General features: G+C 41.9%; 1 protein-coding gene and 1 pseudogene across 6 annotated transcripts; one reads left to right on the top strand and one right to left on the bottom strand.

Moving 5' to 3' along the window:
* Window positions 1-28,532: 28,532 nt before the first annotated feature.
* LOC129150100 (peptidyl-prolyl cis-trans isomerase B-like) lies at window positions 28,533-29,122 on the bottom strand (annotated as a pseudogene).
* Window positions 29,123-41,155: 12,033 nt separating this feature from the next.
* Window positions 41,156-70,289, top strand: IRS2 (insulin receptor substrate 2). 6 transcript variants are annotated; one of them, XM_028148845.2, is made up of 3 exons: window positions 41,156-45,669; window positions 56,957-57,180; window positions 67,907-70,289. In XM_028148845.2, the coding sequence occupies exons 1-2, from the start codon at window positions 41,670-41,672 to the stop codon at window positions 57,163-57,165; spliced, it is 4,209 nt and encodes a 1,402-aa protein (XP_028004646.2). In that variant the 5' UTR covers window positions 41,156-41,669; the 3' UTR covers window positions 57,166-57,180; window positions 67,907-70,289. The 6 variants fall into 6 exon arrangements, with proteins under 6 accessions (XP_028004646.2, XP_054575937.1, XP_054575935.1 ...); XM_054719962.1 differs by lacking the exon at window positions 56,957-57,180 and adding an exon at window positions 45,805-45,907; XM_054719960.1 differs by lacking the exon at window positions 67,907-70,289 and adding an exon at window positions 58,311-59,442.
* Window positions 70,290-72,089: the final 1,800 nt, after the last annotated feature.

Here is a 72,089-nt window from a genome sequence, read left to right as displayed (position 1 = left end):
TATTTTTAGTCTAATGATAGAAATAGTAACTTCAGTCTATAATTTTATATGGTCAGACAAATTATTTTAATTAATTCTTGAGAATTGTTGAGAAATAGATGCTGTTAGGGGGTTTTGGATAAAGACTGTGAGGAAGAGTATTTAGATTTCATTTATGTTCAAAGGTATGCAGAAAGTACCTGGTTGGCTCAAGTTTCTGATTGCAACTGATGTTCAGTAGTTTTGGTGTGAGGACCCAGATAGCCTCGGTGGCTGACCCCGGAAGAGGCAGTCTGCAGTTTATTTGGAATCTAGCTCTGGATTCAAGAGGATGACTGGGGTGCAGGGGCCACCATGCTGCTGCTTTCTTGCTGAGCTTTGCTGATAACATGGCTTTTCCTCTCTCTTTCTTAAAACATCATTCATCCAATGGGTCTTGCCAAATGCACCTTCTCACATGAAGAAATAACTCTCACTTTCATTTTCTCATTGTGGCTGTTCCTGGTCCTTTTGTTTGTAAAATCTTGAGTTAGTAAATGCTTATCTCCACCTGCCACAGGTCAGAGTGTTGTCTCTGTGTTGGTCTGCACAGGGGACATGTGCAAGCTGGACAAACTCAACTGACAGGATGAGGTTATCAGCCAGAAAGCCCTCATTCTGTGGTTAAGGCAGCCTTCGTGACTGTGAGGAATTCTGAGAAGCGGGTTGATGAGAAGGCCACGCAGCAGAACAGGGTATGGAAGAGACAGAAGAGAGGAGTGTGCTCCCTGATAACGTAAAGGGCTTGGTGACCCACAGGGTTACCCTTCACCAAATTGAAATTTTCTCTCTTCTTTCTCCAAATTTGGTCATGAGTCTTCCCTGATTGGATGGTTAATCTTTGATGGATACCATGTAACTCTTTGAGTAATATTGTCATTTCTATATCTGAAATAACACTATGTAATATAAAAGATACTCTTTATAATTTGGGAGAGGAAAAGAATAAATATAATTTTTAAAAAAAATTCTTTTAATTGCCTGAAAATGGATCAGAGTGCAAGGCCCATCACCCATAGAATAATGTTGTCATTGGCTTGGAAAGTGGATGGAAAGAATTTTGGTAAAAGGTCTGAAGTCTTGCAATGCTAATGAAGTAGGCCTGCTTGCAAAATTCTCCTCTTATAGGTGCTAATCAATCTCCAGGCAGCCATAAAAAGAAAAATTCTGAGTTAAAAAAGTTAATCATTTTAGAGTATCCAAAAGATGTCGCCCTTTTACCCATTTCTTACTGAGGATCAGGAAAAGCACAGATGGACAATTTGTTTTTCTAACTGGTTATTCCATAAATTTTACTTTTAGTGAAAGATCATGTCAGAATCAAGGCTTATCCAGTAAAAATAAAGCTAACCTATGGGCATCTCCTTAGGATGGGTCCACTGCAGATATTCCTAACAATTAGTATTTCCTCATTGATTTAGTTCATGAGTGAGTATGCTATTTAGAATCTAAAATATCACAGAAGTATTTTCATAAGAAATGTAATTATATGATCCATTATCCATGGAGTGTGCCATATTTTTAATTTCATTATAACATTGGAGATATAATCTACAATAATAAAAGCATAATATGCTAATTAGACCGGATGTCCTTCCGGATGTCCTTTTGAGACTAAGCCAGGGCTGCAGCAGCTGTGGCTGCAAGGGAGGGATCGAGACAGCCATGGCTGCGAAAGCCTACTCTTGCACAAATTTCATGCATTGGGCCTCTAGTTTTTAATATTACGTATGCCTGGGATTCTGTTAAAAATATAGCATCCAGAATAATTTGGATTAAACTGCCCTTTGGTGTCTTAACCTCAGGAATTATGGTGCACTTTTGATAACAATGGGGAAGAAGTGTGGGTTTTGGAGAAAATTGCCCAAAGAAACTGGTTTAAAAAATATTTTTTCAATGGTTAGGCATATGACTTGTTTCCATTGCATCCACTAACAAGAAAATCAAACTGCCATAGGAGAACACAGTTGACTCATTTGAGTTTGTGTGTGTGTTTTTTTTTAAAGAAATAAAGAAAACATGATGATGTGAGCAACACTGGTGCGTCAAAAGGCCAGATGGCAACAGAGTACAGGTCTGTTCTGGAAAATGAGAGGATCAATTTAAAGAGTGTTACGTCAACTGCTGATGTGTTAATTAATTTTACAGAAAGACAGTTATGTTTCCTTACCTTGATCAACAGTGTCATTTCCTCATTCTACTGTGTGCTGACATAGGGGATTTTTCAAAAAGCAAACCTTGGTTCATTCAAGCTGTTCATATTTTGTCTCAATTGATTTGAACAACAGATACATGTTTATCAGTGGATCTCCACCCTCCTGTGAGTGTGAACTGCTTTCCTCCCCCCGGGGTATGCTGTCCATAGTAAAACCTGTAATTGGGAAGAGGAAGTGGGAGTGGGCTGCTCTCACTGGCTGAAATTCTATTCTCACCAGAAGTCAAGGGCAACACATGGAAGAGATGGAGACTGATGAGCGCCTAGATTATCTACTGGGAACATCTTTAACAGTTTAGAAATCTCAATATTCTAGTTGTAAACACTACCTTATGGCAAACTAGATTCACATGATCATAATGAGATCATGGGATTTGGTTGTCACAATCTATCTTATCAGCAGTTCCTATCCTCAAGCAAAATTTTAGGCAAGTCTTAAATATTACAAAATAAACAGCAAAGATAAATGAGAAGCTTCCCTAGTGAAATCAGGGGTTGGGTAGCTAGCCCAGAAAGGCTCATTCTAGATGATTCTAGATGGAACTAAAATGGTTCTAGATCAAAACAGCAACCCTGAATATCAAGGAGATTGCTAAAGTGCTATTTTGCTGTTTGGCGAACCAGCTCATTGGAAGCAAAAGTACTACGAGAGCCTAATTTCTTTGAAAAACACACTGGGGTGATGTTCTTTCTAGTACACATTGTATCAACTGAAAATATTCAATTAAGTATGGGATATATAATTTAAGAAGCTGAGAGATTTACATTTTAGTTTAGAAAACCATCCATTAAGTGGCCAAATTAATACTTCAGGCATTAAAAGATTCACCATTACTTATCTAGATGAGTTATTCTTAAGAGAGGAAAATGTCCTTTATGTAACACTGGATAACAGGTCGTTTGGTACATATGTCAATGACAACCCAAATACTTTGCTCTTGGTTTTTATAGTTGTATTCATACCTTTCAGGGTCTGGGGACCCCTGACAACAATATGAATTATTTCTGTCTCCTCCTCACCATCACTATCACCAGCTTTCCTGGCCATACCTTGGAATCTTCTCACAATCAAGATACTGTGCCCCATGTCAACATGTTTCCCCCTAGTTTCTCCCAGGGTAACGCTATTTGTGTGGTCCAAAGAAAAGGCTCTTCCCTTCACAGTAGTGTAAGGGAAGTACATGGGACACGGTTAGTCATGGAACCTGGGTTGTCAGAAGCAGGATAATGCCACATCAGTATAAAGTACCATTGTATCCATGGAGAGGAACAGTCGTAGAGACCTTTTTGTATAGTTTTGCAACTTCTTGTTACTCTATAATAATGTCAAAAAAAGGTAATTTTAAAAAGTCCTGAAATCTCTCTCCTAGTTGGGACTTGCCCCTTCCCCCCACCTTTCTTCAGGTACCCCTGGTGGGCTGTCAGCAGGTGACCAAGCTCTGGGGGAACTACACTGAGGAGCAGCACTGGCATCTGGAGAGGCTCAGGGACTCCCACAACTTCTGCCCCAACCTTCTCTGAGTCACCAGATCCAGGTTCTCCATGCACATCAACCAGATGTCAGGATGCCCACAATTTGTAATACGTTTTTTGCTGTTTGTAGTCAGTATCCATGTCCACATCTGTGTATGAAAGATCTCTTGACCTCTCAAAATGTGTGGGGGTTTTTATTTTTCAAACATACATTATCATAGAGGAGAAATTCGTGGTTTTTTCAACTTTAAACACATGGCTTTCTAGGTACTTTTCAGTGTTGCACACAAATCCCCGTTATCATAACAGAGGTAATCAGAGGGTGCTCCGGGGGCTCACTGTGGGGTTATGGCCAGGAGTCTGGAACTCTTCCAACATCGTCTGATTGGAGGTGCAGGAAATCTAGGTACTTTTCCCCATGAACATTAAAGTTTTGTATAAAATGAGTAATGTAAGACAATGGGAAAATCCAGTAAGAAATTTTCAAGTATTTTCCCAAATTTGAGTCTTTTGAGAGCCATTTGTTTTCAGTGGCCACACTTATAAGACCTATGCTTGTGGCACAAGCTGTATCCATGAAGCGTTTTCCTCTGAGACATGCCAGTTGTAAATGTAAAACAATGAAGCAGGATTAAAATGTCTTCAATAGTGAAATGAAGATGTTGCATTTCTGACATGTTGGCATTATTACTGTTGCTTTGTACTATATCATAATTCTAATGATTGACTAATGATTAAAAAGGTTCATTTGTAAGAAAAATTTTTGGAAAGCAGTATTTTATAATTCTCAAAACCTGACTGCAAATGAAGTGCATTTAAAATTTTCTCAGGGATTTTGCCCTAGCCTGTTTGGCTCAGTGGATAGTGTGTCAGCCTGGGGACTGAAGGGTTCCAGGTTCAATTCTGATCAAGGGCATAGTCAAGGGCACGTACCTTGGTTGCAGGCTCAATCTCTGGTCCCAGGGCCTCGTGTGAGAGGCAACCAATCGATGTCTCTCTCTCACATTGATGTTCTCTCTTTCTGTCTCTCTCCCTCCCTTCCAGTCTCTCTAAAAATCAATGGAAAAATATCTTCGGGTGTGGATTAACAAAATAAAATAACATTGTCTCAGGGATTTGAGTCAATTACTACAGAAAGGAAAATAAAGGGAAATAACTAATCCTGGTCTTTAAAGTCCATTTGAAATTTAATTGACCATTAGGCCACCAACTATCTTGGCACATGACCATTTAATAATGAGAAACGCAACCTTACATTAGGAACGAGAGCAGCATAATTCATCAAAAGCTACACACCACTTGCATTGCTTTCCGTGGAGATTTCTTGGGGAAAGTGCAGAACGCACAGTTTTAATTGATTTATGAGCTTTTTAGTAGTGTTACAGCAATTGAGTTCTGGCAATAATGAAAATGTTTGTTGACAATTATGCTTAACTTTTATTTGACTTGGGCCATGATTATACCTCATCTCCTGTCTCAGAAGCTCAGGCTGCAGTTAATGAAGTCATGGGGGACGGGGAGCGGGGGAAAAATTGAGTAATGCTGATCAACATAAACATCTTAAATATTTAAACCAGGATAAAACAATAATTTTACTTTACAAAATCTATTTGTAAAATTGCATTGCTATTCTGACAAATCTTGTTTGATCCATATGGATCAGATTATTAAAATATCAATTTAATAATTTTCAGAGTTGAAAAAGCATTACTCTCACATTAAGCCTATGATATGCTTATAACAATGAACTATGACCCACGTCATTTTTTCAAGTTTTTATCTACAAACAGACATAACCCTGATCACTGGTGAGCCTCTGTGGTAAAGACACTGAATTGATCCTCACTTCTCCTTTGGCAAAAGAGGGATTCTACCTCTTGGATGCTGACTTTTCCTCTCACAAACTCCGTGGCCTTGAATTTAGCATTCATTCTCTCTGGACTGCAGATTCCAACCTGTGATTCTAAAAATATTTCTGTCCCTTTCCCTATCCCTACCCCTATCCCTATCCCTACCCCTATCCCTATCCCTATCCCTATCCCTATCCCTATCCCTATCCTTATCCCTATCCTTATCTCTACCTCTATTTCTATCCCTATTTCTATCTAACTCTATCTCTGTCTCTACAACATCATCAGAACATCTACTAAGTGTATGTGTAATCTAGTAATTATAATAACATCTCAAAATTGTAAAATTATTAGCATAGATGCATGATAAATGGAATTTATTCATTCTATAAAATCATCAGAGCTGTGGCTCACTGAGTACTTATGTGGTAAGCATAGTGTTAATTACACACTTGACATTATAAGTGCACATTATTAGTATACTTACTTTAAAGATGAAGGAACTGAGGCCTTAAGAGATTAATTAACTTGCTCAAGGTCACAGAACTAGAAAAATGTGAACATATTGAACCCTTGCAAATTACTTCAGACTCCTAAACTCCCACATTCCCAGACCACATGTTGGGTACTGCCTGAAATGACTATTCTAAATTCATCATTCCATTATAATGCTTCACTTTAAATAAATTCTTCCTCACCAATCGCAACATTAGTTGAAAAGACCATACCCTGTTGTATTTATTCCACAAGCATTTATTTACTCAGTTAGGTACAATGGTAGTTTTTAGATATATGCATGATGTAAGTAAATAATTTATTAACTGTGTAGGTGAACCTGTCATTGGTAATAATGTGTTTCTACTTTGATCCCATATGACTTATTGAAAGCCCCAGATAAGAAATACAGGAGGAAATGTATTTTTGGAGAAGCTGGCTTAAGATGAATAAACAGAATGATGACTTGAAACTTCTTTTCAGAGACACTACTGTATTATTTATCAAATGGTGTAAATGCCTAAATTTAAGGAGCTTTTCAAGGTAAACCACGGCTGAGTCTTTCCACATGCCCTAACATTCAAGGAGAAATTTTTTTGCCTAGATTTTAAGATATGGCCATTGTCTAGTTTCATTTCTGTGATTATACTCAAGGTTGTATAATTTAGTACCTCCAAAATAATTTTAAGTGTCTTTGCTAGGAGAGCCTTATTTTCCACTGTAAACATTGGACCGGTATAAGACACTGCTTTTAAACTTATACCAAATGGTAATCAACTTATTTCTCATAATACTTGTGTCATAAATATAGCCCTATTACCTCCATTCAAATCAGATTCCTTAAACAGCTTTGAATTTGATTAATCCCACCTGTGAGTCAGGAAGACTGTTTTAACTACAGGACTTAGTTAAAACTAAGGGGCGAGGGTAGGTTGAGAGGTGGGGGGTGGGGACAGCCCTAAAGCTACAGATAAGTGAATCAAGTACACACATTTGATCTCATTATTAATTTAGGTTGACATTTTGTTTAATCAAGCAATACCTTCTTAACATTGAACTCTACACATATGCATTAATATGGTTTTCTAGACTGAAAATTGTATTCATACACACATTATCATCATTATGAATAATAGTAAATCATCCCAAATTGCCATATTTTACTATAGTGATATAAATCCTGCTAGGAAAGTTATTTGCATATGGAATGTTATTTAAAAGAAATGTTATTCCTAATTATTTTTAACCATATGCATTATTTATTAAATTGAATATTGACTTCAAATAGTCCATAAGAGACCGAATTTCCCTACAGAAATCTACTTATTCTGGAAACAGTTTTATGTGATATACTTTTGCAGATGTCAAGGTTTTTCCTTTTGCCAAGTTCTATTTGTTATTTGAAATTTAACCAACAAGTATTTACTGACACTTTGTATAATATAATGAGCTGCAGAAATTTTCTTAACAATACTTCTAATAAATAGGAATATTGTCTCAATGATACTTAGATTGAACAAAAGTAAATGCTTTAAGAAAGTGTCTTAAAATGCATGAATATTTGATGCATGCTTAGGAAGTATCAAGAGAATAACATGGTATATCAACTTCACTAATTGAAATTATAACAACAAAACCCCCTCAACCCTATGTGTTTTTTTCCAGTCACAAAAAAGGTAATATGTACTTTTTACTTTTAATATCACCACATATTTTTCTACAAATTGTCTAAATAAAATTATTTTATTTTTGACCAAAACAATATATTCCAGGCTGGGCTCTTGACATTTGTTTTACATTAATTTTTAGTACTGCAGTACTTAGTTGCTAAACCTAATTTGTGGCTCATTACATCATTTTAGACAAAAATATAAACCAGTAATATTTTTCAGGGGGGATATGTTCTTCAAAATATTTGACAGGTTCTAAAAACAAAGTTCGGAAGGACTGGTTGCATACACTGATAAATTCAACAGTTATTAAAGACCTAGTAGGACCCAAACAATTTATTTTTATTTTTATTTTTTAATTACTTTATTGATTAAGGTATCACATATTTGTCATCAACTCCCCCCCCCCATTCCCATCCCAAACTCCCCCCACACGCATGCCCCCATCCCCCTGTTGTCCGTGATCACTGGTTAGGCTCATATGCAAGCACACAAGCAGGACCCAAACAATTTAGTGTATCAGTTAAACAACACATGTGAGGTGTAAATTCTAACAGTGGGAAATGTATTACAAACAGTGGAAATAATAAATAAACATTATATTGCAAGTTGCAAAGTGACTTCTGTTGTGAAAAATAAAGTAGAAATGGTAAAGAGAACCAATTAAGTGACATGTGAGCAAAGCCTTAAAGGAGACAGGAAGATGTCCAGAGTAAGATCAGCAAGGTCGAGCCACGTCCCCCAGGGGAAGCCTGCCTGGGGTGCCAAGGTACCAAGTTGGCTGAAACAGTGGAAGGGGCAGGGAGTTAGGAGGGAAGGCAGACGAGGAAATAGCTCCGGGTGCTCTATGTCCTTGTAGGCCATAGAAAGGCCCTTCACTTTTCCTCCCAGAATGAAATAAGGAACCAAGTGGTCCCCTGAGTAAAAACAAACTATACAGAGGAAACAAAAAGGAACAAGCCTGCCAGAGGGGGTTGAATTATGCCCCCACAAAAGATATGTTGAAGTCTAATCCCCAGTACCTGTAAAGGTGACTTTATTTGGAAACAGTGTCATTGCAGATGTGATTAGGTTAAGAGGAAATCATGACGTGGACCCTAACCCAATATGACAGGTGGCCTTACAAGGAGATACAGAGACACGCAGGAAGAACACCATGTGAAGGCAGAGGCAGATACCGGACTGTTGTGTTTTCACACCAGAGACCCAAGGCCACAGAACTGCGAGAGAATAACTTTGGGTTGTTTTAAGTTCCCCCAGTTGGTGGTATATTGTCACAGCAGCCCTGGGAAACTTACACATCAGTGAGAGTGAGGATGAGGCAGGAGGTGATGGAGGTTTCAGAAGAGAGGAGGGCAGGGGGAGTGGAAGGGACATTGGATCATAGAGATGCTGATGACTGTCCAGCCATCCTGGGATCACTCTATGTTTGTGTTTGTGAATTTCACCGAAGACCAGTGTGGTCTTCTGGTGCAGCTGCCCAGTGACAGAGAATTGCACGTAAGTTCAAGTGGGTACAGTACAGGTGGGGGCAGCAGAGGGCATTTCCAAGGGAGTGATATTAATAAATTGATCTTGGCAGACAAAGAGATCTTTCTCATTCTTTTTAATTGTTGCACTTGATACCCCCTAGTATGAATGCGTTGTAGTTGATTTAGTCACTTCTTTATTGATGAGCATTTAGGTAGTTTACAGGTTTCTGCTACTGTGATCTGTTTTTTAAATTTCTTTATTGATTAAGGTGTTACATATGTGTCCTTATTCCCCCATTACCACCCTCCCCCCTCATGCCCTCTGTTGTCTGGGTCTATTGGTTAGGCTTATTGCTATTGCTATTGTGATCTTACATTTTTAAAAATCTGAGATTGGTTGCCTATTTTTTGTTATCTAAAATGTTACAACATGTATTCATATTTGATTTGCTAAATTTTTTAAGTGAAAGAAAAATAAAAGTATTTGCATGACAATAAAAAACATAAGGTGATCTTGGAATTAAAATTGGGTACAGAGGGAAGTAATGGCTTGAAAGAGGGGTGAGAAACCATGAAAAAGTAGGAGAAACAATGAATTCTGGATCCCACTGAAGTTAATTTTTATTTTGCATTTCCTGGCATAGTATCTCACATATAATTCTATCCAATAAATTGCTTAATTGAAATACTAAAGCTCAATAGCTGTATTACTTACAAAATTAGGTTTCTGGATTTAAACACTGTAGAGAAATGTAGTATTTTAGAACAGGAAGGAGCCTTAGCAAGCATCTAGCCAGATACCTACATGTTATTAGATGAGAAATATTTAGGGTAAGTGCACTATTACATAGCTATTAAATCATAGAAGCTGAAGCAGAATTCAGGTTGTTGGTGGCTGTCTACTGCTGCTGCCACATCTATAAATTACTTGACTTAAAAGTCCCTCAAGTCACCCATGCTGGAAACAACTTTGAAATGCAATTCTTTTAATGTGTCTGTTAATGGTCATTTAAGACAGTTTGTTTTACAGAACACATTTTAAAAATCAAGTAATATTAGAATAGAGAGTAACCAATTATTTATCTATGGTCTATGTTAACCTATTTGCTTTTGCTACCGAGTTAGAGCATAAAAGAAAACAAAAACTGTAATTACTTTTTCTTTTAGTTATGTAAGCAAATGTAGAGTTATTAGGCGATTGCTGGGAGGAGGGTGGTAATGGTGAAAAGGAATTGTATTCCCATGTAGTCATTTGCATTAAAATGTATACCAGATGCTTGATGATAATTTATGGACAATGCCTTCCCTTGCATTCCCTTGGTTGTCACACATAGTCATATGTGGGGAAATCTGCACCAGTGGCCATATCTAATTTTGTGTTTCAATAACTACTTTGGAGCGGTCTGGAATTTCCAGCACTGCTGAGCATGTTGGTTATTGCCTTCAGTGCATTGTTCCTTTGAGCAATTTACCTATTTTGAAAATGTTAACATAGCCTCAGTACTTTCATTTCCCTCCACTCAGCATCTCACAGCTATACACACCAAGGAACAAAAACTAGAGAGGAGATGGGACCTCAATTCCGTTCCATTGAAGATGGCAGCAAAGTGGCTGCTAAAAAGTAAAAGTACTTCCGTCTTTTCTGAAGTTGAATCAAGAGCCTTTTGTGGTCCTTCCACAGACTGCTCCGGTGGTACGTCAGCTGGTGCCTGACTCTCCAGTTCATTGTGCCAACAGTGGACAAATGTTATTTCATTGACCCCACACTTCTCTTTCCACCGGAGAACATTCCCTCACTCGTCCCATGTGACTCTGGCTAGATGGTTAAGTCTGGGACCAACTGTCCCCACCCACAGAAAGGGGATGAGACTGAGTCTGGTGAATCCTGGTATCTCATTTACCCTCTGCAGGGATGGTTTCAAGGGGTAGCGACAAAGCCCAAGCAGGACCAGAGTTCTTCTGTGGCCACTGGGAGAAAGAGATTCTTTCTCCCTCAGATCACAAGCTATGAAGACAAAGGGGGAGGTTGCCAACAGCCATCTATTCTACCACATGAATGACAATAAGGCCAGCAAGAAAAATGAAACAGAAATAAGATGAGAAGGTGAGGGAGAAAGAGAAAGAGACACACACACACACACACACACACACACACACACACACACACGAGAAAGAGAGAGAGAGAGAGAGAGAGAGAGAGAGAGAGAGAGAGAGAGAGAATGAGAGAGAGAAGATTATATTACACCATTTAAACTCCAGATCCAAATGTGTAGTCCATTCAACTGCTGAACTTGGTGCTGTAGGGCAGTAAGTCTTCTTTTCTAGTTAAGCTAGTGCAACCAGTAGGCACCACTACCTTCAAATACTTTCTACATGTCCCCCCTCCCTGCCTCCTAAATATACCTTAAACCAGTCCCATAACTTTCCTGGTCACCCTTGGTTATTGGAACATTCACATTCTCAGACAGTAAAAATCCCACTCTGATCTAAACAAAACCTTCCCCTTTCTTCCTGTTCAGACATCTCTGCCTGAAAGCTCAGGGATTCCCTGAAACCCTGGAACCGGCAATGAAGAGAGGGCTGGCATCTGTCCTCCCATGCCTGGTGTTCCAGCTCTCCACTCACTACTCTGGCTTCTCCAGAGGGACGGGAGAAAGTCTTCCTTAAACGTATTTCATAATCTAGCTGTTTATTCCTGCTGTTTGCAAATGTCGACACGCCGACACGCCGGGTGTTTCTCTCTATATTCCGGATTCAGGAGCCCCACCCTCAGCTGAGGGCTGTTCCCTGACACTTGGCTTTCCCTGCAGCCCTTTGGGGAGAAGTCTTTGAGCCGGGCTCCAGCTCAGTGACCTTTCCTGGTATCCATCTGGTCAACGGGAAATCTTGGCAGCCTTGCCCCCCACCCCACCCCACCCAGTTTGGAAAGAGCATGTTTGTCCCACTGCTGCTCTGCCCTTCGGTCCTGTCACTGTGGGCGGCCACAGTTTTCCTGCCTGTCTGCTTCTCCAGGTAACAGTCAGCAGTCTCTTTGTTCAAATGTGCCCACCATTTCCTGGGGGTGCCTCTCAGCGCCCCCCCTCCCCCACCCAGAGCTCCTGTTCTGACTGCACACTTCTTGACCCAAAGCAGGACTTGTGAGATTTTATATGTCAGGAAGTCTCCTCTTCTTGAAAGCATGTCCTTGCTGCTCAGAGATTCTCATGGGCATCCATTAGTTGACTTGGGAACGCAAATGACATGAAATCCAAACTAGACCTTTGAGGAAAGCCAGCTCAATAATTAGTCTCCTTGAACTCTCCTCTTCTTTTACATTGGCCAGTGGTGAGTAATTGGCGAAGGATCTCAGAAAGAACTTTTTGCAACGCCTATGGTTTTTCCCATGGATGAGGACAATCCTGCTCCATTGTCCTGAATCTCTGAGGCACTAGAGAGGTTCAATTGAATATTCCACTACAATGATTTCAGCTTAAGTTGTGTCGGTTACACACGAAGGAGTCCTGACATGTACACCTCCTTTTTCTCATTCATTTCAGAGGCCTTGGGGTACTGTTTACAGACACTATCTTCTCCCCTGAAAGGCCCCTATAAATGCCAGGTTTATTACCGCTGTGTTTCAATTCCCTACCATCTACTTGGCATCCCCTAGGAATTCCCCTCTGCTTACATAGAGGTCCTGAATAGTCTCTTTCCCACTCCTTGGCAACAAGTGCTTGATGAATGCATAAATAGACAAGTCAGCACAGGAACCCATGCACTGCTACCATCCTGATGTACTATGGCCAGTAATTTTCCATGTGTGAGTTCATGACCAATTTTCACTACTACCAATAGTCAGACCATTTTCTCAACCCACACAGAAAAGTGTGCATCTGTCTCTATAAAACACATTCAACATAGAAGTAAACTTTATCAAATAATCAAAAAAAACAATGAAGACTCTTAAAGAAAGGGCAATGAGTTGCTACCAGCTTAAAAACAATAAGGAAATAGGAGCATTCTTTGGGACAAGCTCATAAAACACAGATACTGTGGTATATTGCAAATGTGGAGCTTAATGAATTGTTACAAAGCCAAGGTGTTTGTAACAGCTACTAGGTCAACAAATTGAACTATGTCAGTCTTCCCAGAAGCCTTGCATGAGTCCTTACTCCAGTCATAAGCTCTTGCCCCCTCCAAAGTCACCACTATTGGTATTTTTATACTAATAATTCCTTCGCATTTTTTATTGTTTTACTTAAACTTGATATGATCTTAAATTTACACATCCCCCAATCCCATTCATTTTCTTAAGAACGTGGGCTATTTCTTTTCCTTACAGTTAATTTGTTGAATAATGTAGGTCAATTATCCTGTTGTTTTTCCAGAACTTGCTGATTTCCAGTTGCATACAGCAATTATTCCATGTCCACTGTAAGCAGCTGGATTCAGAGGTGTGATCTGATTTGAGTTGGATTTCTTTGGCAAGACCAGCGGTGGCATTGTGCTTAATCATCAGGAGAAACTTCATGTCTGGTTTTCACTCCCCTTCAATGGTAGTAGCTACTAGTGCTTCAATCCATAGATTCAGTGGAGATTGGAAAATAGTTATTTTTTGATTTTACCATTTTGTTTTCATTTATTAGCTAGCATAAATCTATGAGACCTTTACCCTCATCTAATATTTAGTTATATGTACTAGTATATAGTTGCTGTAGGATAAATGAAATAAGTGCTTGATTCTTTCCACTTATTTACTGAGGTTTCCAGATAATGGACTCATTATATACTCTCCTCAAAAAAAGTGACCAATTTGGTTTTTAAAGATATTACAATCACAAGGATTTAAGCCTATATGATATATGTCAATCTTTGCCATTTCTACACTTATTGAAATTCAAATTGCACCCTTTTGGTCAGTAGGAATTTGTCAAGTTGGCTCTTTAATTCTTTTAAAATAAGCACAGTAGTCTTTTTTATTTTTATTTTTTAAATATATTTTTATTGACTTCGGAGAGGAAGGGAAAGGAAGAAAGAGATAGAAACACCAATGATGAGAGAGAATCACTGACCAGCTACCTTCTACAAGCTCCCTACTGGGGATTGAGCCTACAACCCAGGCATGTGCCCTGACAGGGAATTGAACCATGACCTTCTGGTTCATAAGTCAATGCTCAACCACTGAGCCACACCAGTCGGGCAAGCCCAGTAGTCTTTTATTGCTTCTTAATTATCTGACATTTCAAAAATGGTTTAGGCTAATTGTAATAGTTTCCTAGGGATTCTATAGCAAATGACCATAAACTGATGGTTTAATGCAACAGAAATTTATTCTCTCTGTCTGGAGACCAGGAATCCGAAATCAAATTATTGGTAGGACCATGCTCTGTTCCATATCTTTCACTTTGCCTCTGGTGTTGCTAACAATCCTTGGTGTTTCTTGGCTTGTAGACACATCACTCCAATCTTGGGCTCTATCGTCATGTGGTTTTCCCCTGTGTGTCTTCACATTGTCTTCCCTCTGCATGTGCCTGTCTCTGTGTCACTAGTCATGTTGGATGAGCCCACGTAATATACCATCTCCTAGGTTGTGGTATGAAAGAGAGACACACATGTCCATCTGCTCCCTCCTCCATTGTTTGAGAGTTCTGCATGGTATGCTAAGTCCCCTGCACTTCCAGGAAGCATGTGCATGAGTGCTGAGAAGACACGCCCTTGCATCTTCAGTTCCAGGAAAGCCCAGGGAAAATCAAGAGAGGGGTGCTTTGCATTTGAGTTGAGGGGCTGTCAGCATGTGATAAGATGCAGCCTCACTGAACTGCCAGCCATCACTGTGACCAGAATCCGAGATGAGGCTGAGAGAATTGGAGGTTTCATACAAACGTCTTCAAAACAGGAACCTTAGATGGGCTCCATGTCAACGCAGATGTAGGTGGTACAGAATTGGCAGAGCATTTCTCCTATTCTCAACACAAATCTTTTATCTCCGAGTCCAAAGTGGTTCCAGAAGGTATAAAACTAGGGAGCTCATGCCCATTCCCCAGAAAGACCTGTCCTAAAAGTGTCACCCATCATCTCCCATCATCTGGAACTCAATGACTCACATACATTGGGCTCCAAACGAGATTGGAGAGTCATTAGCACATGCAGCCAAGTGGTTTTGTGCTTCCCCAAAAATTACCATAAAAGGGAAAAGAATGGGAGAATGGATATCAGTGGATGTGGATGCCAGGACCTACGGTGGAAGGAATGATGGCAGCAAATAAGAGTGACTCAGCACTCAGCAGAGGAGTGCTCCTGGAGTCCTGAGAAGGAGCAGTGACGTTCAGGCTAAGACCGGGAGGGCCCCAAGGGACTGCCAAGGATTCAACGTGGATGGAATCCCTTCCTTTTCATTAGTTAAATGTGGTTCCAATGCAAAGGAGTCAGTATCCTCTCTTTTCAATACTCACCCCAACCTTTTGCTGGTTGATGCCCCTCCTTCCCTCTTGGCTGATACTCCTTTTGGGCTTTACGGGGATCTTACAATAACTTTTTCCCATTCCACCATATGGCCTGAGGCAAAATATATAACAGCTGTTCCAAAGATTTACAGACAAAGAACAATAGCTTAAAAACATTTATATCTAGGCCAATTTTTCAAATACATTTGCAGCCAGGTACTTCCAGGAACCCTCTTAGCCTGTCACATTGGCAGGCGCCACACTGAGCCCAGTGCTCGGTGCCAGGGCACATTCAGTGATATATTGAGGTGGTTCAAGTCCACATTTGCAATCAGACTCAAGATACAGGAAAGGCTTCCCTAGAGCGCCTCTAACCAGGGGCTGACTGGAAGAAAACAACCATCTGTGGATGAAGGTTCTGAGAAGTGGGCTAAGTTCCAGGTCTTCTGAGGATTCTGATTGTCACTCTGCCTGCTAAAAAAATCTATTGGTCATTTCCCCAAAATCAGGGCACTCTGCAAACCACACTCAGCTCCTTCAAGAATTTTAAAGGTACAGGTGGCCTCGGTTGGCCAGTCACTGCTCATTTCTGTCCTGTCTCCTCCCCTCCTGATCTTCTCTGCCCAGAGCTGCTCTACTGGGAAGAAAGGGGGAAGCACAAACACAGGATGCTAATCTGGGTTCCTGGTATATAATAAAAGTTTAGTCAATGTAGTTATTATTTCATCTGTTTCCTATCCAATTTTGTTAAAAGATCCCTGGGGCAGAATTCATGTGGCATGCTTCATTGTCCCTCCCCTCCCCAACATATAGCATAGTACATTGCACACCGTAGGCCCGATATTGTACTGTTTGCTTAGCTAATAAAGAGAAAGTAGAAAAGCATGTTATTGGCAATATTCATTGACTACTGGGTCTGAATCTGCCCACTGGGTCTGAATTTGCCCCAGCGGCTGTGTGCATCACAAAACTTCAGAAGGATGTACCAGTGTGGCCTTCAGAGCTCAACCTCCCAGCCCTGAATCTTCCCTCTGCTACTTACTGGCCATTTGATTTTAGGGTAAGTACCTCTCTGAGCCTCAGTTTCATTATCTATAAAATAAGAAAAATGATACAGGTAAAGTATTGAGAGCAATCCCTGGTCTATCTCCTTTTCTCCTCACTCAATGTTGTGTCTTTGAGAGAAAGAGCCCTGTCCTCATTTCCTTTTGGGTCCTCAGTGGCCAGGGTTCCTGCGTATAGGATGAGTTTAACAGATGCTTATCTTTTAACAAATAAACCTGTACTTCCCATGTCAGGTGCCAGTGATGAACTTCCCAGCATCTGCTGAATCTCCAGCACCTTAGGGACACTAGTGGTAGAGACTATCGTGCTCATGGGTATCTGGCTCCTTTCCTTCCAGCACCTGGAAGACTGCCCTTCCAATATGCCCAGGGGAATGGGGCTATGGGACAAGTCCTAGGCCATAGGCAGTGAGAGGAGGTAGTGTGTGAAGCCAAATGTAATTTCAGGTGCTCAGCCCCCATCACTTTTCTGTTGGCTGGGAAACAGGAAGCTACAAGTTTAAGGGGGCAGAACCTCCACTAGCCTAACCCACAAATTTTACAGAGCTGACCCCACACCAGTCTGCAAGGACACATACTATGAACTATAAACCTTGTTGGGTTCAGACATTATGATTTAGTAGTTACTATAGCATAGCCTAGTCTGATTAATATACCAAGAAAGGAAAACACACACACACACACACACACACACACACACACACACACACACACAATTTAGGGATGAAAAAATTGAAAATTGAGAAACATATGAAAACAAATGATTCTGACTTGATCAAGGGAAGTGATTGATATTGTAACAAGAATCTAGATTCTCTCAATCCCAAACCAGTGTGTTCCTTCCTTCCCCAAGGCTGCCCACATCAGCTCAATCTCTTTTCTGTCTCCCCACATATACTACACTCTCTCTTGGTTCTAGACTTTGCACAAGTTGGTCTTTCTGCCTAAAATGCAATTCCTTACTTCTCCAGCTCCTGTCAATTCCAGGCTCCCACAGACTTGTCCTTCTGATCTCAGCATAGGTAGCACTTCCGCTGGGAAGTACATTTCATCCTGCTGAGAGGCTTCTCCTCTACTACCCTACCCTGCCTCCTAAAAATAGAAAAGCCCACACTGATGTGTATTTACACATTAACTTCTCTATAGTCGCGACTAGACTGAAAACTTTGCCCAGTCAGGGGCCATGCCCCTCTTTGCTCACTGTGGCATCTTCTGGTTCTAAAACTGCACATGTACACAGTGGATTGTCCATGGATGTTTATTGAATAAATATGTGAAATATTATAGCTACCATTTACTAGATGTTTATCAAGGGCCAAGTTCGATGTCTGCCTCCTCACGTAAAGGATCCCACTTTTTAAAACAATTGTGTAAGGTGGATACTGCCATGCCATCTTTAAATTCAGGAAAACATCTTTAAATCCATAGAGATTTAAGATCTATGATTTAAGATACTCCACCAGAAATGAGCTGATGCACTTGGGCTCATTAACACGTCAGGCAATGAGGAGCTGCCAGCATAGGAAGAGCCCCGCCCTTTGGAGGACAGTTGGTCAGGGCCATCTCAGGACACCTGACTCTTATAATGAGGAGCCTGAGGCCACTATGGATGCCAGTGAGGGTGGGGCAGGTGCTGGCCCATGCCTGTCCGTGGTGGCCCCTGGGGTTTCTGGAAATCCCACTGAGAACTATCAGACCCTGCAGTGCATTTAGCGACATATTGTCACCTCGAGGGCACCAGACATGTCTACCCACAGGGGCTTCTGTATAACCCTCTGAGGTCAGTAAAGGGCACTGGAAATTTGATTCAAAGATTTTAACTTGCACATGTTCCATTCAACACACATCTACTTAATACTAACCAGCAAGAGAGACTGCTGTTGCATATGCCTAAGAATTTGACATTTTCACCACCCACCGGCCACATGTTAGCTTCTGGTGTGTCTGCTGGCTATAGAGATAGGTGATCCCAGGTGGCCCTTGGCACAGTGATGGCACATTGGGGCGAACAGAAGGGGACTCTTCATGTCTGTGTGCTAGCACGTTCCAGCATGTTGCTAGGAGTCCCACATGGATTCGATCAGGCTCAAACTGCTGGTAAATGTCCAGATAATAAATATTCTACTCTCTGTGGTCCACATGGTTTTGACACAACCATCAACAGATGGGTTGCAACCAGGATTCTAAGTCAAGTTTATCTGAATCTGAAGTCCCTGAGATTTCCCCTGAAAACATAGCTATTGCTTACACTTATATGCCTATATATGCCAGACATTGTTTAACACTCTTCAAAAATTATCTTACTAGTATGTGATCCCCATATGTCAAAAATATAATTTATTTGCTTCTACCTATGAGGTAAGAGTGACCTTTATCTGCATTTTAGAAATGAGCAAACTGGGGCTCAGAGAGTGCTAGTAACTTGCCTAGGTCACACAGCTGCCTGTGGCAGTGCTGGGATTTAAACCCAGGCAGGCCGCCCGGAGAATCTAACTCCTACCCATTATGCTAAAACACAGGTGAACCAAGCACCCATAATAAAAGGTGTGTAATTTAATGCTAAATTGGCTGACAACGTTTAGAGGAAAGTGCATGTAGAACAGAGCTGTCAAAACAGTCCTCCCGAGTGAGCGGGGAAAGAAGGGAGGGATTCCAGTCAGGAAGAGCAACGTCTCAATGGCACCAGGGGACAGTGCTGGGTTCCATGGAATGGAGTTATCTGGTCCTTGTCCAGACACGTTGTATCCATCCATAACTAAAACCTATCAAGCACTTACAATGTGCTTTACCCCATTAAGCACTTTCATTGCCCTAAAAGACCAATTAATCTGTTTTACTGCATAGACGGTCAGAGACTATGAAAACTAAACATGGCTTTAGAAATCATGTGCCAGCTGCCCTCCTGAAGGAGAGACTGGCTCAGCACCACTGGCATTGACACCTGACCAATGGCTTTGCATGCGGCACGACCATGAGAGGTGTGTCAGGTAGGGCTTTTCCTTCTTCGGATGGCAGACCATACACTTCAAACATGGCCTAAACCCCAAATGGGAGTTTTATTGGCTGCAGACCACAAGGTCCAGAGCCATTCCCTCAAAGCAGGGTCAGCGGCTTCATGAAGTGGGAGTGGGGGCAGGTGTCCTGAAAGCAATGTATGTCCCTCCATTCAATCGTCCTGGACTGAATCTTCTCTCATGTCCTCAATACCTTAAAGCCGTGGTCGGCAAACTGCGGCTCGAGAGCCACATGTGGCTCTTTGGCCCCTTGTGGCTCTTCCACAAAATACCTCGGCCTGGGCGAGTCTATTTTGAAGAAGTGGCATTAGAAGAAGTTTAAGTTTAAAAAATTTGGCTCTCAAAAGAAATTTCAATCGTTGTACTGTTGATATTTGGCTCTGTTGACTAATGAGTTTGCCAACCACTGCCTTAAAGGGTTGATACATTGAATGTAAATACCTTAAAACTGAGTTGTCAACTGTCCCAGCCCCTCCCCCCTCCCCCAATTTCCTACTATCTCCTCTTTATCTGTGCCACCCCACCCCCACTGCAGTCGAGTCCTTCTGCCCTGGCTCAGACATTAGAAGGCCCCTGGGTTAGGGATCCCAGGGGCTGGAAGGATGTGCCCATGAAAGCCTCCATCTCCCTACTTTTAGAACGTGTTCCAAAGATCCTGGACTTGCCTGCCAAACACAGCAAAGGGCTAGACATTCTTCTTTGGCAGGTGGGAAAATTTGAAGCAAAATGAAGGGTAGTTTCTGTTCTTGTGATCCTATATCTAACTTCACGATGTGCTGAGCTAAAGAAATGTTATAGGTACCCAAAAAAGAGAGAATGGAAAAAATAACACTGCCTAACTTGCTGTAAGATTAAAAGAGAGTGAAACAGTAGGAAAATAGGAAGAGTGAACTTTTTTGCTGGTGCCCTTGGCTTGAGTCAGACTGTTTGTATGACTTTATTATGTAATGTTAAGTTCTTTATGAAGTTGAATGAGTGGCTAATAGCCAACGGACTTTTTAAAAAATATATTTTTATTGATTTCAGAGAGATTTTTATTGAAGAGAGAGATAGAAATATCAATGACGAGAGAGAATCATTGATCGGCTACCTCCTGCACACCCCCAACCAGGGATTGAGCCCGCAACCTGGCATATGCCCTGACTAGGAATCGAACCATGACCTCCTGGTTCATAGGTCAATGCTCACCTGCTGAGCCACACAGGTTGGGCTAAAATCCAACAGAATTTGTACCAACGTTGTAGGTTCTCTCAAAGATGCACACAGAAGTAATAATAACATTTATAGAGTAATTTCATGTACGCTAGCTATCCTGTTTGTTCATTGCATCAACCCTACCATCATGATTCTCATTTCATAGGTGCATAACTAAATGCTCAAGTATGTCATCTGCTAAGGACCAGGCCACCACTCTGCACAAAGCCAGGAACCACCGCACTTCATAGTGTGCAATGACCCTGAAGCAGTGCGTGGCTTTCTGGGTAGTCCTGGCCAACCAGAAGTGATGGTAAAGGTGGTGCTCAAAACTAGGTCTCTGTCAGCTCATTCCAGGTACATGTTACTTAAACCTGTGAGCAAGGGAAGGATGATTTCCGCCCTGTCCTTTGTCTCCCCTTATTGCAAAGTATAATGTATATTGTAAATAAGTTTCTATTCACATGTACTAGTAACTTACTGAGAAAATTAGTCATCGTATTAGACTCAATATCTTAAGGATTGTAAGTAACTTTGTTCAAATATATTTTACTTAATATTGTATTCTGTTGGTGTGATATAGCATTCACATCAAATGTTATTTAAAGCACATGTATAAAAATAGTTATACATTTATTAAATGTAAAAATGAAGGTTTCTAGATTGGATTTAGATATTTTCAATACTCTAGTTTTCCCTTTCCAGCAAATTTGATATCCTGAAAAATGTCTGCTATGAAGTACCTGTAAGTTATAAAATGAACTAAAAGTCTGAATCTTTTTAAGTTCACATGATCTTGAAATAACTTAAGAAAAATCCCCAGGGGCCAAAACCAAATGGGGCAGGAGGATAGCGGTGAACCAGCGCTATGAATAATGGTTTGCCAATTTCCTGAAACTTTGTGCTTTGGGTTTAAAATCAACAAACAGGCAGAAGAAAATTCTTAGATATCTTGGAAGTGGAGAATCTAACTGGACCTTCTCATGCAGGTAGAAACTCCCAGACCCCACTCAGTGAGAGGATAAACACAAAAATGTATCCACCTTTCAAAGAGAGAGAAGGTAACTTAAACATTTAGGCACAAAGATTGACAGTCAGCAAACAACCAACAAACAAATGATGATGCTTCAGACACAAAATCAGATGTGAGACTTAAGAGACACACCGAACTTACCTTAAGGTCTGTTTTTATGGGAACCTAAAGTTAAAAAATGACTAGGTTAGAATTATTCTAGAAATGCAAATTTGATTTAACATTTGAAAATCAATCAACGTAGTTTGCCATACTACTAAGTTAAACTAAAATATCTTAAGGCCATCTCAGTAGGTGCTGAAAATATTTGATAAATGTTCACATCCCTTCAGCTTAAAACCATCAGCAGAAAATTTGAATCTACTAAAAATCTTAGAGCAAACATTGTACAAATGGTAGAATTTAAAACATTCCTTTTAAAAAATCATTAAGACAAGGTTGTTCTTACACCATGAACTGGTGGCTATAGACAGTTTAGTAAGATGAAGAAAATAATGAAATAAGAGTTTGAAAGGAAGACACTAAAATTCCACTGTTTGTATATTATCTATAAAGACATTCCCTTCAAACATCTTCAAATTACTCTTATTAATAATGAGGTTTAACAAAATTGCTAGGTATAAGATAAATTAAAAATCAAGTTTATTTCTATAACCAAGCAACAAAGAGTAAATATAACTTTTATACAGGTGCTATTTACAATAGCAACAAAATATAAAAGGTACTAGGAATAAATCTAACAAAGTATGTTTAAGAGCTCTATAGGGAAAATGATAAAACTTTATTAAAATACTGTATATTTTGAAATCCCCTAATTAGATTGGGAAATGTGCCATATTAATGGGTAGAGGAACTCTATATTTAACAGATGTCCAATCTCCCCAAACATATTTTAACAAGGTGGTTTATTAAACTAGTTCAGCTGATTCTAAAACTTATAAGAAATAGGATTATGAATATTCAAGATGCTCCAGAAGAGGAAGGTGAAGGAAATGTTTTACCAGACAGTGAGATTTGTTAAAAACAAAACAAAACAAAAAACCAACAGCCCTACTAGCATGGCTTAGTGGTTGAGTGTTGACCTATGAACCAGGAGGTCCCAGTTCGATTCCCGGTCAGGGCACATGCACGGGTTGTGGGCTTGATCCCAGTGTGGGGTGTGCAGGAGGCAGCCAATCAATGATTCTCTCTCATCATTGATGTTTCTATCTCTCTCTCCCTCTCCCTTCCTCTCTGGAACCCCCCCCCCCCGCCCAACACACACACACACAATAAAATAAACATCGCAGTAGTTTACATAGTGTGGTACTGGCATAGCAATAAGCAATAACAGTGGGAAAAAGAGAGAGCACAGTATTTACCAATGCAAACATGGAGATGTGCTGTATCAGAGAGGTGCTAATTACAGACCCATGGAGAAAAGCCAAATATCCAAAACATGCTTTAGAAAAAAAGAAAGAAAAAAATGAAAGTGAGCCCTTATTGTACACCATACTCAAACATAAAATGCAGGTTATTTAAAGCCAAGAAAAAAAAGTAAAAGAAAGAAAAGAAGAGAGAAAGGAAATAAAGAAATATATATATGATTGTGACTTTAGGGATAGAAAAAATATTTTAATGAAACAAACAAGCGGGGAAAAAAGTACAAAACCCAAAGGGGAAGTTTGATAAATGTGAATCCATTAAAATTTAGAATTGCTGCTCATTCAAAAGACAACACGAAAATGAGGAGAAAATGACAAGTCAGGAAAGTACATTTTTAAAAACATATATTTTATTGATTTTTTACAGAGAGGAAGGGAGAGAGATAGAGAGTTAGAAACATCGATGAGAGAGAAACATCCATCAGCTGCCTCTTGCACACCCCCCACTGGGGATGTGCCCACAACCGAGGTACATGCCCTTGACCGGAATCGAACCCTGGACCCTTCAGTCCGAAGGCCGACGCTCTATCCATTGAGCCAAACCGGTTTTGGCAGGAAAGTACATTTTTATAAAGTATCAATATGCAGAATATATAAACAATTCCTACAAATCAGTGAGAAAAGACCAACAACCCAGTAATGAAATGGGCAAAAACTTGATATTCACTTCACAGAAGAGGAACTGCAAATGGCCAATAAACCCATGAAAAGATGCTCATTTTCTTTAGTAACTGAAGGAAATAAAAGTTAAAACCACAATGAGATATTATTTTACACACATATAAACAGGAAAATTTAAAAGTCAATGATACCCTTCTGGTAGAATTTTCAATTTTGTATACTCACTTTAAAAATATTTTTTAAATATGCATTAAAGTTAAAGTTGGGCAGAATTAAGATAGTCTATTCCATTCCTGTGTCCAAAACAATGTGCATTAGAACATATATGTATGTACAAGTATATGTTAAATAGTGCTTAAATTGTTAAATATACATTTTTTACAAGTGAGGTTAAAATAAATATTTAAAATGTAAAACAACTACAAATAACCTAAATTTCCATTGGCAGAAGTGAAACATTGTTATATATTTATTAGTTTAAATGAAGGACTGAAGCTACATGAATAGAGGCACAAAGTGTATTAGTGGTCAACAGGATTGGGGAGAGTGGAGTCAGGAGTGAATTACTAATGGGTACAAGGTTTCTTTTTGGAGTTAAAAAAATGTTCCAGATTTAAATAGTGGTGATGATTTCACAACTCTGTGAGTATGCTAAAACCACTGACTTACTAGTACACCTCTTTATGGTATACAAATTGTATCTCAAAAAAATATATAATGTTTAGTAAACAAAGCAAGTTGCAGAATAATAAAAATAGTATGATAATGCTTAAACATAAGCATAATGTAGAAACATATTATTTTGTTTACATACATATGTGATAAAATCTTAAAGACAATCAAATAATAGTAAAACAACATTCAGGATAATGATAAGTCCAGTCAATAGTCTTCAAAATATTGGTGATATTCTATTTTTCAGGTGTACAGATGAGTATATTTGTTTAAAATTATTTAAAATTGATATAAATGTTAAATATAACTATGTTGCATAATGTAAAAAAAAATTAAATACTAGTAAACAAAACAAAATCCCATTAAATACGAGAGAGAAAAGTTGGAAGAGGATAAATGACACCTGCCTCTTAGAGTGTGAAATATAAAAGAGATAACAAGTTCCTAGTATATTACTTGACCAATAACAAACTCAAAAATATTAAGACAAGGTGTTGATACAGGGGTAGGTATAGTGGAAAGAAGTGAATAGGTTTGTGAGATATTTTGGATGGTTTGGGATTGGGAGTGATAAACATAGCAAGAATGACTAGTAGGTTTTTAACTTGCACAACTAAATGTCTGATTTACCAAAATACAGCAGTGAGCAAAAGTAGGTTTACAGTTGTTTATATGGAAAATAATACAATAATTAATAGTATAAGAATAAACTCTGTTTCTCATACTCATAACTGTAAACCTACTTTTGCCACCACCTTTAACGTTTAGTCAGTTCAGTTTAAAATTTTTAAGTTTAAAAAAATATTTAATAATAAGAAATTAGCAATAAAAAAAACATGGGCAAGTATGAGAGTGGTTAAATGAGTCATAGTACAATTGCATGAAGGAATGAGTGTGTAGCCTTACAAAATCATGTTTTAAGAAACTGATTACATTCAAAAATATAAAAACAGACTAATATCTGCATATTTAGAAGAGTTCCCATTTTTGCACAATAATATACACTGAGTGGCCAGATTATTATGATCTCTGAACACATAATAATCTGGCCACTCAGTGTACTTCTCTTGAGTACCTCATTTATTTGATATCAAAGATACTATAAATCGTGCACCTGATCAGATTTCCCCTTTGCACTGGCTGATAGAAAGCTCAGGACAAATAGGTGGTTGATCTCCAGCAAAAGTCTAGAATACTTTGGTACCCATTTGAGATACAAATACACTGAGTGGCCAGATTATTATGCGTTCAGAGATCATAATAATCTGGCCACTCAGTGTGTATACATCTTATGCCCAAAAGTCCTCCAAGGGCTAACAATGGTTGTCTTTGGGTGATATAAAATTGTAATTAATTTTTATTTATATAACTTTAATTTTATAACTCATTTTAAATTATTACTAAGTTTAATATTCTTCTATTCACTTTTCATAGTCTAAAATTGTTCTACAATAAGCAATTAGTATTTGAGAGTATTTATTTATTTATTTATTTATTATTTATTTATTTATTTTTTTAGAGTGGGAGGAAGGGAGAGAGAGAGTGAGAAAGAGAGAGAGAAACAGCCATGTGTGAGAGATACATCAATCCGTTGCCTCCACATGCATCCCACCCGAGATCAAACCAGCAACCTAGGTATGTGTCCTGGCTGGGGATTGAACCTGCAACCTTCTGGTGCACCAACTGAGCCACACAGGCCAGGGGAGCAATTATTTCTCCAATGATCAGAATATAGTATATGTGGAATGTTACATTATGGCTGAAATCATCGCCAGTCTCTTCAAGTGTATGTGAAGACACTGAAGTTGTCTAGTAGGTTGCAAAGCCACACATGAAACCTTGTGTGTGCTGCAAGATAGTGTGGGAAATCAATTAGAAAGAGAAATGTATGTTTGCTGTGACATAATCATGTGGTTGAGGTTTAAAAGCCTCTTTCGGCAATCAAATTATAGCCTTCACTCAGACATTTTTAACGCATGATCACAACGCCTTCTTTTCAAGTGCATCCCAGGTGATCCAAAGTGAGTGTTCAGCACAGCACCTTCTTGCACAGAACCACCTTAGGAAGGAAAGCTTGTTAATTTATCAGAGACATTTAAAAAAATCTGGTGGGACTACAGGCACTACATGGTTTTTCTCTTCTCCTTAATTTGGGAATGTTGGAGCTTTGTATGTTTATCCTGGCCTTGCCCGTTTGTCTTCATTTTCTCTACCCTTTTTTTCTGGTCTCCTTCCCTTCCTTCTTTTTGAAAGAGCATATTTTGGAATAAATGTTATGTTTTGGTTTGTCTAGTCATTACAGTAGGGAAACCATGGTGTTACTTGAACCTTCTCTTAAAGGTGATGTGCTTTATTCATGGCAGATTTTTTTTTTTTTTAGTAAAATTCACATTATATAAAATAATTGTTAAATTATAACATACAGTGACATCTAGTACTTCCTCATGGTAATTTTTTGTTTTGTTTACATTTTAAGTGTTTTTTTTTTTTTAAGAGCAATTTTAGGTTCACAACAAAATTGAGAGGAATGTACAGAGATTTCCCCCTGGCCCACACATGCACAGCCTCCCCCCTTATAAACATCACTCACCAGGATAGTAGAGTTTTTTGTTTGTTTGCTTGTTTGTTTGTTTTGCCATGGATGAACCTACATTACTCCTCCCTACCCCACACTAAGAACCTCAAGCTGGAGCCCCTCTACTCAACCGTGGCAGCTTTGCTGCACCTACCATGGATGCCAACACAAGCAACACACAGAAAGTGGGTCTTGAGTGCCCCCACCAACGCCAGGCCTCACTTTCTGGCTACAGCTTAATTAGCATCTTCACAGACACTGTGAAAACTCAACCTGCCAGGCATCACCCTTCTGCCCACAGCAGGAGCCCCTCCAGCCATCCACCTGCTCCCACGGGTTATCCCGACTGGTCCTTGCCTTTCAGCAAGCCCAATTTTCCTCCTTTATCCCCAGCAGCTTCTTTCTTTCAAGTGTCCATTCCACCATAAACCTGGGTCTTGTCTGAAGCCTGGTTCCATCTGGGGGCACCAAATGCCCTTTGCTCCCTGAGGATGCTGCTAGTCCCTACCCTACCTTACCTCGGAATTCGGTGCCTTTCTTGGTCCCCACTTTTCCTGTCAGCCCAGGACTTTCAACCCAACATTGAAAGTACTTCCGTTGTTAAATGCCATGTCCAGGAACCCTGGCCATCCTTCGTGCCTTCTCTGGGCTGCATTCCAGCCTCCCCCACCTCCACGAGCACCTCACATGAGGAAATTGAGTGCGTCTAGGTCAACAGCAGCTTCCAGGCACCCAGACCCGCCTGCTGGACCCCTCAGCATCATTGTCCACTCCCGCTGATCCCTCCGCCTCACTATCTTCTGCTCATCCCGGGATTCCTCACCTGCTAGTTTTCTCCTGCTTCAAGGAAGGCTTCTTCCAGAATGTTTTCCTTGGGCCCCTCTTCCTCTCTGACTTTTATTTTACTTATATATATTTTTAAAACTCCCTTTTTATTTTTTTATCTTTATTTTTTTTAAATATATGTTTTTATTGATTTCAGAGAGGAAGGGAGAGAGAGAAACATCCATGAGGAGAGAGCATCCTGGATCGGCTGCCCCCTGCACGCCCCCACGCCCCACACCTGGGGATCCAGCCCGCAACCCGGGCATGTGCCCTTGACCGGGAATTGAACCCGTGACCTCCTGGTTCCTAGGTCCACGCTCAACCACTGAGCCACGCCGGCTGGGCGCTTTTTATTTTTTTTAAATTGGTCAGCATTGGTAGAAGTTTGTTACAAAACTGGGCCTATGGAACGTGAGGGACGGGTCTGCTCTGTCTGACATCCGCACTAGGGCTGGTGCAGCACAGAGCCCTGTGGTGGGCTGAAGACAGAGAGGGCAACAGGCCCAAACACAGTCGCTCAAGAGGAAGCTGTCCCTGGGGCCCTACTCCTTGGCAATGGCAAAGGGCTTTTCCACCTCGATCTTGCCACAGTCTGCAATGATCGCATCCTTGACTATTGTGATAAAGAATTGGGAGCCATTGGTGTCTTTGCCAGCATTGGCCATGCCCACCCAGCCGGGCCCACAGTGTTTCAGCTAGAAGTTCTCATCGGGAAAGCATGCACCGTAGACGCTCTTACCTCCAGTGCCATCTCCCCGAGTGAAGTCTCTGCCCTGGATCATGAAGTCCTTGATCACACGCTGGAATTTGCTGTCTTTGTAGCCAAATCCTTTCTCTCCCGTAGCTAAGGCCACAACATTATCTACTGTTTTTGGAACAGTCTTTCCAAAGAGACCTATGACCATCCGGCCAGTGTCTGCATCTCCAATCCACCGGCCGAAGTTCACCTTGATGGTGATTTTGGGCCCCTTCTTCTTCTCATCGGCCGTGGAAGGTCCCGGCAACAGAAGGAAGACAACGGAGCCCACGATCAGGGCGGCGACGAAGAGAAGTTTCGTGTTCCACCCCGAGAGGCGTAGCATCCATGGGGAGTGACTTTATTTTTTAAATAAACTTTTTATTGTTGATAGTATTACAGATATCTCCCATTCCTCCCCTTTGCTCCCATCCTCCCAGCCCCTACCCACCCACCCACGTCTTCACTCCCCTATTGCCCCTGTCCATGGGCTATGCCTATAAGCATATAAGTTCTTTGGTTTATCTCTTCTCCTCCTCTCCACCCCACATCAAGGTATGTCAGTCTGTTCCATGCCTCCATGTGTTGGGTCTTATTTTGTTGGTCAATTCATTCTGCTCATAAAGTCAGATTCCCTGACTTTAGAATGTTAACGTGGTCTGGGCACAATCCTGGGTGGTCTTCTCTAGCTCATCTCTCACATAAGATTTTTGCTAATCCTGCAAACTCAAATGCAGCTGTATGCCCCTGACTCCCAAACTGATACCTCCCATCCAAACCTTTCCAATGGTCTACCTGACATCTTCTCTTGGATTGCGACATTTATGTCAAGCCTCCGTTGTGTAGAATCACTCTCTCGGTTCCCCCTCTGGACCCTCTCTCCTCGGCCACTCTCCCCTCCTGCAGGGAAGGACGCTGCTGTGCACAACTTTCAGGAGCCATTCCTGATTCTTCCCCCCTTCCTCGTACTCAAACTGTCCCAAGGTCTACTGAGCTTTTAACAATTAAAACACATCCTTTGTACACTTTGAATATTTAATAGATTTTTGCGTTACAAAATTCAGAAAATCGAAAAAGTAACTTGGTGAAATGTGAGTCCTTCCCTGTCTCCTACCCCCCTCTCTGGTCTACAGGGTTGCCAGCTTTGTGAGTATACTTCCAGAGTGTATATGCATGTACAGGCACACTGCTTTTTAAAAAAATAAAAATGTATCATTCTACTATGCACACTGTTTTGTGATTTATATTCTCACCTTACACTGTATCCTCCAATAGTATGAGTCAGCATAAATAGAGCTATCTCATTCATGTTACAGTTGCACAGTATTCTGGTATGAATATATACACGCATACCTGTATATAGATAGATAGATAGATGGTAGATATATGTAGATCTATATCTATATGTCTCTATCTCTATATACTACATCTATATTTCTATATCTCAATATCTATGTATATCTCTTTATCTATCTATCTATTTATTATCTACCTATCTATCATCTATCTAAAATTTGACCAGTTCCAATAATTGGCATTCAACTTGCTTCCGATTATTTTGCTATTCTAGACAAAACTGTAATGAAGATATTTCAATAATATTATTGCACACATGTGCATGAGTTTTTATTCTAAACAATAATGAAATAAATACTCTTGTAAAGAAACCATCTCATATATGCACAAGTAATTTCTAGAAGTTAAATTGTGGGTCAAGGAATGTCAGTATTTGTCATTTTGATAGCTATAGTCAAATAGCCCTGTATAGGTGCTATGTCGGTCTGTACCATCAGCAACCCTGTGTGGAAACCTTTCCCAACATTCTGGCAAATAAGCTGTATTATCAAACTTCTCGATCTGTGCCAATCTGATAGGTGAAGGATTGTAGCATTCTGTGGTTTAAATCTGCATTAATCTTATTATGAGAGAGGTTAAGCAAACTTTCATTTGTTTAATACTTTCTTGCATTTATTTTCATTATTGTGAACTTTGTGTTTTGATCCTTCACCTATTTTTATATGTCGTTTTGGCCTCTTTATTATTCTCTTACAGGAACTTTTTAAGGTATTAAAACTCAACCTTCCATACATCTGCCCACAGCAGAAGCTATCTCAAGCCATCCACCAGCTCCCACTGGGCTGTCCTAACTGGTCCTTGCCTTTATTTTATGTTTAACTAAATTTTGTTTTTTTAAGTTTTCAATTGCAGTTGACATTCAATATATTAGTTTCAGGTGTACAACATAGTGATTAGACATTTATACACTTTACAAAGTATTCACCCCAAATAAGTCTAGTACCCATCTAACACCATACATAGTTATTACAATATTATTGACTATATTCCCTAAGCTTTACTATACATCCCGTGACTATTTTCATACCTGAAAATTTGTACTTATTAATCCCTTTCACCTTTTTCACCAATTTCCCCAGCCTCCCTTCCATCTAACCACCATCAATTTGTTCTCTGTATTTATGGGTTAGTTTCTGTTTTCTTTGTTTATTTTTACTTTGTTTTTTTTTTTAGATTCCACACAGAAGCAAAATCATATGGTATTGTCTTATTCTAGTCTGACAGTTTTCAACAACACAATGGACCTAGAGAGTATTATGCTTTTTCCTCGTTTATTTCCCAAACACTTCCAATAGGTTCTTTCTAGTGTCCATTTCACTGCAAACCTTTTAAATACATACATACATACATGTATACATACATACATATATACACACATACATAATTAGCACTTCATCTGTGACACTAGCTGCAATTTCTTCCCAGTTTGCTAACTATACTTTGACTTTGTTTTTACTGTATCTTTCCTCAGAATTCTTTTTCAAAAAGTCACATCTTTCAATAGTTCTTTCATTTTCTCCTAAATTTTATGGTTTCATGTTTTAATATTAAAATCTTTGATTCATCTGACATTTTAGTGGAAGACCTGGGACCCAACTTTAATGTGTCTTCAGACTTATTTTCCAGTATGCCAACCCCATGATTTACCTTCTCCCCAATGAAATAAAATTTATAATACACAAATCTCTCCTGTGCAATTGGTCCTATTTCTGAACTTCACACAATTAGCCCTTTGATTTGGCTATCTGCCTATAGGTTCTTTCTCTCCCGTTAGACTGTGAACTTCCTGAGGGTACTGTGGGGTCAGAGATTTCATTTCACATTTTTTTCACAAACTGATGGGTCAGCCTGCTGCTATGACACGCATGCTGGTGGAGGACATGAGCTTCTCAGATCCGAGAATTCTGGCACAGAAACTTGCTTCTGTTCCTCTTGCTCTCCTCTTCCCAAGCATGATTAAGGTGACATAGAGAGGCCCAATGGACATTACCCCTGCAGGGGCATTTTCACAACTGACACACTGGGCTTGAGGCATCCACCTCTTTTGTAGCAGGAAATAAGTAAGCCAGCTGTTTGTCCTGGAGGGAGCCATTATTTTATGGGTTAAGGAGATTGGCTGCAAAAGCAATCCCTAGAGGTGGCTTGCATAAAGGGAGGCCAGGGACATGTAAATTTCACTTGACCACCAAAAGGTTTGGGAAATGGAACAGGTGGAAGGGCTGTTGCAGGTTTGCATTTTGTTGTCCACAGGACCACACACAGTGTTTAACACAAAGTAGATGCTTGAAACATATTGACACATTTAAAAGAATCCAATATTTCATGGGGTTAGTATGAATTTACCAGACTACGTAATTAGGAAGCTCACTGTTATTCCATACTAAGCAGATAATTCCTTGTACTCTAGACCTAGGCAGAATCAATAGTATAAAACATTAGCTTTTTTTAAAAAAAAACCCTAAAAATAGACTAAATAGAATTACTGATGTTTGACTAATTAAAACTAATTTCCATGAAACAAAATTTAGAGACTTTATTTACAATTTCATTCCCTGCCAAGTACTCAGCTGATAACCTTGAAAGCACGCACTGAGTTTAAGCACCCTTAATAGCTTTTAAATGGATATGTCTTATTTATAAAATGGGCACTTGGTTATAACCATTAAAATGTTGCAATTACGCATTATTATGTTTGAAACTGTAATCCAATCATGATTGGGAATACTATCCAGAAAACAAACTCTGGGAGACTAAAAAGGGTTTTCCCCTCCTGTGAAATTAGTTAGGATGCAAACACCATTGAGAAGAGAGCAAAGTGAACTTGTTTAAGAACTTTTAAAAAAAGAACCAATAGGAAATAACAGTGAGACACCAATAGCAAATAGTTTCATTATATTTAAGGAACATTTCAAAGTGAATGACGGGGACTTCAGTATCATTACAAATGGAGTTGTTACTCTTTAACTTAACACTGAATAATGGGCAAACCACGGTAATGCTTCTGTGGGGCACATTGAAGATGTGGAACAGCAAGGGGTGTGTGTCAGAGACCACAGGAAGCTGCAGGATCACTTGCAAACCAAGGAGGATGTTAACTGCTCAATACCTAACATCAATCAAATAAAATAACGTCAATTTTAAAGTTGTCCCACTTTATCTTTTACTTTATTTCCTTTCTTTTAAGGGCAAACAAAATTTCAATGAAAATTTAGTTCTACTTAATCAAAATGAAGTCCAGTTCTTCTTTTACTATATTTTCATGTCACCTTTTCCTAGAATTTTTCTGAATATGATACTTTGTGAAACTTCCTGGGCTCAAGATAAAAAACCATTTTATCTACCATGCAGTATTAGTAAGAAGAGGCTAATATAGCAACTTTAGGAATTAAAATAAGGCATTAAGGAAATTAAGAAAAATGCCAGATGATAGTTTTAATAACATATAACAATTTTTGTTTCCAAATTATTTGACAATATTTAACAAAGGTACAAGAAAAAGAAATCAGTAGTATAAAACATTAGCTTTTTAAAAATTAACCTAAAATAGATTAAATAGAATTATTGATGTTTGACTCATTAAAACTAATTTCCATGAAACGAAATTTAGATACTTTATTTACAATTTCATTCCCTGCAAAGTATTTAGCTGATAACTTTGAAAGCACTCTCTGAGTTTAAACACCCTTAGTAACTTTTAAATGGATGTGTCTTATTTATAAAATGAACGACAAGGACTTCAATATCATTAAAAATGTAGTTACTCAAACATAAATAATTTAAGAAAAATAGTGCCTTATTATTTAGATAGAAAATGCAAGGGGCAAAGACCTATTTTAGATAATTCCTAAAATATGCTTGATACTTAACAAATACTTAACACATGTTTATTAATTCAATGTTTGCTGATTTTTTTATGTTTTGACTTGAGAAAGATATAAATTACCTGCATAATAAATGATAATCCTATAATTCTACTTTTTTATTATTCTATAACTGAAAAGTAATAAGGATCAATGACAATCTGCATATTAATTTCCTTTTTAATTTATACTGTGTAGAATATGGATGCAACTTTGAAATTGGGATACACCTTTAGTTTGTACAAGTTTTAAAATCAGGTACACATTTACCAAAGTAAAAACAGAAAAATCTCATGTCTCAAAATATTCATATATTTTATTTTCTGTGTGCTGCTTTTCAGGATGGATAACATGACCTTTTAATTCTTACTCTTTACTATCTAAAAAGACATTCTTGCAATACAAAATGTAATTTTAAGAAAAATTTAATGTAATTCTTTTTTCTCTCATTTAGCAAGACAATAAGTTGGCATCTTATTTAAGAAGTAGCAAACTCGAAAATACAGGCTGATGCTTACACTTCTAGCAGTAATTCTTAGAATGTGTTTATCTAAACTGAAATCTCTATTTAACATTTAACAGTCCTCGGGAAATGGCAAAAGGTGGCATCTGCTTTAATTGCACAAGTTGTTGCTTTATCTATTTTCTGTGAACCTCACTAATCCATATTTCTTCAAGTCGCTTTAGTTAATATCATTTGTGTTGTAATTGTTCTAAACAAGGCAAAAAACATAATACATATGTAAATAGCTAATCATGCTTCTTAAACATTGTATGTGCACTCACAGGACAGGTTAAAAAAGATTACCCACTAGGGGAATTTAAAGACCTAGGCTCCATGCTCAGTTGTGTTAGAATCGTATATTTATCATATATTTATAATACTGGCGTTATGGGAAGATAATATATTTTTTTTATTTATCCCACAGACTGGTAAGAATCAAATGGCTTAACTTACATAAGTACACTGATAAACTACTCTCACTAGTTATTATTATTTTTATTATTGCTATTTTATATACAAGCTTTTTTTCCACCCACAAATAAAGGTACCTGAAGAACATGTTTGATAGTAAATAAAATGTCTTCTGATCCCCTCACTCTGTTTGGATAACTTAGCTCTAAATACCATCACTAACTTGAATATCTCTATCATTGGCATTGTCTAAAGACTGAGACTAAAGCAATTAAGGTAGAAGATGTAATTTAAACATTTAGAGTTGATAAATAAGTCATGAGTACATAAGTCCAAATTATTTTAATCAAAAAGATAGCTACATTTGTCATATTAACAGCCATTTATCATTTAAAGTTTTAAAATGTTTCCATTATTTATAGTTTTCAAATATATTTTATTTCCCATCCATACTTTTTTCAAATTTTGCTTTTCAATAGGACTTGGCTTATTCTTAAAAAAAAGAAAAGAAAAGAAAGATAAGGAAAAAGAATGAAAAATGAGACTAATAGGCCAATTTAGGGGAGAAATATAATTAAATGTTTACCTACAAGACAAGCAAATCTTGATTGTAACTCTTAGGATTGCCATAGCAAACATTCCAAAACAATCCTGAGTGTAGATTCTTGTTTGTTTTTATTTTGTTGGCTAGCCAGTTTTCTAAAATCTTACAAACTGGCACAGTAAATATGCAAATTGGTAAGTAAATATGCAAATTGAAATATAAAACGTATTAGAAAATGTGAACACATTAGCTTAATACTTACTCAACCATAAAAAATAAGTTTGTAAACTTACTAATGTATCTATTCCTTATTTGTCATCTGATATCGTTCTTAGTCACTCATTGTCAATATTTCTTTGTTTTATCTCAAATTGTTTTTATCAACTTATTTAAAGATTTGTACCAAAAAAAAAAAAATGTATGTTAGGTTGTAATCAACTTTCAAAAAAGCAGCCACCGCCCTGGCTGTGACAACTGGCAGAAGAGCGGGGTTCTGCCTTGGGAAGAAACATTGCCAGTTGGTGGCAGCATTCACAAGAGCGGGTCACATTTCCTCTGTTATCTTTGGGTTGTATTTCAAAACAACTCAAGAAAACAGACTCAGAGGCAAGCCTGCAAACAGCACGTGAACTGCAGAAAAGTGGAAGATTTCTGATTAAAATTCAGTTCCACAAAACAGTAGAGCATCTGGCGGAAAAGGTAGCTCGTGTCCTATTTACCTCCTGAGCAGTTTTAGAAAAACAGGTGAAAGCTTGCTCCTAGAACAAACAGTGGGATCAATGACCAGGGGGCTGGTCTCTCCCCTTCCTAACATTTGCTCTCGGTTCAAGGTTCAAGGACACTACCAGCCATCCTCACTGCTCATCCCCCCTCCCTCTCCTAGAAAATAGCTGTGTCATTTTAGAGACTTTTTCTTCTGTCATCTGCTCATGAGCTACAGATTGAGAAGCAGGCAATTCTGTTCTGATAGAAAACAACAACAACAACAACAACAACAACAACAACCAAACAAACGTTTTTAACTCAGTAGCTAGAACACTAACAGCCATCACTACACCAGGCATCAATTTAGTCATGCAAAACCTGAGTGATTAGGTTACAGGGCCAGCATTCCCAGGAAGAGGGATGTTCTAAGAAGAAACCTTTTGCTTTTTTTTTTTTTTTTTTTTTTTTTTATAATTCAGTACTGTCATAGAGTCAATAATGTAAAATTTTTATTTCAATCATGGGTAGTCTTTGAGAGATTTTTTTTTTATCTAGAAATACATTTTCAAAATTCAAACATAGCAAAATCCAGTGATGAATTAAAAAGAATTTTAAGTTACTAACTGTAGTCACTTTGTAACTGGTTATTTATATGTTTAAATTTCTTCAACTTAATTATATTTAAAACAAAAATGTTTTTAATATTCGGTTAGCTGTTCTTGTGCCTACTGAATGAGTATTCTTCAAAACAGTATTGTTATCAGTGAAAGTGGGTTATCTATAGCAGTTTGCTCTATTTATATGCACATAAAATATTCCTTTATTATGAAAAATGCTTCCTCTCTAAATGAATATTTAAGACAAAGACAATTTGAAATATATCAGTATTTTTTAAAATATGTTTTTATTGATTTTTAGAGAGGAAGGAAGTGGGAGAGAGAAACACCATCCATCCACTGCCTCCTGCACGCCCCCTACTGGAGATTGAGCCTGCAACCCCGGCATGTGCCCTGACCAGGAATCAAATTATTGACCTCTTGATTCCTTGGTCGACCTTCAACTACTGAGCCATATCAGCTGGACTATATCAGTATTTTTAATGATCAAAATAAATACTAAAGTGGAAAGTCTTTACAATTCCCAAGGAACTGATACAATCTATTAACAAATCATGATCCTTTAGACATTTGGAATGCCATACATCAGATAACAAGTGATCTGAACAACAGTTACATATAAAGCATTGCAGCTCAGAATTAGCATGTTACAAAACTTGTGAAATTTCAGTTGAAACATATTAGCAAATATATTTGTGAAGGAAAAAAAAACTAGCCACTATAATGTAGGAAGTCCCCTTAGAATCCTAGATGAGGACAAGTCTGTCTTTGTATGGCTCATTCATCAGAGAAAGGGAAACTTATTAAATGAGCTACTAAAGTACTTTATTTATAAAGCAAAATGTGATGAAATGTTGCCATTCTTTTAAAAGACAAATATATCCTGTGACATAAACCTTTGAAGTTAAAATCTATACCTCCTAAAGTACATTTTAATTTAAAGCTATTTTAACTGGTCATATAGTATTCCACTTAATGATCTCCCTAGTAAGTTTTCAGGTAGAGTTAATCTAGATAGAAAATACTGTCAAACAGTTGCAGTGTTATGAATTAAAAAAACAAAACAAAACAAAACAAACCTAAGCACTGAAATGTTATCTACTTTTCTCCTCCTAACATGCCCTTTCTATATGAAACACAGAGAGTATAAATGATGCTTACTATTATTAGTAGTATGGATTTTTATACATTTTAACATCTATATTTTAATGAATGGACTATTTTCTGAAAGGCAATTAAATTATTCCAAGAAAGACTTTTTTTTTTTAAATAAAAAGGGTCATTGTATACAATTTTATGGAAAACACACACACACACACACACACACACACACACACCACAAAACAAAAACACTCCTTGCTAAGAGATATGGCCATTTTGTTATCCATGAAAGGAGGACTTCCAATGAAAGATCTTGGACCATGAGAAAAAATGACATCCAGGCTGCTTGCTGGCAACAGGCCACACGAGCAGTACCCAGCCCTGCATGGAGAGCAGGTTGGCAGATGTTGTTAGCTGACTTTTGCTGAAAAAGTATGGGAGAACAGTTGGAAAATCACAAGGTGTCGAACAAGCTTTAAAGAAATAAATAGCTTATTTGGCAATGGAAAGGGAGAAAGACAACGAGTTCCTTCGTGGAGGAGGAAGACTGGGATACTTCCAATTACAGAGTTTCATGAACTGACTTCTTAATAAGAATAGAATTTGTATTTAGATGTGATCTTCTTGTATGAGACCACCACTGATACAGGTGACAATTCCTCCCCCTTCCCTCTTCTGCCCCTAACTGGTGACTGAGACAGTATCTGGGGAAAGTGCAAACAGCCAACTTAGAGCCCCTGACACCTTAACCTGAATACTGGCATTTTACACTAGAATAGTCCTAAGGGAAAAAAACAAACCCAAGATGACACTGTGAACACCTGATGGGCACAGCAAGTAAATATTCAATAAATATGTGAAAATCGAATTTTGTATTAAAGTCTGAATCAAAAAGAAAATATGAAACAATTGCAAAGGATACTTTCCAGAAGAAAGCATTATTGCATGATGCTGAAAAGAGGTTGACCCATGGTCATTGTCTGCTAGTTAGCATAACTGAACATACAGGCAGGCCCCTTAACCTCCCTTACACAGTGGGATGTAAATCATCACAAAGCCAATAAAACTGAACCACATTTTCTTCAAGCCCTAAGATAAAAATCCTTTCATCTGAGTAGACATATTGCTAGGCAACATTTGTTAACATAAAAAGAGCAACAGGGTCTAAAAGAATAAAAAAGCCAGAGTACAATTTCCATAAAGGTGGATCCCCCAGCATACACACAATTATACATGTATAGACATACATATACATACCCATACATACACACATATAGATACACACATATATGTACATATACATACCCATACATACACACATATAGATACACATATATATACATGAATGCATACAGACACACATATACATACACACATGCCTACATGCCTACATGCACACCTATATATACATATGTACACAAATACATACATACACACACACTTAAAAATGGCATTCCTAGCCGTATTTTTTAAAGCATGGTTTAAAATGGAGGTGCAACTTCAAATATAATTCTATTATATTTGCCTCACTGATTATTCTTCCCAAATTTATGCTTCTCATAACTGTATGCATGCTATAAATGCTATGATCTTTGTGTAAGTAGGGTTCTCTTTACACATAATAACTAACAGAATCTTTGTCACATTCTTACACATACGTTATAATATGTTATAATATAACACATTTTCAAAAATTACAGTCTTCACTTATTTTCCTTAGATTTAAGATTTCATTACATCTTTAAAAAATAAAGGCTTATATAGACTACAGAGGACATTCAAAGGCAGGGCTTAAAAAATAGCCACATTATTGTTTCAGATTATTTCATGAAGACACAATTTTTTTTTTTTTTAAGTAGACAGGGGTTTGTTTTGCTAGCTTTCTTAGTTTCTGCAAGCCCCCGAGCCTGTTAGGATCTCAACCCAGGACCTCCCACCCTCACCAGTAGCCCTCACTTCTGTTATTTTCGAGAAGCCATTGTATGGGTCCTTATTTGTAATCGACTTTGAAAGTCAAAAGCGGCGCAGATGTAAAACTAAAAGCACTTATTCAAGGGCATCTTCAACGCAGCAATCGCTGCCTGGTAAGGACGCACAGGTCTGGAGCCGCCCATTGGCGCTGCGAGTTCAGGGTCGGTGGGAGGGGGGGGCGGTACCCCGCCAGGGGCACCAGGATCCCGAAGCTGTTTTCTCGCTGGAGCCCACCCTCTTCCCGGCACTATGGAAACTGCATTTTTTAAATTAAATTTAATTTTTTTACGTGCTCCTCTTTCTATTACATGCCTAACAGAGAATTTCAACTTCTCAAGACAAGTGAATGGTGCTGGCGACGCCCGGGAAAAAGCCCTCGACCCGGGTGCGGGGGAAGGGCACCCCTGGATGGTGGGGCCCCGGGAGCCACCCGCGACCAGTGTGGCCGGGAGTTGGGGGTGCTGCGGCCCCTCCCGCACCTCGGCTCTCCTTCCAGGAAGGCGCACGAAGCTGATATCGATCCAGAGCTCACCGGTGACTAATGTGATGAGCGTAAACAAGCCGCCGGCGGGGCACCAAGGAACCACCCAGGCGCAAACCCGCTGCGGCGGGCGGGCGGGCGGGCGGGCGGGCGCGCGCCCACCCTGAAGCCTGGGCGCAGGATCCGCTCGCCGAAGTGGGTGTTGGTGGGAGGGGATTACGAGAGGGCAGCCAAGTTCATTACCCTTTCTTGGCCGCCGCGAGTGTGGCGGTGGCGGGGCAATGAAGGGCCAAAGTGGGGTGTTATCCCATTCCCTGCGCCCAGACCCGAGGGCGGTATCGGGCCTGGATCGTCCCCGGCCCCGGTCCCCTGCAGTGTCTCCTCCTCCGATCCCCTCCCAGGCGGACGTTCCGAGCCCAATTAATTGAGTAAAAGCGGGAGGGAAGGACCCTCTGCGCGGCGGCTGGCCCCCCGCCCCTTCTGCGCGCCCCTTTTCCCGCCCTGGGTGGCATCTCCTCCGCCTGCATCCACAAGGAGCCTCTGATTAATGAGGTTTGGGCCGGCCCCCACCCCGCCCCAGCCCCAGCCTCCGCGGGAGAGGGCGGGGACGGCGGGAAACGCAGCCCGGGGAGAAAGGGGGGCGGGGCAAGGGCGCGCGGTACACCCCCCCCCCCCGCGCCTCACGCCCATTGGTCGCTCGTGCCATCCGTCGGGAGGCGCGGCGCCAATGCAGGCGGCGGGGCGGGGCGACCGCGCAGTGTGTGCCTGCGTAACGACGAGTCACATGTTGTTTTGCTCTTCTTAGTTCAGTCACTCGGTGCGCGATGTGTTACTCACAGTGCGGCGGGGACCGCGAAGAGCCCGGGTCGCCGTTGGCAGCAGCAGCGGCAGCGGCAGCAGCAGCAGCAGTCCCGGCAGCAGCGCGGACCCGGAGTGCCCAGGCGCACCCCGGCACCCCGAGCGCGGTGCGGCGGCGGGACTAGTGCGGCAGCGCGAGCCTTAGGCTCGGCCCCTCGACTAGGGGACCCCGACTCTCCGCCCAGCCAGCGAGTCCCCAGGCGCCGCCCGAGAGCCCGGGAGGCAGCGGCCACGGGCAGCCGGGCCAGGCGGCGGCCACCGCCGGCGCTGGGCATCCTCTGGGGCTCCGGATCGCGGAGGGTGCTGCGCCACCGCTCGGTGTCGGCCCCCGCGGGCCTCCCCGAACCTTCCCCACCTCCTGGGCCCAAGGGACGTGGGCTCGAGCGGGCGAGCAGGGGTGAGGGAGCAGCCCCCGCCTGCGCCCCCTCTGCTCCCCCCGAGCCCCTTTACACTGGGCTGGGCATCGCGGCCTGAAGTGCCCGGGATGGCGAGCCCGCCGCTGCACGGGCCCCCGGCGCCGGCGGGCGGCGATGGCCCCAACCTCAACAACAACAACAACAACAACAACCACAGCGTGCGCAAGTGCGGCTACCTGCGCAAGCAGAAGCACGGCCACAAGCGCTTTTTCGTGCTGCGCGGGCCCGGCGCGAGCAGCGACGAGGCGACAGCGGGCGGGGGTCCGGCGCCGCAGCCTCCGCGGCTCGAGTACTACGAGAGCGAGAAGAAGTGGCGGAGCAAGGCGGGCGCCCCGAAGCGGGTCATCTCGCTGGACTGCTGCCTGAACATCAACAAACGCGCCGACGCCAAGCACAAGTACCTGATCGCCCTCTACACCAAGGACGAGTACTTCGCCGTGGCAGCCGAGAACGAGCAGGAGCAGGAGGGCTGGTACCGCGCGCTCACCGACCTGGTCAGTGAGGGCCGCGCGGGTGCCGGCGACTCAGCCCCCACCGCGATCCACGCCGGGTCCTGCAGCGCCTCCTTGCCCGGCACCCTGGGCGGCTCCGCCGGCTCCGATGACAGCTACGGGCTGGCGGCGCCCGCCACGGCCGCCTACCGCGAGGTGTGGCAGGTGAACCTGAAGCCCAAGGGCCTGGGCCAGAGCAAGAACCTGACAGGCGTGTACCGCCTGTGCCTGTCTGCGCGCACCATCGGCTTCGTGAAGCTGAACTGCGAGCAGCCGTCGGTGACGCTGCAGCTCATGAACATCCGCCGCTGCGGCCACTCCGACAGCTTCTTCTTCATCGAGGTGGGCCGCTCGGCTGTCACCGGCCCCGGCGAACTGTGGATGCAGGCTGACGACTCGGTGGTGGCCCAGAACATCCATGAGACCATCCTGGAGGCCATGAAGGCGCTCAAGGAGCTCTTCGAGTTCCGGCCGCGCAGCAAGAGCCAGTCGTCTGGCTCCTCTGCCACTCACCCCATCAGCGTCCCCGGCGCGCGCCGCCACCACCACCTGGTTAACCTGCCTCCCAGCCAGACGGGCCTGGTGCGCCGCTCGCGCACCGATAGCCTGGCTGCCACCCCGCCGGCCACCAAGTGCAATTCATGCCGGGTGCGCACGGCCAGCGAGGGCGACGGCGGCGCGGCGGCCGGAACCGGGGCGGCGGGCGGCAGGCCGGTGTCGGTGGCCGGGAGCCCGTTGAGCCCGGGGCCGGTGCGTACACCTCTGAGCCGCTCACACACCCTGAGCGCCGGCTGCGGCAACCGCGCGAGCAAGGTGATGCTGGCGCCGGCAGGGGGCGCCCTGCAACACAGCCGCTCGATGTCTATGCCCGTGGCGCACTCGCCCCCAGCAGCCACCAGCCCAGGCAGCCTGTCGTCCAGCAGCGGGCATGGCTCGGGCTCCTACCCGCTGCCTCCGGGCCCGCACCCGCACCTGCAGCATCCCCTGCACCACCACGCGGGCCAGCGGCCCTCCAGCGGCAGTGCTTCAGCCTCTGGCTCCCCCAGCGATCCCGGCTTCATGTCCCTGGATGAGTACGGCTCCAGCCCTGGGGACGTGAGAGCCTTCTGCAGCCACAGGAGCAACACGCCTGAGTCCATCGCCGAGACGCCCCCTGCCAAGGATGGGAGTGGGAGCGAGCTATACGGGTACATGAGCATGGACAGGCCCCTGAGCCACTGTGGCCGCCCCTACCGTCGAGTCTCAGGGGATGGAGCCCAGGACTTGGACAGAGGGTTGAGGAAGAGGACTTACTCCCTGACCACACCTGCCCGGCAGCGGGCGGTGCCCCAGCCCTCCTCTGCGTCCCTGGATGAGTACACCCTGATGCGGGCCACCTTCTCTGGCAGCTCTGGCCGCCTCTGCCCATCCTGCCCCACGTCCTCTCCCAGAGTGGCCTATCACCCTTATCCTGAGGACTATGGTGACATTGAGATCGGGTCCCATAGGAGCTCCAGCAGCAACCTGGGCACGGATGATGGTTACATGCCCATGACCCCTGGAGCGGCCCTCATGGGTGCTGGCAGTGGCAGCAGCAAGAGTGACGACTACATGCCCATGAGCCCCACCAGCGTGTCTGCCCCGAAGCAGATCCTGCACCCACGGGTTGCTGCTGCAGCTCTGCCCCCGACGGGCCCTGCAGCGCCGGCACCCGGCAGTGTGGCGGGCAGGGCCTTTCCGGTGAACAGGGCCGGCTACAAGGCCAGCTCCCCGGCGGAAAGCTCTCCTGAGGACAGTGGCTACATGCGCATGTGGTGTGGCTCCAAGCTGCCTACAGAGAGCACCGACGGCAAGCTGCTTCCCAACGGGGACTACCTCAACATGTCCCCCAGCGACGCGGGCACCTCGGGAACCCCACCGGACTTCTTCACCGCCGCCTTGCACGGCGCTGGAGAGATGCTCAGGAGCGTCCCTGGCTACTGCTACAGCTCCTTACCCCGCTCCTACAAGGCTCCCTACACCTGCAACGGGGACAACGACCAGTACGTGCTCATGAGCTCCCCCGTGGGGCGCATTCTGGAAGAGGAGAGGCCGGAGCCTCAGGCCAGCGTGGGGACCACGCACCCGGCCAGCAGCGTGGTGGCTGGGGTAGCTGGGGGCAGCCACACTCAGCCTCCTCACTCCGTAGTGCCTTCTGCAGGGAGGCAGAGTGGCAGCGGCAGCAGCCGCCCGGAGGGCTTCCTGAACCAGCGCTGCCGGGCAGTGAGGCCCACGCGCCTGTCCCTGGAGGGGCTTCAGACCCTGCCCAGCATGCACGAGTGCCCTCTACCGCCTGAGCCCAAGAGCCCAGGCGAGTACATCAACATTGACTTTGGCGAGGCTGGAGCGCGCTTGTCGCCACCGGCCCCTCCGATGCTGGCTTCGGCGGCCTCGTCCTCCTCGCTGCTGTCTGCCAGCAGCCCCGCCTCGTCCCTGGGCTCTGGCACCCCGGGCACGAGCAGTGACAGCCGGCAGCGCTCCCCGCTCTCCGACTACATGAACCTTGACTTCAACTCCCCCAAGTCACCCAAGGCTGATACCCAGAGCGGGGACCCAGTGGGCTCCTTGGATGCCCTCCTGTCCCCCGAGGCCTCCGGGTACCCGCCGCTGCCCCCGCGCCCTGCCGCCCCCTCCTCCAGTTCGCAGCTGCAGCCACCTCCGCCACCCCCTCCAGGGGAGCTGTACCGCCTGCCTCCTGCACCCACATCCCAGGGCCCCAGTGCCGCCTCGTCTTCGTCCTCGGAGACTGGGGACAATGGTGACTACACCGAGATGGCCTTCGGCGTGGCTGCCACCCCGCCGCAACCCATCGTGGCCCCCCCAAAGCCAGAAGGTGCCCGCGTGACCAGCCCCACGTCCGGCATGAAGAGGCTGAGTCTCATGGATCACGTGTCTGGGGTCGAGGCCTTCCTGCAGGCTGGCCAGCCCCCGGACCCCCACCGGGGGGCCAAGGTCATCCGTGCAGACCCACAGGGGGGCCGCCGCCGCCACAGCTCTGAGACCTTCTCCTCAACCACCACTGTGACTCCCGTGTCTCCGTCCTTTGCTCACAACCCGAAGCGCCACAACTCGGCCTCCGTGGAAAATGTCTCTCTCAGGAAAAGCAGCGAAGGGAGTGGCAGCGGCGTCCTCGGTGGGGGTGACGAGCCCCCTGCGTCCCCTCGCCAGTTGCAGCCACCACTCGCCCAGCAGGCGCGGCCATGGACACCAGGTCAGCCTGGGGGCCTGGTTGGCTGCCCCGGGGGCAGTGGCTCTCCCATGCGCAGGGAGACCTCAGCTGGCTTCCAGAATGGCCTCAACTACATTGCCATCGATGTAAGGGATGAGCCAGGGCTATTGCAGTCTCCACAGCAACACCCGCACCTGCATCCGCACCCGCAGCCAGGCGACAAGAGCGCCTGGGGCCGGACCCGTAGCCTCGGGGGTCTCATCAGCACTGTGGGGGCCAGCAGCACCGGTGGGGTGTGTGGGGGGCCAGGCCCTGGAGCGCTGCCCTCCAACACCTATGCCAGCATTGACTTCTTGTCCCATCACCTGAAGGAGGCCACCATTGTGAAAGGTGAGGCCCTTCACCTTGTGGCTGGTGGGAGGAAGGGTGGGTGAGCGTTGGTGGGTTCACTCCTCTTCCCTTTTTTGGTACCTTGACCTAAATGCCAAAATATTGGCCCTGGCTTCTTGTTTTGTTTTACTTTAGGCTCCTGTGTCCTCCTCTTTCCCCAAAGACCTTGCCAAGAACAGTCAAATCATCTTTGAGTTGAATGTGAAGCTTCCTACTCAGGAAACTACTATTTGTATTTGTGGGTGTTTTTTGGTGTGCTTTTTTGCCCTACACGTTTCTTCTTTCCCACCTATTAACACTGGACATGCTCTCCAGGTCCCCACCTTAAACCCATCTTCTTGATCTGAGAGTGGGCAAGTTCTGCTAGGAAGGGCCCTGAAGTTCTGACTTCTCCCAGGCTTGTACCTTTCATTTTTCTCTTTGTTTTCCTGGAGCAGGGCCCCAGCTGATTCTTGCTGAGCCTCAAAGTTTATAAAAACAGGCTCGAAAGTCACTTAGGAAATGAGCATCCATTTTTGTGGCCGCTAAAGGGAACAGTTAACCATTTACAGTTTACACATAAACTATAGGGGCTTTTCCATTGGAGACATTCCTTTTCTCCTAAGGGGCTGAAATAGTAATGCTGCTTAAACACAGCTTAAAAGCCGTGGTTCTCAAACTTGAGCATACCTGGGAGTCACCTGGAGAGTCTGCTGAAACCAGGATGGCTGGGCATGTGTAAAGCCCCAGGGATTCTGATGCAGTAGGTCTGGGGTGTGGCCCAGAATTCGCATTTCTAAGAAAGTCTCCAGGTTGTGCTGCTGCTGGTGGCTAGGGGACCATCCTTTTGAGAGCCCTGTCCCAGGTTAGACCCACCTGAGGAGGTTTGAGAAATTGGCCTATGGGGCCTCACGCCAGACACTCAAGTAAAACATCCCATGGGCAGAGTGGAGGCCTGAGCATTTTTCAGTTGCCCAGGTGATAATATGCAGCCAGGATTTAGAATCAGTGCTTTAGAGAAAACGAGAGAAGACAACATCATGGGGCTTTTCAAGAACAATTGGATAGGATGGTAACCCCGTATTGTTCTTCACATTCTCATCAAATATCCATGAGGAGAGAGAGACCGCTTGCTTTGCAGCTGGCGGTGCATTCTCACTGTCTCAAACTTTGAATGATGTGGGGGGGAGAGAGAAATAAAGGGGTGAGGGTTGTTCAAGGGTTTCTTTTTTAATTGTGTAGCTGATTCTCTGCAGGGTTGCTGGTAAGATAGAGGCACTGTGGGAACCACAGAACACATAGTAGTGGATGCTGTCCTAGATGCTGGCCTAAGGTCAGCAGTCTGCAGGGGTTACAACAAGGTGATGATCAAGGTGGCTTGGGCATCCATATGCTGTTTTTTTTGTTTGTTTTTTTTTTTCCTTAAAGTAAACATCAGTTTAATGCTGTCTAAATGCAGCATGTGTTTGATAATATCCATGGGATTTAAAATTATAGCTGGAGGGTAAATGCCCTGTTATTGTAATATAACAGAGGGAAAGCTATTTACGTTTTTATTAAAACCATAGAGTAAAAGATGAAAAGAGTCACAGAATTATAAGGAATGGGGTGCTTCAGTATCTAATTAAATCAATTGCAAGTTGTCAGAATGTTTCCCTTAAATGGTGACTCGCAGCTGAAGGTCATTTTCCTTGGAGTTATGATAGGCACTACAGGTACCTCTGAAAAATTGCTAGTGTGTCATGGAGTTAAGGATTAGCTACCTTTCAAGACACAGACCATATAAACACACCGTATAACTAGAATCAAGTGTTGGGGGCGGGAGGGGATTTACACACACACACAAATTTATTTGGTATGCCCAAATGGGTATATGCCACAGTGAACATGAAAGTACATTTTGCTGAAATCTGATTCTAATCAGAAAAACAGTCTGAGAACATAACACCTTTTACTGTTTCTGGTGGAGTAGGCGGTAAAAACCTGGACTGGATTCAGGAGGGCCCCAGGAGTGGGTTCTTATAGTAACAGGAGGAGTGAGCTGGAGTGTGCCTGCGACTGCAGGCCTGAAAGGAGTCGAGGCCTTTTTGATAAAGTAGATACATTCAGAAACATGATTCATGTATGATATAATGCCCTTTTCAGACTAGGGAAAATTTTAAACTGCAAGAGATAAGTTTAGCTAGAGACCCTATTTAGCCTGTTTTGTTTAAGATTTCCCACCAGTATAAAATTCCTTTCAACCTATAGGATTCAGGATTCTGAAATCAGAACAGCAGTTTGTATGTTTCATGGTGGCTGAACAAAGATGAGAGATCGTTTTGGTTGCTGTTTTTCCAAAGTCTGTGTGGTAAACACGCTTTTAAGAAGGAAAAGGGTTCTTTTTAAACAAAATTGATAATTTGCAATTAATCAATTGTGCCTCAACCACATTAAAAAAAAAGGATCACATGCTAAATGGGTTTCTAGTAAACTCTTTTGAACACAGAGAACAGCAGAATAGGAAAGAGGAGGGTGTCATCTTAATTAATGTGCAAGCTGTGGTCTGTGAAGCCAGGAGAACATTTAGAAACTCAGAATGAGCATCCACTTGTATTTAACTCATGTATGCCCGTAGACATTTGTTTGGGGTGCTCATAAATAAAAAAGCTCATAGGAGATTAATAATTTCATCCTTTGAGAGAATAATTTCTAGAAGGAAGACTTGCAAAGCATTTCTTTGAAGATGAAATAGAAAAAGAGCTTCCTGGGTCATTGCATGCACTGCTCTGGCTCTCAGAAGTGGCATATGTTTTGTTTCCACATCGAGCTTCTCGGGTTCTGCATGGAAAAACTGCATTGGTTATACTGAAGCAGAATAATTTGGGGTCACTGGGTAGCGTTTGGTATTTGCATAAGTGGTGACCAAGACTAAGGTTCCAGCAGTCTTTGATAGTTGTTTACAATATAATTGGGAATGGGGGTGAGGTTTAAATGCTCAAGCCAATTAAAAGTTAGTACACTTGAGATATATGTACATAATGTAGACATATTAGTCCAGAGAAAATAAAAGTTTAACTAAAGTTTGCATCTCATTTGTAAGTGGGGGAGGTTATTTACCGTGTATTTTACGTGTGTGTGTGTGTGTGTGTAGAAAAATCCAGCCAATCTGTTAGCCTGTTGTTGTTGGGGAAGTTGGAAGTATGTTACTGAATTTGCTATGCTTTAAAACTACTTTTAAAAATTAACTCTTACATATTTTTGTGTTGATTATAGATTGTATTTTAGTGTTCGTTTTTAGTGGGATTTTTATTCTAAGATTGTTTTTTCCATGTGTACAAGGCAGATTAGGTAAGCATTGCCACTGGAAGCATCTGTATTTAAATTTTGTTTGAGTAAAAGGGTCTGTTTATGCATAGCCTATGGTAAAAGTATCATGGAACAAGAGAAATGTTTCCACAGGAACAATACAGTCACGACGTATGTTTAAAAGTGTTGCCTGTTGAAGTCTTCCAGCAAAGAACTTGCACACTTTCAGAACGCCAGTGAGATTGCTTGACGAACAATACCCCTTATTTTTTCTGTTGGGCATGTTTTTCGGCTTTAGCTGGATAGCTTTGTCATAATAGGATAATAATGTGCACTGCTCCTACCCTATTCTTAGTTGTCTCACTAAGATCCAATGAAAACACAGAGGCTTTGGTGAATGAAAGTCACATGACTTGTTCTATTTCCTTTATTGAAAGAGAAACCTTTACAAAAATAGTACTTCGTAGAAGGAAGCATACATAGTATGTGGAACACTAAACCAGAAATCAGGAAACCAGGTTTCCAGTTGCTGATCTTAATGAGTCTTTGTGTGACCAGAGGGAAACCATTTAATCCCTCTTTCTTACTTTCTCTGTCTGTAAAATGGGATAATTATAAGCCTCTCCCTTCAGTGTCACAGGGCCACCGGGAGGTCCAGGAGATAGTAAATATTAACAATGGTTAAGCTCTTCTAAAGAAATGTGCTAAAACATCTAATGACACTATTGATACTTGTTACCTTGAAACTGTGAGAATATACAGGAAAGATGCTTTTGTAAATAGGCGTTCTCTTAAAAAAAGACAAAAAACTCTTAGTTGTCTGACAGTGGAGCCAATCAATACCTGTTTAAGACATGTTTGCCTTTTCTGTTTGATTGCTAGTTCCACCTCAGTCTCCAGAAACCATTGTTTTTTTCCCTTTTTTTAACTTTTTTTTTTTCATAGATAATTATCAATTGTAAGGAAAGCGTGTCTTAAATTACATAATAAAATAACTATTAAGGAAAATAGCGCCCTAATCCTGAAACTATACTAAGACCATACTTTTGATTATCTTTTTTTTTATTTGTTTACATATTAAGAGATATCGTCAAATGGTGTCAAGATGGAAATGTATGATTACAATATAGATGTATTTAAATGGACAGTTTTGGTTCTTCATGCTGGCTGCAGTGAAAGGCAGACGCAACTCTTAAACTTTCAGTAGTTGACTCATCCATTGTTCAGCCCTGGAGTTTCACTCTTTGGGGTTGATTTAATTAGAATGGTCACCCCTGCACTGTTTTGATTTGTTTGGTTGTCAAACATTAGGAAAAACTTCTGGTGTTTGGTTCTTCTGTAGTTCCACAGACCCACTCCCCCCACAAAAGGAATTTTATTAGATAGTTAATGTGTTATGTCCTTTAGAACTATTAGTATTTAAATGAAATGTCTTTCTGAAGAGGAGAACTTGCAGAAGTTTTAGTAACAGCTCAGGTATAATGGGTTTTCTGTTAAAATTCCCACTAATGCATTTTCTGTAGAAGCATAGTTACAAGAGCTAGTTAACTTTTGGTATCAGATTTGGCAAGTGGAGAGGTTTCTTTGTTGTGTTTTTTTTTTTTTTTTTTGGGGGGGGGGGTAGCACAGAATCAAGTGTTCCCATTTCACCTTAGAAACTTAAGGGAAAATGTAACTTTACTCTTTTATCTGCACTGCCAAGTAGAGTGGGGGAAACACTCCGAGGGAAGCAAAGCTATGCCCTGCCCCAAAGCCAGACCTTCACTGAGGCCACTATACTGGGGACTTCTCTGCAGACTGGACTACAGACAGGCAGAATGTGTATCTCTATACAAGTCAGGCAAGGCATTTTCATGTTGTTGTTTTAGTAAACATGTGAAAAACCGAACCTCTGTAATAATCAGTTCATGCTATTTGTCAGTGGCAGGTTTTGTGAAAACAGCTATGCAAATTTAAATGGGAACATTCTTTCTGTGTTGACTTTGTTGATTTGAAGGTATTCTTAGGGATTGCAGTGAATCATTATTTTGAATCATTCATGGGAGATTATTATAGACAGTTCAGTGGTAGGTTTTTTGTGAACTGGTGAAGTTATCACTCAAGGCGAAGGAAATGCTGAGATTGATAATTGCTACTGATTATTCGATTTCTTTCTAGATAGCTACAGAGACTTACACTGAGTGGCCAGATTATTATGATCTCTGAATGCATAATAATCTGGCCACTCAGTGTATATATATATATATTAGAGGCTTGGTGCATGAATTCGTGCATGGTGGAGTACGACCAGCCTGGCCAGGGGCAAGGGACATGGGCGGTTGGCTGGCCTGCCTGCTGGTCGAACTCCTGGTCGAGGGGACAATTTGATATTAGCCTTTTATTATATAGGATATACACTGAGTGGTGAGATTATTATGCATTCAGAGATCATCATAATCTGGCCACTCAGTGTGTATTAACTGCACTAAAATAAAAGGCACAGAAGAAATTTTGAGTAGAGAGAGTTAGAGTTTATGTTGCATATTGTTTTGTGGGCACAAATAATACAATATACTTCTCTGCATTGTATTGGAACTGAATTCATTGAATTTTGCTGAAATAGAATTTGGTTAAAACTTTTAGGCTCCCGATAACATAGTCAGTTTAGGGATTCTGATTTCTTTTGAGCTAGAAAAAAATATTAAATTTGCAGAAAGTCGCTTCTACATGTCCAGAAACTTTATAAAACTTGAGCAAGCAAATGCATCTTCAAACTTGGCCTGTATTTGTGAATGTGACATAGTACTTTTTCTATGCAAATTTAAAAGTAGTTACTTAAATCAGTTTATCTTTTGCCTCCAAATTCTAAGTATAACTAACAATACCACCAAAACTTGGTGGGCAATGAATGATTTTGAAAGGATGCTATTGAAATTGGAGATAATAAAAATGTAACCATTATTCTGATCAACATTTTTTTAAATTCTGATCAATATTGAAAGATAAGCGCAAGCCCCTCTCCTCTTTGGATCAGAATATTTGCTTAAAATTCAAAAGGTGTTTTTCTTTACTTCATAGTGTTAAGACATTTTCATATATATAGTATCACATAACACTCCAAAAACCTTATGACATAGATAGGGCCACTTGGATCCCCAATTTTTAAAATAAGGAACTTGCAGCTTTAAGAGGGCTAGTGATTTACTCAAGATTCTCAAGCCAAAGGGAATAGTGTTGGGCTTTATACAAAGATGCTGTTTCACCAGCATTTTCCTATAACATTTTGTTTTTTATTTCACTAGGGTGATAATTTCTCTTTGTGCATTATTCGTTTGGAGTAAAATGGGGACAGTTAAGCAGAAAGACCGGACATTGAAGGAAAGTCCCCTCTGAAGAGCTTAGGATTTGATATTACTTTCAGGGCTCTCATATTGTCAGGGGATTTTAGGGTTCAATCAAGTGGTTGGTTGGTCATCTGTTCAGGGTTGTTGTTTTTTTTTGTTGTTGTTGTTGTTTTTTGTCTCGCTTCCAGGACTTCTAGTGGTCTGCATAGTGGAAAACTTACATTCCTTCTCCTGTTTTTGTTTCAGAAAAGCAAACTATATATTATACTTGATAAGATACCTCCCCATCACCACCACCACCAAATACATTAAAACTCTTTCCACACAGTGTAGTGACAACCAGAAAAAAATACAAGGACGTTTTGAGGGAAAAGGGTAGGGAACCATTGGTATAATGTAACTTATTTTTAAGGTTGTGAAAACAGAGCCCAAGGGAGGTCGGGAGTCTTTTCCAAGGTCACTGATTTAATTAGTTGGTAAAGATGTTTGTAAATATTATCAAGAAAGAATAGGGAATTCTCTGTCTCTGTAGGTCTTTGTGTACTGATGAATAACTTTCTCCCAGGATATGGCCTGTTCCCTCTAGAACAGTTTAGTATTTGGGGAAGTGGTATCCATCTTTTTACTTTGGAACATTTCAGTAAATTCTTTCATGCATAGACAAGGTATGCTAGTGGGCAGAAACAGAGAATGCAGAGGTGTTCCTAAGTCAGGAGTATGTTTTAATCAGGGAACTAGGGCTGCTCATGACTATGTGAGCAGTGTTACTGGATGAGGCAGAAGAGTGAAGTTTTGCTAAACACTCTCATGTGCTTGTGAAATAAAAAGGAGAAGAAATAAAATTTTGGGGATAATTCAGGCCTCTATTTGGGAAAATGTAAGTTCTTTCTCTTTGTAGATTGGCTCACCCTGGGCCACTGATTACCTAAGGCAGTGGTCAGCAAACCACGGCTCGCAAGCCACATGTGGCTCTTTGGCCCCTTGAGTGTGGCTCTTCCACAAAATACCACGTGCAGGCGCACACATACAGTGCGATTGAAACTTCATGGCCCATGCGCAGAGGTCGGTTTTCGGCCTGGGCGAGTCTATTTTGAAGAAGTGACGTTAGAACACTCAAGGGGCCAAAGAGCCTCATGTGGCTCGCAAGCCGCGGTTTGCCGACCACTGGCCTAAGGGGTCATTTGGTGTGTCGGTTGCTGCTTGAGGTGTCTTTAAGATGCATTTACTCTATAAGTAGTATACCATGTATTCCTCATTATGAATAAGTCCATTAACAGGTTCCTAAGAAATGAGTCATTAACCTATTTAATGATGAGTTTATTTAAAAACTAACCAATTTAGAATTTACCTAAGAACCCATAAGTCAGTCATCAGTTGTTGCAAGGTATTCTGCGGAGTGAATTCTTTTACCAGTGTCCTTTTTTTCAGGTCCGCCCCCCCCCCTTTTTTTTCCCTAATGAAAACATTTAATTGAGTTTTTATATGAAGAGAAATGTTTTTCCCAAAGGTGCTACCTTTCTGCTAATGTGACTATAACGCCACATGCAAAAGGATAAAGAAGACCTAAGCAAACATAAAAAGTCATAAGCTACCCATGTTTTTCAGAAATGTAATCGGGCATCCATGGCCTCGTGCTCCTGCGGTGACTCAGGGTTTTGTTTACATTCGCTGTCAGTCTCTGCAGCATCCTAGGAGAGAGTACTTCCTTCCTAGCAGATGGCAGCCTCAGGGCCCTGTGCCTGCCGTTACAAGCAGTGTGCACAAGTGCTCCCTCTACCCAGCATCTCTGTTGACAAGAGGCATGGGATTGGAGACTGTCTGTCACACAGGATCAACAAAACAGGGGAAGGCTTTCTCCTTCCATTGGGGATTAATGGAGCGATGAAGCTACTTTTCAGGTTATGAAGAAAGCAAAGTTCAGAGTATCCTTGCGGTAGGTTATCTGTTGGTCACTTAGCAAGTCAGGCCGAACAGCTGACAGGATAGAGATCCTGATGTGGTCTCTAGGGAATCCTCACATTTAAGCCCAGCAGGCTTCCTCTGCGAGAGAGGTTCGGAACCCTTCTGTGAAATCTCGCCTTCCGCCGGGGGCCTGGGAATTGAGCGCTGACTTCGGGGTCCATTGCTGGTCGTGGAAAGTCACTGAAAATAGGGACTGAAGTAAGCGGCCATCTGATGCCTGTGAATTCCGGGGTCTGTTGTAGAGGCCACGCCCAAGCCCATCATGTGAGATTCACCACCAGCCACTGGCCCCGTCAGGCCCATTTCACACCCAGCAGGGCCTCCTGCATCCCTTGCCTTGTTCCTGGCTTCCAGAGCCCCTCGGTGGAGGGATGGATTGGGGGTAAATTGTGAAGTAGGGGGAAAAGTTTGCAAATAGGACAGGATGTTCTTACCAAATTTAAAAATGAAGCAAATAATGCTTGAGGAACTCTGGACAGTAAGGCATGGATTAGAATGTGATGAGCAGTGTGGTTTTGTTTGCAGATCAGAAATGGAGGTACTAGCATTCTGGTACACTGTGGACATCACTGGGTTCTGAACTTACAAGACAACAGAAATTCCTAGAAAGGAAGATAATAGTGGCCAGTTTCTTATACCACACCCTGGATGCATTTAAAAAAAAGATTACTAAAGTGATCTTTGGCCATGTTGTGCTTCTGTTTTATTCTTATATGAACATAGGGGTTTTATTTTAATTGTTTTCCAACAGAAAAGTGACATAAAAATAACACTTTTCATATGCAAATGGAACAAAACAAATCCATAAGCTATATCTATGCTCTTCCAGTTTTATATATATCAAATACATTTGTGAAACCTCTACAAAGAAGTAAGATGAAACCTCTATACTTCACCAAGTAGACTTCTTAAAAACACACAGTTCAATTGAAAATATTCAGCTGTGCTTTAGTAAAATATGTTAGCTGCACAACTGCAAGATCTAATATTTTCCTTCTTTAGGATCCTGTAAATCCAGGAGTGTAAATTTATTGTATGGTCAGTTTTAGGAAACTGACTTGAACTGGTTGAGTAAACAAATTTAAAACTTTAATAATGAATGGTGTGGATATATTAAACAGGAAAGCCTGACAAACTTATACACATGAATGACTTTAGAAATTCTTTAAAATTTTACTTATTTTGGCAAAGTTTTGCAATGTTTTGCATTTTCTTTTAAAGTTCTAACATTTCTGTACCTTCATTAATGACCTTTTTGTCTTTAGGGTCCTATCAAAATGTTAAAGATGCCTCAGAACTGACTCACCTTAATTCTGTTTTACTTCTTATCATTATTTGCAGTTTAGCTTATCAGTAGTGCTGGTTTATTAGTAGTCTTAGTTCCAAGTGAAATAACCGCAGCAGTAAAATATCCACGTTTCCCCGGCATGGAGCATTTAATTAAGTTCCTAGAATAACTCCAGGCGATAAGCATTCATCTTCACAGCTCCGGGGTCCCTGCAGTTCAGTTGGAACGTTCCGAAGTCAGGGGGTGTGCAGCCATTTCCTAAAGCTGGGAGATGGTTGATGTTGAAGCCAGTCGGTTTACTGAGAATTCATTGTGTACCAACACGGGAGTAGATGTTCTGGGAGATACAGGCAAGTCTGAAACAAGCCTCTGTCCCCTCGGCGCCTTTATAGTCCACTTGGACAGCACCCCACTCAAGCTGCCTTCTGGGCAGCCACTCTGAACCCTTCGTTAGGTGCCCACTCTCCAGGCATTCTTGGCCAAAGACAAAGAATGGGACGTCCCTGCTGGGGCTGTGGGTGCCCTTGCTGGAAAGTTCTGAAGGAACCATTCAGACGTTGAGCCCCTTCCCTACACAGACTTGGGGTGCATTCGAGGAGGCTGCATTTCTGGATCGGTTTTCTTCTCTGAGAAACTATAGGTTTGATTTTGCTGGAGTCCTAGCTCCTAGGTGTCAGCCTGCTCTAAGCTGTTGGCAGCCTTGCCTCCTCACGATTCCAGTGTTTCTCCTTGTGCCCAGTCTTTGTTGGCAGTGATGGTATTCCAGAAACTTCCCAGGGCTGGTTTATTGGTCTCCCTTTCCCGTGCCTGCTGATTCTTCTCTGGCTCGCCTTTAAGTATTGCTTTAAAAAGACACTCCCTCTTTAATATGTGATAGGAATTCTTCCTGCAAATTCCCTAGACATTCACAGCTGCACCCGCGAGAGAGCTCACATTGAAAATGGGGTTCATGCCCTAGCTGGCTTGGCTGTGTGGATACAGCGTCGGCCTGCAGACTGAAGGGTCCCAGGTTCGATTACAGTCAAGGGCACATGCCCGGGCTGCGGGCTCAGTCTCCAGTGGGAGGCGTGCAGGGGGCAGCCGATGAATGATTCTCTTTCATCATTGATGTTTCTATCGCTCCCCTCTCCCTGACTCTCTGAAATCAATAAAAATATATTTTAAAAAAGAAAAGAAAAAAAAGAAAATGGGGTTCATACTGCTGCTTGCACACAACTGGGCCTTTCCACAGAAAGTAAACGTTTTTAGTTACTGTTTTTCTCAGAAATAATCCACACACATTTAATACGGTCTTGGTTCTTTTTATATTTTATGTTTCAAAATTGCTTGATTTTTAATCACCCTAATAACTTCCAAATAGGATTGCGTTTTCTTAAGAAGCACCTAGAACCAGGTGCAGGTGGCTCTGACCCCTTTTGTAAAAGTGTGTATCCCGTCGTTTTTGCAGACATCCATGATCTATCCAGGAAAGCCCCCTTCTCCTCCTGTGCAGAGGAGGCCTCCTGGCCAGCAGCAGCCCCCTCCACTCATAGTGCCTCCTGCTCTGAAAGCCTGCCGCTGCTGGACCCCCTGCCCTCCGCCACAGTGGCCACTGTAGTCGGAGTAGGGCAGTCCCATTTGGTTGGGCAGCTCTGTGTTACCAACACATCAGGCTGATGGAGTCAGCTCCAGGTGAGTTTCCTGTCATTCTTACCTTTTACCACCTTTTATCTGTTCTTTCCAGAGAAAAGAAACAAACAAAAACGACAGGAACTTCACTTAAGGGCTACTTGGGAGGAGGGTAGAAGGCTGGGCTTTGGGGCAGGAGGGACAGAAAGGGTTAGATCTCCCTTCACCTTTCAAATTTAACCAAACGGTTACACTTTCATATTTTTTTCATTACAAAGAGGCCAGTTGTTCCATGCTAAATACTTTTTTGAATATTTCACTCCTTTGAAATATATTAAAGTACAGGCTACAAGAAAGAGGTTTGGTTTCTAAGCTAAAAAAAAACAAATAAATAAAAAGCAGAAGGTACTGAGTCTTCAAAGTCTACCTTTGAAACCTAGGAAATAAACTTAATTTTAAAATGTGTTCAGAATATGAGGTATTACAGGTGGTGATAAATGGTCTAGAAGATAAAGTGGGAAAGCGAGAGAAGGAGAAGGTGACAACCTCAAGGCGGTGAAGAAGCAAGTCTTGCATGTCTTTAGAGGGAGAATCCATATAGGCAAAGGGAATGAGTAGCCATGCAAAGGCCCTGGGGCCGAAGATGGCAAGTATGTTCCAGGATAAAAGTAAACCTGTGTGGCTGACACAGAGGGAGCTGGGTGAGAGTCAGTGACGTGAAGGAGGTAACAAGGGGCCATGGAGAGTCTGGTCAGCCATCGATCGTAAGGATGTTCGTTCAGATTTAAGCATAAAAGGGAGCTATAGCCTCTTTGGAGCAATATGGAGACTATTTTAAAACTTTTCTACTGAAGTCATCTCCTTTTGTCATAGTGTCTTCTTCCTTAGTGAGGCTACGTCTCGTCTTCAATTTCTTTCTCAAAAATAGTACATGAGATGTGAAGAACCCTAAAAGTTTTCTTGTGCATTGAGGATACCGAGATGTAATTGAAGTGGGGACGGCAGCCAGAAATTTGCACAAGATAAACAACGAAATCAAAGTGCCAGCGTTTAGTCCTAGAATTGCATACTTGATTACACAAACATACTTGTAAAGCACCTTATAATTTATAAAACATTTTCAAATGGTATTTAGTCCTCAGAACCTCCTTGGAAGGGCAGGTCTTGTTAATATTCTTATTTTTTTTTTTAAGGAAAAACCCCAGGGTGGAGAGTTCCTCCCGCAGGCATGCCATGGCCATGCTGGAGAGCCTTTCCCGACCCATTGGGAGGCACTGTTCCGGGAGGCCTGCTGCTGCCTGGTTCTGTGTCTTCTAGGCAACACGGTGCCTTTGTCTGTAAAAAATAAAAACCCTGGGGCCCGGCCGGCGTGGCTCAGTGATTGAGCATCGACCTATGAACCAGGAGGTCACTGTTTGATTCCCGGTCAGGGCACATGCCCGGGTCGCGGGCTCGATCCCCAGTGTGGGGTGTGCAGGAGGCAGCGGATCAATGATTTTTCTCTCATCATTGATGTTTCTATCTCTCTCTCCCTCTCCCTCTCCCTTCCTCTCTGAAATCAATAAAAATTTACTTAAAAAACATCCTGGGGCACATCTTGGACAGATAGATCGCTTGGAGCTACGTCAGTGCCGTGTGCAGTCTCACTTCCAGCTCTCCCTGACCCAAGGGTCTCCCGAATATTCTGCTTTCCTGTGAGGGGTGCTAAATTCAGGCTATCCAACAAACTGACTTAATTCTTCAGCTGACTTGGAAACTGAAATCGGTCCAGGTATTTAATAGAATTTCCACCTTAAGAAAGCACTGTGGAATGAGTTTGGAGCGGAGGGTGTAAAGCTTGAGAAGCGCTAGTGCGCTCCTGGTGGGAGAACCCCTCTCCCCCCTCTTAGCCTGTCTGTGAGGAGCATGCACACTGAATCGGTGGACTTGGGTCAGCTCCATCTCTTATCTGCACCAGAGGAATTTAAATGTCCATCTCTATTTTGGTGCATCTTTGTATAGAAGCCAGAGAAAACAGAAAGGCAATGCCCTGTGGCCCCCACTAATCAGAGCCCAGCTAGTTGATAACCCATCGTGCTGGCTGGGCACAGGCGACAGGAAGAGGAATTTGTGCATTATCCTTTGGTGCAGCTGCCTGCCGAGGGACACATGGAGCCCCTATTTGGGCGTTTTGTCCCGTCCATGGGGCGTGAAGAAAGCAGCTAGGCAAGGCGCCCTGTGCTGTGTCTGAGAACTGTTAGCTTTACATGGCCTAGAGTTACCCCCAGAAAAACAATTCTACTTCTGTTCTGCTTCTCTCCCATTAAAACAAGTTTATTCATTTTATTCCGGGAGCTATTTGCCATTGTTTTTGTGTATTCATCAGTTGTTTGTGTGCTGCTGAGTTTGCAGTTGTTCGTGATGTCATTCATGGATATAATTTTGAATGAAGAAAAAGCTGTGATGGCCAATGTACTCAGATACCACGGCTGTGGCTCCACAAATTAGCCCAAAGAGCAGGGTGGGAGGAGCAGGCTTTCCTTGGCAGCAAAGGGCTGCCCGGGTTTAAGAAGTCTTTGTAGTTCAAAACAAAACATGTGGTTACATGTGTACATCATTTAAAGGTGCATGAAGAAAGCAAAAGGATCAACCACAAGATGCAAGTCATGCCAGTAGCATGTGCTTCGCCGCATATGAAAAAAATATATATGTATCTGTGTTGTTTATAAATTGTATACATAAAATTTCCTTTGGTAGCTTCACAATGACCCAGTGAAAAATTCAGGGCAGGAGGATAATGTCCCTATTAACAGGCTGGTGTGGTGGGTCCTGGGCCCCAGGACCCGAAGTCTGGTGGGGCCAGTGGCTTTCCACACCCACGTCTGCTGGAGCCATGGGACTGGCATGGGGTTTTAAGGTGTGGGAACAGCTTGCCCTGAGTCATTCCTAAGCTCCCAGGAATGCTTTTGTGGTGACTGGTGGTGGAATGAGTACTCTGACCTGTGCCGGGTAAAGAGACTATGCACTTCAATTCCTGAGTAGGGTTTGACCTTCAGCCTTGACCTTACTGGTAGATCAGAAAGAGTGCCCATTTACACAAGGGCTGTTACATTAGATACAGTTTTCCTCCCCAAGAGGCAAAGCTGACATCCTGTGTTATGCAGGTGTTACACACCATAGTCTGTGAGGAATTTACCTACAGTTTAGACGCAGACGCTGCTGAGGCCGCTGCTGAGGCTACTACGTTGGTGCCCAGTGGGAGCTCAGCTTCTAGAGGGAGGATTGGCTCTCTCACTGGCCTAGTGGGGTGGGGAAAACGGGAGGCAGTGGATTACATAGTTTTCCCTTTTTTCTTTAATCTTTTTTTCCCCCTATAATGAAAGACAAGCACTTCAGTATACCTATTTTTAATACATTTTCAAATTACTGCATTTTTGTTAAATATGAAAAACATTACATTTTAGAATCCCAAGGGTATACTTATTTAGGTGTCTCATAAGTATGTCACATTTAGTGATACTATAGAAGGTATTTGAGTTGCATTGGGCATAATTTCAGGCTTCAGAAAATGCTTATTTCAATTTCATTGGTAAAAAGAAAAAAAGGAATTTAATCATGAAACTAAAAAAGGCAAAAAATATAGTAGCAACTCTTAAATATTTAAACATTTGAAAGAAAGGTTCTTTTGTAATGATATATAACAACAAGCTACTGGGGATGGATATAGTTTGAATAAATTGTTATTCTACTAGTATATTACCTAATTTCATAGGAAAAGCATTTAGGTTTGAGAACTTCAGATATAAGCAATGTAAACATTTTTATAGTGTAAATAAAATACATATTTTTACATCAGTATAAAATCATAACTATAATGAGGAACGAATTACACCGTACATCGGCTATTTGCATTTTTAGGCAAGTTATCATATATTCCAAATATTCTTATTGTTTTGTAGGGCAGAAATGTAATGCTTATATTCACATTTTCCAGTGATCTAAGGAAGAGAAAAGGTTTGGTCCTTTAGCATCGCAGATCTGATGTGTATAACTTTACCTCTGTTAAAGTTGAGAAAGTGGTAGTGTGGGATATATTTAGTAATAATCAGAGTTATTCAGTACTTTTGTGTTATGCATGAGAAACCACATAGAAGAACCATAAGTAAGGAAAATTAATTCCAAAAGGGTGCCAGCTTCATAAATGATTTCATAACTTGCTTCCTTATTTTCAGTAGGGTCTGTAATCGGATAGCATGGTTTTTAGTAGATAGTATTGCATTTCTAAAGTATGTAAGCTTGCAGATAATTTTCAAAGGGGGTATCAGTTAGTTCCCAGGTGTAATATACAGATGGAAATATACAGTGTTATTTTGACAAATTAGTCCTTCTTTCTCCTCATTGTCTTCCTTATGTCGTCGGGCATACAGTCTCTGTAACAAATACTCAACTCTGCTATTAAAGTGTGAAAGCAGTTATAATGCAGATGAATGAGTGTGGCTGTGTTCCAATAAAACTTTATTTGCAGAAACAGGCAACAAGCCAGATTTGGCCACACTTTGCTGACCTCTGTCATAGAATGCCACTCTCATTCTTTAAAGGTCTTTTCTCTTGGGCCTCAGACAGTTCTAAAGTTTTGTTCTCCTTTAGAAAAAAAAAAAATGTTTAGCCCTTCTGCCTATGAGAAATGGCATAAACCACATGGGTTTTTGTTTCAATTTAATTCAACAAAGCTTTGTAAGGACCAAACAAATACTGTGCCAGATGCTGGGGACAGGCATGGTCCAACTCTTCGCCTAGCAGGGGAGACAGATGCACAGAGCAGAAATTCATTGTCTGTGCAGTGTTTTGTGTCACTGGGAAGAGTTGTGTAAAGAGCTAATGGTACTGTGTAAATGTTTAAACTCTGGGTCCCCAAGTGAAAATTCCAGGCCTCCGCCTCCAATCCCACTCCCTTTTCATCATTTGCAGAAATTGACATGGATGGCCCCAAGTGGAGTAGTGAGGAAAGTTCTGGGAGAAGTTAAGGACTCTCCTTCCCTTCTGACCAGCTGTGAGGTTTTGGGTAAATCACGGATGCTCCCTCACCTGGGTTTTACCTAGAAAGGTCTAACATTTTATAATCGAACAGAAGGGTCCACCGGCAGTTAGAGGCATTGTTGCCTCTTGGGTGTTTGTGCTGAAAAATAACAATATTTCTCCTATGACGTTGGACATGGCTGCTGCAGGTGTGGTGGAAAAACCTTGCCGTAGAAGAGTAGCTTATCGGTTGCACAGATCAGTCCTTTTAATAACAGGTACAGAAAAGAAACGAATACTTAGGTGATATAAAGTTGGCTGAAGCTATTAGTCCTCCACTAATATAAAATCAGTACAGGTGGCTGTGGGTGAAAGCTGGACTACGCGGAGGACATTGGAAGTGTGTCGCTAACAGTCCAGGAGGCCTGGCTACTCTAGTCTTTGGGGATTAAGACAAAGTCTTATGGGAAGGATTAAACAGGAGCTAAAAAAGGAGAGATACCTTTTATTAACCCCAGCCTTATATGAAAACTAGGTTTTCTCATTGTCTCATCCTATTTCATATTGTGTCATTAACATCAAGTTACAACTTGATGCTAGGAAATTTCTTTAATAACAAGCATTGAGAATGAAATGGTTTTGTCAGTGGAAGTGATGAGCTCATGTAACGTTTTAACTCTTTCACAAGTAGGGTTGGTAAAGTAATTTACTACCCCCATTTATCCAGGGAAACTTGTTCTTCCATATTTCCCTTTTAAGTGATTTTTTTTTTTCCAATTTAAAAGAAAAGTTCCAGGAACCGTTTTTCTTAGAATCTCTGGCTTGTTCGTTATCACACCCAACCTTAAATTTTTTTTTTTTTTTTTGCTTGTATATTCTAAGAGTGTTTTGCTTTCAGTAAAGTATGGAGATACTGAACTATCAGGTATATTTTTCTAGGAATTTCTCATGTAACTGAAAAGTTTATTTTTCCCTCCGTAATTCTATGTTTAACACAAAAGGTCTGAATGGGCCTGAAGGACATGTGTGGGCTCACCAGAGAGTTTATTTCTTAATCATAGTTGCTACCAAAATATAAATGTTTATTTTAAGTATATTTTTTTATTTTGTCATGCAAATCATGTCTGTAGAACTCTTAATTCAGATATGCCTGAAAATGTTAACTACTAAATGGATTGCACTCTGTTTGGTCCAGTGTTGCTTACCGTGAGGCCAGTGAGGCCCTGATCCCTTCATCAGTGCCGTGGAGCCCTCCATGGACTGTCTACATGGGCTACACATGAAACTCTGCACTGAGCTCCATATGGGGCCTACATGGAGCCTTACATGGGACTATATGTGGAGCCCTACATGGAGCTGTATATGGAGCTCTACATGGAGCTGTATATGGAGCTCTACATGGAGCTGTATATGGAGCTCTACATGGAGCTGTATATGGAGTCCTCCATGGAGCTGTATATGGAGTCCTACATAGAACTGTATGGAGCCCTCCATGGAGCTGTGTATGGAGCCCTACATAGAACTGTGTACGGAGCCCTCCATGGAGCTGTGTATGGAGCCCTACATAGAACTGTGTACGGAGCCCTCCATGGAGCTGTGTATGGAGCCCTCCATGGAGCTGTGTATAGACCCCTACATTGAGTAGTATCATGGAGCTATATATGGAGCCTTCCAGAGAACTCTACATTCTAGACCTGATGTTTCACTGTATCTTCCACTAATGTGACTGAAATCATGGAGCCAGCACACAGGTGGCGTGGCATGTTAATATTTTAACATTTGTGCCATCTGGGGAAAGGGAGCTTTCCCACTTGTTTTAATGGCAAAGTTTTTCAGTTATCTATCTATCTATCTATCTATCTATCTATCTATCTATCTATCTATCTATCTATCATGTAAAATAGAGCAGATTGAAGGTTTGCTCTTTACTGGACCCCACCTTTTACTCTTGTCATTTGCATTCTGATTTCTCTTCAATATTTTAGAAATGGGGTGGAATTATTACTAGTCTCCAGGGAATTAACTGGCACCTGGGACTGTACTCATATGAACATCATTTGTCATATGTGACAGAGCAGAAAAATAAAATATGGGGACTAGCTAGCCTGCATGAACTGTCATATGGAACAACTTTAATCTTTTTGGTGAAAGTTCTGTTTTAAATCAAGTAACTCTAGATCAATGCTCCTGTGGATGGGATTCTGGACAGAGCAATGTCTAAGCTGCAGAATAGTACAGTGTGTAATTATATGACAGATTCAATGAGTATCAATAAGTTTATTTTTAGATGTGTTGCCTCGAGGAGCAGAATCGGTGCAGGTTGTTCTGTAATTGCATTCATGACCAACACATGCTTCTTGCTATATTCTCTTTTGTTTTGCTGCTGCACCTAATGTGTTCAAAGAATGTCTCCCATCTTAATGAATATTCAGTGTGCAGTGATCCTAAAATTAGTCATTTGCTCTTTGCTTCTACTAGAACTAATATACATAATAAAATAAATAAAATTTTGCTGAATCTCATCATTAGGAAGCCCTCCATGGAAGTTGAATATATCAGGTCAGTAGTAGTGTTAGCAGACATTTGATTTCCTTGTCTGGAAGAACCAGATTAATTTGCAAGGGGAGGGGTAACTTAACTACTTTAAAATTAAGCAAATAAAAAGACCGAAAGTGTGCTCACATTCCTAGGTCCCAGTTCCTGCCTCTCCCCTTCTTCCTGTGGATGAGGGAGTGACACTGAAGGAGGGATTCCAAGGTGGCCTCCAGACCGGGTTTGATGCTAATGCTTTTAGCCCTGGCATCTTTCCTGAGTAGTTCCCACACCACCTGTTCCTTTGGCTGGTTCCCTCCTGTGGTCCTAGGTCAGAGCCCTTGCTGGCGTGTGCACCAGAGATTTGCATCCCACCCATATTGGAAACAGGTGTTTTAGATCTCAGTTGAGGCACTTCTCTTCTATCTCCGGTTTTCTTCCCATAACATTAAGAAATTGTATTTAAGTTTCTAAAACAGACCCCTTTTTTCTCTGCACATTCTTTGTGAGTATTTACCTTCCATAACTTTTGTCAGAATCCTTTTGCTCAGCAAGTAATAGTCATCTCACTCCGATTTGGAGGTATCCACAGCCTTTTCCTTCTTTTGCATCTCAGCAAGGGTTGCTTTTGATGGCTAGCTCTATTTATGTTTGCTGTGGGTACTTCCTGTGGGGGAGGATGTCCAGGGAGTTGGTGGTAAGCCACAGATGTTTCAGTGGCAGGCTGCTGAGTGGCACGGACTGAGGTTCCATGAGCCATGAGGAGACCCACCGTCTCTGTTCTCTTCCTTGGCAGTGATAGGAGGCGTCCAGGGAAAGCAGTTGGTCTGTATCCTAATAGGAGACAGGTTGCATCCATGTTGTCTTTGCTCTAGTGCACATCTCTGTATTCAAAAATGTCTTTGAAGCACTGCACACCTCATGCCCAAGCAGCTGCCTCTGAGCTGGTGGCCGTCCTCTGGTCCCCCTGGCCTGAGCCTGCTTGCTCCTGTCTCAGGGGCCATGAACAGAATCCTCCTCCTGTGACAGTACATGCACGCGTGTGCCTGCACCCTCAGTCATCAGTGGCTCTCCCTGCCCCTTCCTTTCCGCAGAGGCCCAGGGCAGCTCGTCCTCCTGGGAAATTGGGTTCCTTACTGTCCCAACATTAAATTGCATCACTGGGTTGCTGACAGCCCTCACTTCTGCTGTGCTTTTGGAATAGCTTTCTCCTTTGCTGGTAACCGCAGCCTGGCAATCCTCTACAGTCTAGCATTTCCAGAGTGCTGCACATGTTTCAAAGGCCTGCTTTCACTCCCTCCCAAGAGAAGGGCTGCCGTGGGACTCCCGTTCTAATAGGACTCGCTCACTCATGCATATCCCATGTGCCTTAGAGAGGCCCTGCGCCAAACTAGAATTTTTTTTGAAAGGTTATTTTATGAATAAAAACATGAATGAATGATTTCCTTGCCACTATCAACTCTTTTCTTTCATAATGTTAATGCATAGAAATTAAGGTCATGATAATTGTATCATTAGTGTAAAAATAAACTGTGAATAGAAATCTTTTGGTTAAGTGGATCCATAGGGTCTGGATTAACTACTCTGGGGTGGTGGTGGGATTCATCTCACAATCAAGGCTTGAGTGACAAAATGCAGTCATTTTAGAGTGAGAGGCAAATCCAGGTACATTTTAGCAAGTGCCTGCTTTTAAGGGGCATGAACGGAAGTCACAATGATAATGAGTGAAATAGCTGGAGGTCACATCTTTCCTTCCAAGGACAGTTTGGGTCCTGTTTTCCGTTAGGTTTCGTTCGTAGAACAGTTTGCCTATTATATTTTTTGGAAGGACCTAAGTAACGCTTTTTAAAAATATTAAGACACACTTAGCACAGCCTCCTTGCAGGGACATTTTAAAAACAGTCGGGTGTGCAGGAGGCGGCTGATCAATGTTTCTCTCTCATCGATGTTTCCAACTCTCTATGCGTCTCCCTTCCTCTCTGTAAAAAATCAATAAGATATATATTAAAAAAAAAAACAGTCATGAAAAGATCCACTATTTCCTTCGCACGTTGACAGCACCCTGTCTGTGCAGGCTTTTGTTTTTCTGGCCACACGATGCAGTCAGTGCTTTCAGTTTGTACCAGGGGACAGACTGACTGGCGTGCAGAGCCCGGGAGGTTTCACATACGCACTCCCCGTTGTGGGACACACTGGAAATTTCTTGCTGGGATCGGTCCTCTGAACTCAAGATGAACAGAGAAGAATGAGATTTACAAAGAAGTAAACCGGAGAGTGTGGTGGGTGTCTAGGATCAGAATTCTAAATGATGAGAAATGCAGGTTATATAAATACAACTGCAAGGAAGAACACATACCTGCTTAGGTCAGGATGTGACTAGCAGTGCTCACGAGTAATCTAGTAGCTGGAGTTATGGAGAGCGGTGAAATGAGCAACTTGGCATGTTTGTTGAAGAGCCTAGAAGCTTTTTTGAAAAGGTGCTATGCTATGAACTGTCAGAGTCTGTCCCTTAAGGAACAACTCCCGTAAGAATATGCTGTGAATGTTGGAAACTGGTAAAAGGTTAAAGTCTTTAGTCTGGAAGGGCAGTAGCAACGATGACTGGTTGGGGTCCAATGCCATGCCCCCTCCACGCTCAGCAAGAAAATAAATTAACCTGGAACATGGAGAGTTGGGTAGATGAAGAGTTATGTAACAAGTGCATCATTGCAGGAGCTTTTGAAATCTTGGGTTGTTTTAGGAATAGGGTAGATGATCCAATTGGAAGGTTTTCCTGAGAGCAGGACTCGTTACTTCTCCCTCTTTCTTACTATGATACACATTTTGGGCGGTCGGTGTAGTTTACAATGTATTAGTACTTTAACATGTGCCGTGTTTTCTCGTCTTCTCAGCAGCCCTGTCAGGAAGGCAGTGGGTCTTCCCCCTCAAAGAATCAAGAGGGGCAGTTAGAGGGCCCTTGGCGGGTCGCCTCTATGTCTCATTCAAGGGAATGACTCACAACAGCACGTGTGAATAGTTTTCTTCAATTGACCTCACAACTCACTCTAAACCTCATAGTTCTGCCTCCAGGGAAACCGAATAGGAGTGTACCCATCAAGCTTGTTTCTGGAAGAGGGAATTGCATAAATATTTGCTTCCCAAAGTGCATCATTTGATGAAATTCACAGATTAGAAAGGCAAATTAAGAAGGGTCTTTCTCTCACTCTAAGGATCGTCTTGTTCTCCTGACAATCACTCCTGACTGACTTCTGGTCTTTTTCAGAGTGAAGACCTGCCTGGCTTCGTTACCACAACATCACACATCAGAGAATCATGTGACGGAGAAGAGGCTCCGCATTTTACAAACATTTGAAGCTGCTTACAATTGTTCTTTTGGATCTGAGCAATTACTTTGTTTTAAACATCTGTGGCTGTCCTAGACATGAAACCGACAAGGCAAGAACAGCCGCCTCCCTCACTTGTTCCCATAGGGGGCATTCATCCTTGTGCTGTTTTGTGTTGTGTTTTGTTTTGTTGTTTTAACACAATTTGCCGAAGAAGTAATTCTCAAGAAAATTGGATGTTCTCATTGGCCTTTTAAATTGTGGCCAGTGTCTTAATTTCTTCTTACGTTCATTTTGGCAAAGCCAATTTGTCCCTCGGCATGCTAGGAGATTCTACCAATACCCATTAAAGTGGTAAAATCTGGTATTTACTGGCATACACTCAAAACTACCACAGTCCTACCTCAGTTCCAGGTGAAGCCGGATTTGCGGGGTTGGGGGCCAGCAGGACCTCCGTGTATCTCTGCTGAATGTGGCGCAAGTGTGGTCATCAGCCTTATTCAACTGGTCCCAGTACACAGCTGCTTGTTGGACTCCAATCCAGGTTCCTGCGTGTTTACTCACAGACAGAGCCCAGTGTGGGACTGACATTTCTCTATGGGAATGAAATGTGTGATTGGACTTTGAAGATGGATGAATAAATAGTAATTATATGTAACTGAAGCAGCCTACTTTTGAAAATCATCAACTGTATTGGGTATTGGGGGTGGGAGGGGAGGTGTTGGGGAAGGGGCTGAATATCTCTTTTTAACAGACTTGTTTAATCTTCTCTATGTAGATGTTTATGTAGGTACTTCAAATTGCAAAAGCCTTTGATCCTATTTACAAGCTCAAATGTCTCTGCTGTCCTTAATCTTGAGCTTGCATTTCTTTAACCAAAAACTCACCTAGGCATGCTAGCAATTCAAGGGTGGTCACCGGTTTAGCAGAGTTTTTAAAAATGTATTTATTATCTTGACTATAATGCTATGGCGTGGGCCAACAAGGCTTCCCTGAACAACAGTACAACAAAAAACGGGAGGGGGGTGGAGGAAAGAAGCTGATAAAAGAGGCATTTCGGGCCCTATGTTGTTAATGGAAAAAGAAAAAAATAAGGAAAACAATCTCACACTACATGTCACGTGTTGAAAAACTCCTGACAAGACTACTCTTAACGTTTTCAGTGTTCTGAAAATACCAGTGTTGTGTCGATTATCACAGGTGTCACCTAAAACTGCTGCCCTTGACCAGCAGAATGTCATGTCATCTCGCTGCTCCCTTGACACATGGTGGAGGGCTCTAGACCTTTTTCTCCCATGGGTGCGTCCCCAGTGCCTATCTCCTCTGATAGTCCTGAAGAGGTTACACTAGTTCATTGGAGGTGTGAACGTGTTTCTTTCTTTCTTTTTTTTTTGGAGAAAAAATTATATATAAATATATAGATATATATATCGCTATAGGATAACGCATTAATAAAAATGAGGCTTTTTAAAGAGGAAGACCAAAAAATTCAATGTCTTAAGAATATATTTAATGGCAATGCAAAAGTCTTCCTGCTTCCATGCTGAACTTTTAGAACAGAGGATTGTATTGCAAGACAAAGTTGAATGTAAAGCGATCGCCCTGGACATTTTCTAAAAGTTTTACTTTTCTAAAATTACACATCACAGTAGTGCATAGACCATACGACGTCAGTTTGAAGGTCAACTTCAGTGTATAATATGCATACTTTATAAAAATGTATAAAATGTCCTAAAGTTTTGATTTAGTCTTGGGACTAGGACTCGGGTGGTATTTGCTATGTGACTCCTCCAGGTACGTAGGACTGAATATGGACCCTGCTGAATACAGTGTATGACGGTATTTAAGTAGCTCTCTATACTTAGAGTAGTCATGCCACTATACCAATGGTTCATGTTCATACTGCAACTTCAAACTAGCAAATGAAAAGTCGGTAATATACTAAATTTTCCTCTATCCTGTACATTTCAAAAAAGGCATATGCAATATTTACATTTTTAATTTAGTTTACAGAATGGAACCAAAATGTATAAATGTTATGTTTGCTAAAACTTCACAATGTATATTGGGGTCTTTGTACATTTTGCCTGACTTACCTTAAATTTAAAATATTTTTTGCTATATAAACTTTAACAGTTATTAAACAGTGTTTTCTTTTTTGGGTACGTATTGTTTCTGGATATCAAGATGTTAAATATATTTCTTGCTATTGTGATATGACAAAAGACTTAACTAATCTTGCTCTGTCTTCCACTGTACACGCTGTATATAAGGGTCAATGTGATGCTGCTGGAGACAAGAATAAATGGAACTAGAATAGTGCATTGTATTTAGTCTGTATTGATCATGGATGCTCTCAATAGCCATATGCAATAAAATAAAATACATTATTTATGAAATGAATAAAGCCTTGAGGATATTTTTTTCAAGGTGAATTCTGGATTTAACATAAAGCCACTCTACTCCTGGTGTTTTGGAGTAAACAAACACTTGGCTCCTAAAAAACCTTTGATGCCTCTCAATGTTAATATGTTCTGGGAACCAGAAAATCCCCAAATCACAACATTTTTGAAAAGTAAATGTGTTAAAACAAAAAAAGACTTTTACTTTACAAAACAGAATCCTTGCAAGATGCTGGATGCTGTTCTAAATGCTATACAAATATTAAATCCTTTATTGCTCAAAACAACCTCAGGTGTTAAGAATCACCCCATTTTATAGATGAAGAGACTGAGGCACAAAGAGGTTAAATGAGTTGTCGGAGGATACATATAGCTCATGAGCAGCAGAACCAGGGGTCAAACCCAGAACTGCAGTCCCAGAATCTGTGCACCTGTGCACTCTGCCATGCAGCCTGCCAGAGATGCACACAGGATTAAACCCATGCGTTCATGGAGAAGACATAGAAGTAAAGACAGAGCCACAAGGTGCAATTTAGAAGGCAGAAAATATTAACATAACTATTGATTTTTTACCAAGGACAATGCTTCCTCCTTGTCAGAAATATTTTTTATACTTTTTTCACCCTAAAATTACAGCAGTGCAGTAACATGGGTGCCATCTCTTTTGAACAAATAAAAAGTGGAGGGATTTAGAAAATGATTTTAAAATAATGGTTCTTAATTCACAAGCCTGGCATGCATCGTGGCGTTTAGGAACGTGCAGGTGACAATGTGACCTATTTGTGCCAAGATGGATTGTTCTGAGGGTTCCTGTTTGGCAAAGAAGGAGGCACGATCTGCAAGGTTAGATATCCCTGAAGTGTAATGACGAAAGAGTAAATGATAGATGTCACTCCAGGGGAGTCTTTTCTAGCAGGAATTGGCAAATGTGTTTTCCCAAAAGACGCAATTACAAATAAAGAAGTGAAGAGTTGTTTCAAAGGGCCATAGGTCTGGAAATATTCACTCAAAACCAATTCATAAACTTTTAGGAGGAAGCTAAGTGTTATAACAAGATGAAAGATAAAGATTGCATCACACTGATGTAGGAGTTGGATTCTGACCCATTGATGGTTTTAGTAGTCAGCTTGGAAGACGCAGATGGCTTTCTGGTACTGTCATATTCTCATGGTGCTGTCATTAGACGCTAGAGTCCAATATCGTTGAGCTGATCTGCAGACCATAGTTAGTCCCTCTTGAAGCCATAGACCCAGGTTTAATGTCACTTAACAAGTTTCTAGGTGGGCTGGGGCAGACTGTTCATTCATTTGGGCATCTAACCCTGTGTTGACGAGGTGTACTAGTATTTGAGTGAAGCCAGCATTACTTATAGCAATTCTTAGATGCCACCAGTTGAAGGACAAAAGGCAAAATTGCTTCTTTTAAAATATGCAGTCTTCATCTTCACCCCAGTTGTACAGCTCTTCCACATTTCTCTGATTTACACAACTAAGTGAAATGTGCTTACAATTCTTGTTTGGACAGTGGTCTCTATACAATAGAACTCTGTAATCTCATGTGGTTGACAGTTTGAAAACACTGAACATCCCTCCAGGTTCTCCTGTTAAATTTTGGACTTTTCTACCTGCATTTCTCCTCTTGTCTCTTGAGCCTGCTTTCACCCCCTAGCTCCAAAGGACCCCACATAGCAATTTGGTGGTTTCCTTGGCACCTCCTTGAT

The sequence above is a fragment of the Eptesicus fuscus genome, chromosome 8 (genome assembly GCF_027574615.1).
Source record: "Eptesicus fuscus isolate TK198812 chromosome 8, DD_ASM_mEF_20220401, whole genome shotgun sequence".
NCBI lineage: Eukaryota > Metazoa > Chordata > Mammalia > Chiroptera > Vespertilionidae > Eptesicus > Eptesicus fuscus.
The sequence above is the reverse complement of the archived record's forward strand: the minus strand, read 5'-3'. Positions and strand labels throughout refer to the sequence as shown.

What these genes read in the sequence shown, in the direction of transcription:
- IRS2 (XM_028148845.2), top strand. Translation starts at nt 41,670, where the DNA reads ATGGCGAGCCCGCCGCTGCACGGGCCCCCGGCGCCGGCGGGCGGCGAT. An exon ending in GGAGGCCACCATTGTGAAAG is followed by an intron (nt 45,670 to 56,956) that starts GTGAGGCCCTTC and finishes TCGTTTTTGCAG; the next exon opens with ACATCCATGATCTATCCAGG.